At 41.7% G+C, this 68,336-nt stretch overlaps 1 protein-coding gene across 1 annotated transcript; it reads right to left on the bottom strand.

Annotated features, from left to right (window-relative positions):
- Positions 1-7,625: 7,625 nt before the first annotated feature.
- On the bottom strand, positions 7,626-15,440 carry LOC106584969 (calcium-binding protein 7). The gene is made up of 5 exons (XM_045706606.1): positions 15,413-15,440; positions 13,794-13,937; positions 13,508-13,620; positions 12,703-12,853; positions 7,626-10,541 (listed from the first exon to the last, which is right to left on the bottom strand). Exons 1-5 carry the CDS (start codon positions 15,438-15,440, stop codon positions 10,414-10,416), a joined length of 564 nt encoding a protein of 187 aa, XP_045562562.1. The 3' UTR covers positions 7,626-10,413.
- Between the last annotated feature and the right edge of the window lie 52,896 nt (positions 15,441-68,336).

Genomic DNA, 68,336 nt, shown 5'->3' with positions numbered 1-68,336 from the left:
GGCAATTAGCTTTCAGAATGCGATTGTTGTCACTGCTCAATAACTGGTAAACAGAGTGGCGTTTTCCAAAGTTGACATTATCTGCTGCATAGGCTGTGATGTGTCTAATATCTAGTTCATGCTTTTCCAGACAGTACATCAGAGCTTGAGTATGCCATGTGCAGTTTCAGCACTGTCTTCATAAAAGTCAAGTAACTTGCACTGCACTCCATCAGACACAGAAATATCTGACGCACACTGGAAACATTTTTCTATTTCCCTTGTTTGAGGCATCACTGGCAACTGAGAAATACATCATTTTCGGCAGTAGACGTCACGAAGAATGCGCGATATTGCTAGCACCTTTAGCTAGCCGGCGCGATTTTCAAAACCTTTGAAATGCTATTACTTCAATTTCTCAAACATATGACTATTTTACAGCTATTTAAAGACAAGACTCTCGTTAATCTAACCACACTGTCCGATTTCAAAAAGGCTTTACAACGAAAGCAAAACATTAGATTATGTCAGCAGAGTACCAAGCCAGAAATAATCAGACACCCATTTTTCAAGCTAGCATATAATGTCACAAAAACCCAGAAGACAGCTAAATGCAGCACTAACCTTTGATGATCTTCATCAGATGACAACCCTAGGACATTATGTTATTCAATACATGCATGTTTTGTTCAATCAAGTTCATATTTATATCAAAAACCAGGTTTTTACATTAGCATGTGACGTTCAGAACTAGCATACCCCCCGCAAACTTCCGGCGAATTCACTAACAATTTTCTAAATTACTCACGATAAACGTTCACAAAAAGCATAACAATTATTTTAAGAATTATAGATACAGAACTCCTCTATGCACTCGATATGTCCGATTTTAAAATAGCTTTTTGGTGAAAGCACATTTTGCAATATTCTAAGTACATAGCCCAGGCATCACGGGCTAGCTATTTAGACACCCGGCAAGTTTAGCACTCACCAATATCAGGTTTACTATTATAAAAGTTTGATTACCTTTTGTTGTCTTCGTCAGAATGCACTCCCAGGACTGCTACTTCAATAACAAATGTTGGTTTGGTCCAAAATAATCCATCGTTATATCCGAATAGCGGCGTTTTGTTCGTGCGTCCCAGACACTATCTGAAATGGTAAATCAGGGTCGTGCGCATGGCGCAATTTCGAAATATTCCATTACCGTACTTCGAAGCATGTCAACCGCTGTTTAAAATCCATTTTTATGCAATTTTTCTCGTAAAAAAGCGATAATATTCCGACCGGGAATGTCCATTTAGCTAAACAGAGGAAAGTAAACAAAGCTTTCGGTCGACGCGGGCACGAGCCTGTGTCTCACAGTACTGTAACCAGCCACTACCCAAACGCGCTACTTTTTTTCAGCCAGAGCCTGCAAAGCCACGATTCAGCTTTTTACCGCCTTCTGAGACCCTATGGCAGCCGTAGGAAGTGTCACGGGACAGCTAAGATCCTCACTCTTCAATAAACAGAGACAAGAAGAACGACACCTTGTCAGACAGGCCACTTCCTGCATGAAACCTTCTCAGTTTTTTGCCTGCCAAATGAGTTCTGTTATACTCACAGACACCATTCAAACAGTTTTAGAAACTTTAGGGTGTTTTCTATCTATATGTAATAAGTATATGCATATTCTAGTTACTGGGTAGGAGTGGTAACCAGATTAAATCGGGTACGTTTTTTATCCGGCGGTGTAAATACTGCCCCCTAGCCCTAACAGGCTAGCGTGGCCTTGTGCATTTCTGTGGATGCATGCCAAGTTTGGTCACTCTCCCCTTCATGGCCAATTGAGAATTCCTGATGGCATAAAGTACAGAAAGCTTTCGCCGAGTCACCACTGACAACCTTAACCAACGTCTTTTTTACTTCCCATTGTTTGTTGTAGCTGCACAGTCTTTTCTTTTTTGCCGGTTTATCCATATTTCCTTGATATGCCAAACCGACCGAACAACAACAGAAATTACTTTGCCGGAATTGGCGCGATTACGCTATACTGTGATTGGATGAATGTACGGGACAAGGGAGATCACGTATGGGACAAACCAATTAGGCCAAGATAAGGGACATCCCGGCTAATACGGGACAGTTGGCAACCCTAGTTAGATTGATAGCTAGCTTGTTTGGTAGCAGATTAGCTAGACCAATAACACATTCATGTTACCTAAAGTGAAATGTAGCCAGACCTTCATAGCAGTCCAGTCTCAATGAACCCCAACAACACAGCACCCAACCCTTAGCTACCCCTAGTAGCTTAGGGTAGCTAAGGGTTGGGGGCTGTGTTGTTGGGGTTCATTGAGACAGGACTGCTATGAAGGTCTGGCTACATTTCACTTTAGGTAACATGAATGTGTTATTGGTCTAGCTAATCTGCTACCAAACAAGCTAGCTATCAATCCAACTAGGGTTGCCAACTGTCTTCCTCTGAACCCAACCCTTAGCTAGCTAGCTAAATGTCTTGTTGGTTTAGCTTTCTGGCAGACTAGACACTTTGTGGCACCAATTTAGGGGTTCTGAGGTGGAATCCATGCCACTACAAGTATGGTGAGAAATACATACATTTTTTGGTGTTAGGATGGTGTTTTCCATAAGAATGAGATGGAGAAGCGGGGTCTAAACCCTTGGATAGGGGTTTAGTTGTTGTTTAGACGTTTTTCCTCAGTCATTTGTCCAGGGTCAGGAGGCCATAGATGTCCCCGTCTACTTCATGCCGTTCCGCAGCACCTGATTGGCTGAGAGAAGCATGACACTGATGATGAAAGCAATGGCGAAAGCACATATCAGACTCTTGTGTACACACGTCTGCTTGACTTGCTGCGTAGGACTAGCTGCTTGACAGGGAAGGGAGGCAAGAGGATAAGGAAGGTATTTTAGAGGAAAAGAGCTACTGTACATATAATGCAGCTACCTCTGGGCTATGCATTTTCCGACCACGTCAACTTTCCATATTTCTCTCCTGTTACTCCCTCTGTTAATCTATATGCCTGTCTAAAAAAACAATTATACACAGTGTATTATAGTACAAGAAGTCTCTTACGATCTATATCCACCTGAGACACATGTTAAAGTGTGTATCATACAGTGTGAACTATAAAATGTCTACTACAAAGTGTGTACTATCAGATCCCTTACTGTCTATATCCACCTGGCAGGCCCCTGGGTTCTCTATAGGACTCTCCTTGGTCATGATGATGTTCTAGACGTCTATGGTCAGGTGGTCACAGAACGTACGCACGCACAGACAAACAGGATCTGTTGATTTTATGGTTTTCACCCGAATGGATATGGTGAAGATTTGGGAATGGTAAATTGATCCTGGATTTTCTAGCCTGAGAGGACAACACAACACTGCCCATTGATGCGTGTGACATATTGAATGACTGTCTTGACTTGGGAACATACACTTCCATACACACACTACAACGTGTGTGTTTGTTTTAGATTGAACACAAAAACACTGCTTAGGCATAGACATTGCCAAGGGAAGCCTGAATCGGTCCCTAAATACTTGGTAAATCCTATTACTGTCAATATGGGAGGGTAATTATCTGGCAAACTGTCTCAGAATTAACACCTGATTACATCTACATGGATTTCACTTCATTTGATAAGTTGGGTCTAAACCCTTGGATGGGAATGTGGACCATAGATCATGAAAATAAGCCTCTTTAACGGAGTCACAACCATTCACCCCCAGATCATTCCCGTGCAAAATGTTTTTGCATTGCAACTGCAGTTGGAGTACAGTGAAACTGCAGTTCAACTGCAGTACACTGCAGTTATTCTGCGATTACTGTGTACAAAATATCAAAGTCGAATGCAGTTACTGCATTTTTTAATACGGCAAACTTTTTTTGTAAGGGATGGGCCTGCATACACAAGCTTTAACTACGTCACCAAGTCTCTTCAGACATATCTCCCAAATGGCCAACGACATCAAAACAGCTGGATGCAGAAGTTCGATGTCTTTTAACATTTTGACAAATTGTATCAAGAGCATAGCACATGCCACATACTGTAAAGTAACACCTCTCAGTCTATTCCCATGTCTGTTATGTATGAGGGGATGTTCTACTTTGTCTTACAGCAGCCTGACTTCCATCAGAACCTTCAAAGAGACAGATGAAGGTGATATGAAGCCAGGGGGATTGGTGATGATACTAGGCTAGAATCCAAAACATCTCAGATGAGGAACGATGGCAACAGGCATTATAATGATCAGCTGGGATCCACAGATACAACATGGACTGACTATCAAATGTGTGTGCCCACTAGTGATACTGCAATGTAAGCATCATCAAAGTGACATGCTACCTAAGGTCTTAAACCACATGTGACAGATTGCACACCTGGGACCTAGAGACTCTGGAAAGCCAAGAGGCGACTTGAGATGGAATATAATAGCAATCCATAAATCTACTGAACCCAAGAAAACACATCAGTTTTTAAGTTGAGTTACTATCTGAAATGTCATAATGTCAAACAGAGCTTGTTCATAGAGCTGGTCATCATTCAAAGACAGTGTTATGATTGTAGGTCTTATGTAATTTTCACTCATCAATAGTTGTGCATTAATATACTTTATTTATGTGAAATACCATCCCACGACAGACAGACATCTGGTGTGATCAATGAACATATGTCACAGGGGGCGGAAAATATACAGGAAAATATACAGTAACATGTTTTTGCAAGATCCAGAAACATTAAGTATCAAATTACAATACAATGAATGGAACTAGAACATTCAGTAGACTCAACGTTTATACATTACAACACATTTTGTTTAATCTGTAAAATAAAATAAATATTTGACTGGTTTCTATTTCTGTACAGCTTTGCTTTGACAATAAACTATGTTTCGTTTACACTTTATTTAAACGTACAATGCCAAAGTGTCTCAGAGGATAAGGCAAAGTAACAGGTCAAGGAACAACCTTCTCCAGACCCTTGGTTTCAAAGGGCAACATATTGTAGTCTCATTAGAATATGTAAAAAATAAAGACATTTAAGCAGTGTGGTCAACTGTCGCACAAACTGAATGTACCAACAACAGATTTACCAGTTAAATGTAACAACAACAAATTAGGTGGGGTCATCATCTACTCTTCTTCTTTATCATTGCATTCTTTTGATGATATAAGGAATATGTACAAAACAGTATTCAAAACATAGACAAGTATGTTTTGCGCGGGACTACAAAGTGCTACATTTGTTTACAGTACATTTGTTTAAAGTACATGTAAATTGACAATGTGCAATTGTATTATGTCCTCTTGCGACCTTGATGCTTTTAACAAAATGCTCATGCACATGAGATAATTGTTGTCCTGACTGTTTTTAGACAGGACAGTAATCATTATTCCATCTCCTCTGTGGTATGCTTATTCATAATACACAAATACTGGTTCTGACAATCATGTCAAACACAAAAAAGTTATATTCAATACAAATGAAGTATCCTCAGCCTCCAATACATATTTCAGTATTATAGAGAAGGGCATTTTATTTTTGTTATTTTGTTCATGCTCCACAGTATCTCTCCAATGCTTTGTCCTATTATTTTCGTTACATTGAGATCTCATCTCTGATTCATACACTTCACAGCTGAATAGTCAAATCTCCAACAAATATAATCCATGTCATCATGCCCACATTCAGAGATCCAACAACAGGACCCAGGGCTGGATTCAATCCCATTCTGCCTTAACCTGTGATAACGGACAACTGCATAGCAGTTTGTTTAATTGTTTTTATTTAGGCAATGTCGGAGATGTAACTGCATTGGAGCTGTCAAATCAGCAAGCGGCTTCCTGCGCTAAAGCTATTGCATTAGTAATATACCCATGCAGCCTTGTAACAAGTTCAAACACTTGAATGTGTGTTGTAATCTACACCTTGATTTGGCTGATGTACACTGTACAAAAATATAAACGCAACATGTAAAGTGTTGGTCCCGTGTTTCATGAACTGAAATAAAATATCACATAAATGTTCCATGTGCACAAAAAGCTTAATTTAAAAAAAAATTGTGCACAAATTGGTTTACATCCCTGTTAGTGAGCATTTTCCTTTGCCAAGATAATCCATCCACATGACAGGTGTGGCATATCAAGCTGATTAAACAACATGATCATTACACAGGTGCACAATAAAAGGCCACTCTAAAATGTGCAGTTTTGTCATCCACAATATCATTCTACAGATGTCTCAAGTTTTAAAGAAGCATGCAATTGGCAGGAATGTAATTTGGAGAGTGCAATTTGCAGGAATGTCCACCAGAGCTGTTGCCAGAGAATTTAATGTCCATGTATCTACCATAAACTGCCTCCAACGTTGTTTTAGAGAATTTGGCAGTACGTCCAACCGGCCTCACAACTGCAGACCACGTGTATGACATCTTGTGGGCGAGCGGATTGCTGATGTCTACGTTGTGAACAGAGTGCCGCATTGGTGACGGTGGGGTTATGGTATGGGCAGGAATAAACTACGGACAACGAATACAATTGCATTTTATCGATGGCAATTTGAATGCACAAAAAAAACGTGACGAGATCCTAAGGCCCATTTTTTTAAGGTATTTGTGACCAACAGATGCATATCTTTATTCCCAGTCATGTGAAATCCATTGATTAGGGCCTAATTAATTTATTTCAATTGACTGATTTCCTCATATGAACTGTAACTCAGTAAAATCAATGAGATTGTTGCATGTTGTGTTTATATACACTACAGTTCAAAAGTTTGGGGTCACTTAGAAATGTCCTTTGTTTTGAAAGAAAAGCAATTTTTGTCCGTTAAAATAACATCAAATTGATCATAAATACAGTGTAGACATTGTTAATGTTGTAAATGACTATTGTAGCTGGAAACGGCAGATTTTTTTTTTTAATAGAATATCTACATAGGCGTACAGAGGCCCATTATCAGCAACCATCACTCCTGTGTTCCAATGGCACGTTGTGTTAGCTAATCCAAGTTTATCATTATAAAAGGCTAATTGGTCATTAGAAAACCCTTTTGCAATTATGTTAGCACAACTGAAAACTGTTGTCCTGATTAAAGAAGAAATAAAACTGGCCTTCTTTAAACTAGTTTTGTATCTGGAGCTTCAGCATTTGTGGGTTTGATTACAGGCTAAAAATAGCCAGAAACAAAGACCTTTCTTCTGAAACTCCTCAGTCTATCCTTGTTCTGAGAAATTAAGGTTATTCCATGCGAGAAATTGCAGAGAAACTGAAGATCTCATAGAACGCTGTGTACTACTCCCTTCACAGAACAGCGCATACTGTCTCTAACCAGAATAGAAAGAGGAGTGGGAGGCCCCGGTGCACAATTAGCCTTTTAAAGTGATAAACTTCGATTAGCTAACACAACGTGCCATTGGAACACATGAGTGATGGTTGCTGATAATGGGCCTCTGCACACCTATGTAGATATTCCATAAAAAAAAATCTGCCATTTCCAGCTACAATAGTCATTTACAACATTAACAATGTCTACACTGTATTTCTGATCAATTTGATGATATTTCAATGGACAAAAAAATGTGCTTTTCTTTCAAAAACATGGATATTTCTAAATGACCCCAAACTTTTGAACGGTAATGTATATTTTTTGTGTGTAAATCCTTATTACTTACTTCAATGATTTTCAATTTGAGTGTCATTTTTTCTATTTCGGCTACATTTTCTCGTTCTGAACGTATAACACAGGTGGGAGTTTAAGGACGAGTGTGGTATCAAATCAAAATGTATTGGTCGCGTACACAGTTTAGCAGATGTTATAGTGGGTACAGCGAAATGCTTTTGTTACTAGCTCCTAACAGTGCAGTAAAATGTCCAATGTGACAATGACGACAAGATCAGCGGCTCACCAATTTGATAGCTCCAGCTCAGTTACACCACAGGCATCACCTAAACAAAACAATGAAACTGCTATGCAGTTGTCGGATATCGCTGGTTAGCGCTGGAACTGATTGAATCTAGGCCCTAGTGATGAGCTATTAAATGGTCATTATCTTGTGGTTAGTAAGAGACCTTTAACTACATACGGTGATTTACTTTCATAGCTTTGGTTGACATTTGTATCTTACAGATGTATACAGATTCTCTCAGTATTCATGGACGTCATTCAATGGCAACATTGGCAAACATGCAGAACACTTTAAAGACCACTGGGATAGCATAAATATTACACAGACATGGAGTAGTGCTTTATTGCAGAGCTTCACGGGCTATGTGATGTTCAGTATAGCTGCGGTATAGTCCTAGAATGAAAGAGGATAGAAACCTGATGTTTCAGAAGTGCCTTAATGGTCATGAACAGTCTTAATCAAGTTTTTCATGAAATATCTGAAGGAAACTTTGGTCATCAAACTATGATGACCAAATTATGAAAAAGGACTGTTGCTTCTACATTGACAAAGTTTTATCATAAAGTTACTGGTCCCCTCCCCCATGTTAAACACTTGGAATCATTAAGGGCACAAGGTGACATCCCCTTAACTCTCATTTTATTACACCAATGGTAACATGATGTTATCTTACCTACATACATTCTGCCTTGTAACCAACATTGAAGAAGATGTGTTTGCAGAGGGGTGTGGTTCATATAGCTAGATTGCTACTCTACTGGTGCTAAATTTTGACTGTAGGGTGTTAGTAAATATAATTAAAAGTTTACCCTCTGGCAAAGCTACTTATATGTTTCCCCATTCATCCATGTCTGGTGTTCGTTACTGGTCAGCTAGGTATTCAGCCATCATGGAACAAAAGTCAACAAATGTGTCAGTGCTGCTGTAAACCGCATCACAAGAGACATTCCAAATGGGAGATGTATAAAAAATATATATAGAATTGATGCAATTTTAACGTTGTTTGAGTTGCTTTGTGTATCACCAAATGTGCTTGAGATGATTTTACTGCAACACTGCTCAAAACATCCAAGTTGCTTGACATCGAGCTTTCAAAAAGCTGTCAGTCATGGTGAGCTCATGAATATAAGCTCCCCGCCCACTTAGCCTGTCTTGTTAAACTTCCTGGTAGTTTCAGAATGACTGTTTAGGTCCTTTAAAGATGATTGTTATTTTTGTTTGGTTCTTTTATCTCATAGTATTGCATCCATCCCAAGGACAACAAGGACCTACCATGGGACAGAAGCAGATTGAAGGTCATTGCTCCTGCTTTGATTCTCCAGTGCAGGGCTGCCCAATAGATGAGCCTAAAGGACTATATAGATCATGTCTGGCCGGTGATATCACATGTGATATGTATACTCATGATTTATTGCTCAATATAGCCATGCAAATAGAACTGACCAAGGAGCACAATATACATTCCATCATTCATCTTATACAAAGCTAACAACCCTCTTCTTTCTATGTTAATAAAAACAAATGTATTCCTTTATTTAACTAGGCAAGTCAGTTAAGAGCAAATTCTTATTTACAATGACAGCCTACCGGGGAACAGCGGGTTAACTGCCTTGTTCAGGGGCAGAATGACAGATTTGTATGTTGTCGGCTTGGGGATTTGATCCAGCAACCTTTCGGTTACTGGCAAAAATCTCTAACCACTAAGCTACCTGCACTAGGCTATGCACATATAACACATATCAATAACATACTTTAGGATTTCTCAGTGATATGCTAATACAATCCATCAAGTCTGAGCTGTTTGTTTTTCATTGGCAATAAGATATACTATGATGATCGTCATGGGGTGCTCAGTGAAGTTAATAGTCCACAGTACGTCGATAAGAACAGTTCCCCAACAAATTACTTTTACAATACGAGCATGTAGTCTACTAAACAGCCCTTATGTTCATGCAGAACTGTGAAATATTCCTATCATGAAATATTATTTGGTACACAATACAGAAAAACTCATTCTCCATTCCCTCCCCTGACCACTGAACTTTGGTCCTTAACTTGACACCTTGACCTCCGACCCCAACCCCATTAACAAAAGTGGTCACAGTTGGCCATACGTGATTTAAAACACACCTATGTTTGTTACACAGTTATATGGATATACACTTATAATAACTTCTACAAATGTTTCAAGAGACGACTGGTTAAATCCATGCACTTCATGCACAGATGATGGTCATCGTCCAGGCCCACATAGTAGGGTCTCAATGGGTTCCATTCAGAAAGGAGTTTAAGGGGAAAGTTGGGAAATATGCCCATGAAGTCAATTGGATGAGAGCCATGTATTAGTTTCCTTTCAGTTTATTTTAATGTTGGTTTGATTGTCTGTTGTTGTTTTTGTCATTGTTGTTGTGGTCATGGTACTGTTTGTGGTTGTTGTTTAGAAGTTTTTCCTCAGTCATTTGTCCAGGTGTCTTACATTAGTCTCTTTCAGAGGGTCAGGAGGCCATAGGTGTCCCCGTCTACTTCATGCCGCTCCGCAGCACCTGATTGGCTGCGATAAGCATGACACTGATGACGAAAGCAATGGCGAAAGCACATATCAGGCTCTTGCGTACACACGTCTGCTTGACTTGCTGCGTTGGACTAGCTGCTTGACAGGGAAGGGAGGCAAGAGGATAAGGAAGGTATTTTAGAGGAAAAGAGCTACAGTACATATAACGCAGCTACCTCTGGGCTATGCATTTTCCCACCACGTCAACTTTCCATATCTCTCACCTGTTACTCCCTCTCAGTTAATCTACAGTGAGGGAAAAAAGTATTTGATCCCCTGCTGAATTTGTATGTTTGCCCACTGACAAAGAAATGATCAGTCTATAATTTTAATGGTAGGTTTATTTGAACAGTGAGAGACAGAATAACAACAAAAAAATCCAGAAAAACGCATGTCAAAAATGTTATAAATTGATTTGCATTTTAATGAGGGAAATAAGTATTTGACCCCTCTGCAAAACATGACTTAGTTCTTGGTGGCAAAACCCTTGCTGGCAGTCACAGAGGTCAGACGTTTCTTGTAGTTGGCCACCAGGTTTGCACACATCTCAGGAGGGATTTTGCCCCACTCCTCTTTGCAGATCTTCTCCAAGTCATTAAGGTTTCAAGGCTGACGTTTGGCAACTCGAACCTTCAGCTCCCTCCACAGATTTTCTATTGGATTAAGGTCTGGAGACTGGCTAGGCCACTCCAGGACCTTAATGTGCTTCTTCTTGAGCCACTCCTTTGTTGCCTTGGCCGTGTGTTTTGGGTCATTGTCATGCTGGAATACCGATCCACGACCCATTTTCAATGCCTTGGCTGAGGGAAGGAGGTTCTCACCCAAGATTTGACGGTACATCCATCGTCCCTTTGATGCGGTGAAATTGTTCTGTCCCCTTAGCAGAAAAACACCCCCAAAGCATAATGTTTCCCCCTCCATGTTTGATGGTGGAGATGGTGTTCTTGGGGTCATAGGCAGCATTCCTCCTCCTCCAAACACGGCGAGTTGAGTTGATGCCAAAGAGCTTCATTTTGGTTTCATCTGACCACAACACACCCAGTGTGGATTTCAGTCCTTCACGGCGTAGTGTGTTACCAATTGTTTTCTTGGTGACTATGGTCCCAGCTGCCTTGAGATCATTGACAAGATCCTCCCGTGTAGTTCTGGGCTGATTCCTCACCGTTCTCATGATCATTGCAACTCCACGAGGTGAGATCTTGCATGGAGCCCCAAGCCGAGGGAGATTGACAGTTCATTTGTGTTTCTTCCATTTGCGAATAATCTCACCAACTGTTGTCACCTTCTCACCAAGCTGCTTGGCGATGGTCTTGTAGCCCATTCCAGCCTTGTGTAGGTCTACAATCTTGTCCATGAGAGAGCTCTTTGGTCTTGGCCATGGTGGAGCGTTTGGAATCTGATTGATTGATTGCTTCTGTGGACAGGTGTCTTTTATACAGGTAACAAACTGAGATTAGGAGCACTCCCTTTAAGAGTGTGTTCCTAATCTCAGCTCGTTACCTGTATAAAAGACACCTGGGAGCCAGAAATCTTTCTGATTGAGAGGGGGTCAAATACTTATTTCCCTCATTAATGTCACGACTTCCGCCGAAGTCGGCCCCTCCCCTTGTTCGGGCGACGTTCGGCAGTCGACGTCACCGGCTTACTATTCACCACCGATCTATGTTTTCCTGTTCGTTTTGTTTTGTCTTACTTATACACATCTGTTTTCAATTCCCTGATTATGTTACTTATTTAACCCTCTGGCTTCCCTTTTTGTCTTGTCCGTGATTGTTCATGTTTAGTGGTTGTTGGAGGTGTTTCTCCCAACCCTGTTATTTTGCTGTGGGAGAATTTTTGATTGTGGTTTTTGAGTAAACACATTTGTTTGCACTTATCCCTGTGTCCTGCGCCTGACTCCGATACTTCTCCAAACGAAAGCGTTACAATTAAAATGCAAATCAATTTATAACATTTTTGACATGCGTTTTTCTTTTGTTGTTATTCTGTCTCTCACTGTTCAAATAAATCTACCATTAAAATTATAGACTGATCATTTCTTTGTCAGTGGGCAAACGTACAAAATCAGCAGGGGATCAAATACTTTTTTCCCTCACTGTATATGCCTGTCTCAAGAAAACAATTAAACACGGTGTATTATAGTGTGTACAATAAGTCTCTTATGATCTATATCCACCTGAGACGCATGTTCTGAGTGAACTATAAAGTGTGAACTTTAAAGTGTCTACTATAAAGTGTGTACTATAAGATCCCTTACTGTCTATATCCACCTGGCAGGCCCCTGGGTTCTCTATATGGCTCTCCTCGGTCATGATGATGTTCTCGATGTCCTTCATGGTCAGGTGGTCACAGAACGTATCGTACAGCAGCCTCTTCAGCTCCTCCACTGTCAGCTTCTGCATGTCGGTCTAGACACAAGCACACACGCACAGACAATCAAGAGCTGTTGTCACTACGGTGGAGATACTGTTTCAAGGATGATTTTATGTTTTTCACCCCAATGGATATGGTTTAGATTTGGGAATGGTAAGCTGATCCTGGACTTTCTAGCCTGAGTGAACAACACAACACTGCCCATTGATGCGTGTGACATATTGAATGACTGTCTTGACTTGGGAACATACACTTCCATACACACATTACAACGTGTGTGTTTGTTCTAGATTGAACACAAAAACACTGCTTAGGCATAGACAGACATTGCCAAGGGAAGCCTGAATCAGTCTCTAAATACTTGGTGACTCCTATTACTGTCAATATGGGAGGGTAATTATCTGGCAAACTGTCACAGAATCAATGCCTGATTACATCTACATAGATTTCACTTCATTTGATAATAAGACAAGCGTAGAAAAGGGATGGCACTGTCCTATTAACCATCCAACCAAATCTGGCAATTACATTTGTCTTTGTTCCAAGTCACAAAGACTTAGATAAACGTGATAGATAAATGATTTGATAGATAGATGACAGCTATGGCGAAGCATCCTGATCACCCAGAAGCCTTTGCTTCAGCTTGTCAGTGGTAATCAGCAGGAGAGATGCGGGTAATGATTACTTACCTTCCAGAACACGGAGTCAAAGTCAGTTCCGTGGAACTTGTCAGGCATTCCGGCTGCTGTCAGCTTGGGTCCGAGAAGAGTGACAAACTCCTCGAAATCCACCTGACCATCACCTGTTGATGACAGTGGGTCGAAGACATCTGTTATGCTAGTGTGTTTGCAAGCACACATGAATGCATGTATGCATAACTATGTGGGTGCCTGTGTGTGTGCCTGTGTGAGTGCCCTGAGTATGTCCGTCGGGGGTGTGTGTGTGTGTGTGTGTGTGTGTGTGTGCGTGTCTCACCGTCCATGTCCAGTCTCTGTATGATGACCTCCAGCTCCACCTCGTTGGGCATGTATCCCAGGGATCTCATGGCCATGCCTAGCTCCTGCTTGGAAATAAAGCCATTCCCATCACGGTCAAACACCTTGAACGCCTCGCGGATCTCTGCAGAGAAGACACAAACGAAGGAGTATGGCTCAGTTGGTAGAGCATGGTGTGTGCAACGCCAGGGTTGTGGGTTTGATTCCCACGGGGGGCAAGGACAAAAACAATGTATAAAATGTATGTATTCACTACTGTAAGTCGCTCTGGATAAGAGCGTCTGCTAAATGACTAAAATGTAAAAAATGAAACCAGCCTACCTGTTCTGTGCGCCTAAGAAATCAATCAATCAATTAATGTCTGGTTGTGCATTTGGTGGGTGGATCTTAATTGCACAAGGCCTATTATTTGGCCGGGAAGAGTATTTTTATTGATTCTACACATCACTTTGGTCAAGTTGATTCTCTCCAACTGACTTGTAAGTTGCAGCAATTTTTGGGGTTGCAAACGGCCTATATCGCATCGATATTAGTCAGGAACATTTATTCCAGTGCTGAAATGTATTAAAAAAATTTAAGTAGGATAATTTTGGTCATCGAGTCGTAATGGTATCCAATTAAACTTTGAGTGAGGCGTAGTGCCTTTACAGCCCTCTACTGGGCCCTCGAAACGAAGCTAATCGAGAATGATGTTCTGTAACCCAACCCTGGAGAGTTGCTTGAAGAGTAATCGATGAGAAAAATACTAGGATTGAAGCAAATGTAAGGAATTATAACTTTATAACAAATCATGCAAAACATTTACAGTTAACAGGAATATGTTCGCTGTAGAGACAAATTATAATGCAAAAGTTAATTTACAAAAAACTGCCTAACATTGGCCAGCTAGCTATGCATTTAGCTTTCTATGTGTGCGGTTCACAGTTATATGAATTGTAATTTGTCTTGTTTAATGTTTTAGGAACTCCTGAGCAAACCAGAAAACAAGGCTATCATCTTGTGAAACCCAGTGCTAGTAAAGAATTCAGCTAAAGCATTTAACGTTACTGGAAATTGAATCAACAATTTTGTAAACTTGAGTCCGAATTGTCATTGTTCTTTATTGAAGTAACGTTAACGTAGAGATTGAAGATATTTGTCTTGCAATGCAGCTGAAGTAACATAGCTAGCTAACTCTTGTATTGCTTATTGTGTAGTAGAGTATACAAATACATGTATTCCTATGGATGGGTAGCTATGTAGCCGATTTGTGTATAGACCTTAAAACATTTGGTATAAATAGGGGTTTTCATTTTTTTTATTGCTTCCACTTGTTAATCATTAATCCCAAAGAAATTGCAGGAAACATGTGAAGGAAATGCAACTGTTACATTTCAAACTGCAAACTGTTGGGACTGAGCCAAAGTCAGTATATTTCAAAACAGTTTTGTGAGATTTGTGTAACTCACGACTTACATGAGGGTTGGGTTTGGATTACAATCATGTCACTTACCCACTAACATGGGATTGTACCACCTAGGGAAAACCTTCATGAAGCTGCACTAATTACGTTCTATCCAATCATAGCAGCGAACCTTCAAATAGTGAGACAGACCTAACCATTACACAGCGCCTCGGACTTGGACATGTTTACAGAAGACAACGCAATTGATGTGTTTGACAGTGATTACTCAAGTCTGCCACTGTTTTGGTCATATTGAAAATTGAGACGATGCACACTTGATCCACACTGCCACTTGTCAATATTCCAAAATTCAAAACCTATACACGAGCATCTTGTGTCCCGCCACAACTTGTTTTGTGACATGATTCGATATAAAACACTGCCAAACAGATGCACACTCTGGTAAGAGATAGTGAGAAAGCTGTAAATGTGAAACGTCACCAAAACACACACGTCGCCACTCGCCAGTGACTTGATAGCCAATTTAGCTAATATGGCCTGTCTGTTCAATGTGCCTGCTAGCTACTACTAGCTAGCTTCATTGACAACCGTGGTGGAGAGTACTTACGTATAAATGCTGTAAAGTACTACTTTAGTTGTTTTGGGGGGTATCTGTACTTTACTATTTATATTTCATTGATCATTTTTACTTCACTACATTCCTAAAGAAAATAATGTACACGGAACAAAAATAGAAACGCAACAGGCAACCATTTTGAAGATTTTACTGAGTTACAGTTCATATAAGGAAATCAGTCAATTAAAATAAAATCATTAAGCCCTAATCCATGGATTTCACGACTGGAAATACAGATACCTTAAAAAGAAAATTGAGATGTGGATCAGAAAACCAGTCAGTATCTGGTGTGACCACCATTTGCCTCATGCATTGCAACACATCTCCTTTGCATAGAGTTGACCAGGCTGTTGATTGTGGCCTGTGGAATGTTGTCCCTCTCCTCTTCAATGGCAGTGCGAAGTTGCTGGATATTGGCGGCAACTGGAACACGCTGTCGTACACGTCAATCCAGAGCATCTCGTACATGCTAAATGTGTGACATGTTTGGTGAGTATGCAGGCAATGGAAGAACTGGGACATTTTCAGCCTCCAGCGGTTGTGTACAGATCCTTGCGACATTGGGCCGTGCATTACATTTTACATTTTTAGTCATTTAGCAGACGCTGTTATCCAGAGCGACTTACAGTAGTGAATGCATACATTTCATAAAAATATTTCTCCATACTTGTCCCCCATGGGAATCGAACCCACAACCCTAGCGTTGCAAACACCATGCTCTACCAACTGAGCCACACGAGACCTTATCATGCTGAAACATGATGGGATGGCGGTGGCTGCATGGCACGACAATGGGCTGCAGGATCTCGACACGGTATCCCTGTACATTCAAATTGCCATAGATAAAATGCAATTGTGTTCATTGTCCGTAGCTTATTCCTGCCTATACCATAACCCCACCACCATCATGGGGCACTCTGTTCACAACGTAACATCTGCAAACCACTTGCCCAAACGACACCATACACGCTGTCTGCCATCTGCCTGGTACAGTTGAAACCAGGATTCAGAGTACACTTCTCCAGCATGCCAGTGGCCATCGAAGGTGAGCATTTGTCCACTGAAGTTGGTTACGACGCCGAACTGCAGTCAGGTCAAGACCCTGGTGAGGACGACAAGCACGCAGATGACCTTCCCTGATACAGTTTCTGAAAGTTTGCACAGAGATTATTCAGCTGGTTCATAGGCTGGCGTGGTTACACGTGGTCATCGGTTGTGAGGCTGGTTGGACGTACTGCCAAATTCTCTAAAACAACAATGGAGGCAGCTTATGGTAGAGAAATGAACATTCAATTCTCTGGCAACAGAGGATATTGTGGATATTGCTGCAGTCAGCATGCCAATTGCAAACTTTCTCAAAACTTCAGACATCCGTGGCATTTTGTTGTGTGACAAAACTGCACATTTTAGAGCGGCCTTTTACTATCCCCAGCACAAGGTGCACCTGTGTAATGATCATGCTGTTTAGCTTTTTGATGTGCCACACCTGTCAGGTGGATGAGAAATGCTCACTAACAGGGATGTAAACAACTTTGTGCACACTATTGAGATATCAGCTTTTTGTTGGTATGGAACATTTCTGGGAACCTAACATGTTGCGTTTGTTTTTCAGTATTCTTTTTACTCCATACATTTTCCCTGACTCCCAAAAGTACTCGTTACATTTTGAATGCTTAACAGGACAGGATAATTGTCCAATTCACACACTAATCAATAGAGCATCCCTGGTCATCTGTACTGTCTCTGATCTGGTGGACTCATTAAACACACATGCTTAATTTGTAAATGCTGTGTTGGAGTGTGCCCCTGGCTATCAGTAAAAAAAAAATATATATATATATACATATAATGTGCCGTCTGGTTTGTGCAGTCTGGTTTGCTTAAACTTAATATAAGGAATTTTACTTGTGATACTGTATATTTTAGCAATTACATTTACTTTATACATTTAATATATTTAAAACCAAGTACTTTTAGTCAATTTTAGTCAAGTAGTATTTTACTGGGTGATTCACTTTTACTTGAGTCATTTTCTATTTTGGTAGCTTTACTTTTACTCAAGGATGACATTTGGGTATTTGTTTCCACCACTGATTGACAAACGCGGAGATGGAACAGCTAACTAGCTAGTGATTTTGGGCACTGATAAACAGCGTGTAGCAGCTTGTGCTTTATTTACGATAGTTTGACAGCTTCCTGATGAAGTTGTAGATATTCTCAGAAATCAGTCCTGAGCGCAGCCAGCAGCAGCTGACTCAATACTGTCTGCAATGCACTGACTTTCTTATGCATATTGCGTGACATAAACCTCTTCGGAAAAAACATAAAAAGTACTGGCAGCGATTACAGACTCGAGTCTTCTTGGGGATGACACTACAAGCTTGGCACACCTGTATTTGGGGAGTTTCTCCCATTCTTCTCTGCAGATCCTCTCAAGCTCTGTCAGGTTGGATGGGGAGCGTTGCTGCACAACTATTTTAATGTATTTCCAGAGATGTTCGATCGGGTTCAAGTCCGGGCTCTGGCTGGGCCACTCAAGGACATTCAGAGACTTGCCCCGAAGCCACTCCTGTGTTGTTTTTGCTGTGTGCTTAAGGTCATTGTCCTGTTGGAAGGTGAACCTTCATCTCAGTCTGAGGTCCTGAGTGCTCTGGAGCAGGTTTTCATCAAGGATCTCTCTGTACTTTGCTCTGTTCATCTTTCCCTCGATTCTGACTAATCTCCCAGTCCCTAATGCTGAAAAACATCCCCACAGCATGATGCTGCCACCACCACGCTTCACCGTAGGGAGGGTGCCAGGTTTCCTCCGGACGTGACGCTTGGCATTCAGGCCAAAGAGTTCAATCTTGGTTTCATGAGACCAGAAAATCTTGTCCTTTAGTTGCTTTTAGATGTCTTCTCCTCCGATTGCTCAGTTTGGCCGGGTGGCCAGCTCTAAGAAGAGCCTTGGTGGTTCCAAACTTCTTCCATTTGAAAATGATGGAGGCCACTGTGTGCTTGAGGACCTTCAATGCTGCAGAAATATTTTGGTACCCTTCCCCAGATCTGTGCCTCCACACAGTTATGTCTCCTTCAACCTCATGGCTTGTTTTTTGCTCTGATATGCACTGTCAACTGTGCGACCTTATATAGACAGGAGTGTGTCTGAATACATATGTAAATAAGGTATTTATGGATTATTTTGTTGCAAAAACGTTTAAAAAAAGTGTTTTTGCTTTGTCATTATGCGGTATTGTGTGTAGATTGATTAGGAAAAACATTAATTTAATCCATTTAAGTTTAAGGCTGCTACATTTCAAAATGCACTGTATATTGTAGCAAAGGCTAAGTTCATAATATGCTTTTGGGAAACCGGGCCCTGGTAATCAATCCGCGCCCTTTCAAGAGGTTGGCTTGACAGCCGCTGGATCCTGTTTCGAGTCTCGGTCAGTGGTACCCCCGAAATCGCTACAATATACTTCCGCGATTGGTTTCATTGACTCTCCCATTTAACTGCCCCTAATTGACCCAGTTGTTGCTACATCTTCTGTGTCACTGATCTATAAATAGTATTCCCTGCCAAATAATAGGCTCTGTGCAATTAAGATTAGCAGAGCTACTCCTCCCCTGGCATAGGCGATCCCCCTACCAAAACACCCACAACCAGACATTGATTGATTGGAAACAGCTTGTGTAATTTCTTAGGATTCTCTACCTGCAGTAAACCTAGTGCATAATGCTGGAAATACCGGTAAAAGCAAAGTGCCACAAATAAGTCCAAAAAGCATGGCTTTAGTTAGGCCGTATATAAATGGTCGCATCGGGACAAAAATATCTGACAGACACATCATTTAATTTATTTAACTAGGCAAGAACAAATTCTTATTTACAATGACGGCCTACTCTGGCCAAACTCTAACCCGGACGATGCTGGGCCGTTGTGTGCCACCCTATGGGACTCCCAATCACAGCCAGTTGTCATACAGCCTCAAATCAAACCAGGGTCTGTAATGATGCCTCTAGTACTGAGATGCAGTGTCCTAGACTGCTGTGCCACTCGGGAGGCCACTTGGGAGGAAATGTTTGCTTTTCCATTCTACATTAAACAAATCTAAAGCACACTGAGCAGGTCCAGCTTTAAAATACTTCCCCCACATCTGGAACAAGCTTCAAAGCCCATTTCCTTATCAGTGACTGAATCCCATCATTCATATGTGTTGTAGATCATTGTCCAGTCATATAAAGAATGACACTTGTCAAGTGATAATGTGAAATGACTGATCCTAAAATATGTAGTTTAGGGAATGTATCTCTGTAGATACAGTAGATGACAGCTAAATCTACTGTAGGATAAATCTGCTCTGGTTGCTACTCTTTCTTTCACAGGAGCCAAGATTCAACAGCACATTTTTTAAACAATCATGTATAATATTATATTTGTGTTAAATCACTGTAAGCTGGGAAATGAAACATAGCTCTGTGTGATTACATTATAGATAACATTTGCAAGTGGGAATTGAAAAGATACAAAACCCGATTTGAATATGAATAAATCTAGAATTGAATGCACAAGGGAAATGTTACTTGCTCGTGTTCTCACAGTTATTACAACTTTTTTTCTAATCTATTACAAATGCTCAAGCTTTCGTAATTCTGTGTTCACTCTTAAAACTCATTGTTAATGATATGCAGTGTAGTGAATGTGATTTGCTGTTGCATTGATGTAGTGGGGTTTCAGAATGGGGATGTATAGGCAAGTCTGGACAAAATAAACCCCTGACTCCTTTTGACATATATTTTGTTATGAGGAAAACTAAAACAAAATGTGAGGATGAATGATGACATAATGTGTTGGTATTGTGTACATAAGATGTTGCCAAGGCTTTGGGATTTTTTTGTTTGTTTTGTTTTAAGGCGCAAACAAAATGGAAACCAATCTGCTACAGGGACAGGGGTACTTGGCTATCATGGATTACAACGGATTACAATGTGACAAACAATTTATAAGGTGGAGTAGAATTACATTTTACTGGAGCTGTTTTTCACCACCCCCCTCCCCCCGTTTATCCAATGTATTATTGCAGGTATGGGGTTGAGTTATTGAAAGCCTCCAGATACATTTTTCACCTCATGGCTAGCCCGGCTGCTCCCGATCCCATTGTTTATACATCCACCTGAGGTCCCTGGCTCCATCTGTTTGCTGGTGTTAGCTGTTTAAACAGTTAGCTCTGCAGCAGAGCAGACACCTATTCTATTGAAAAGCTCAGATGCTGCCTCTCAGGAGGGGCAAGACCTTTAGAGAAGGTGGCAAAACCATTTTAGAAGGTGCTATATCTCTTAATTGGCTTAACTTACAGATTGATTAAAGACAGAGATGAATAAAACATCTAAAAAGGTTGAATACCACGTTGCAAATAAACCTTGCCGTAGATTAAATGTGCCATTGTTTTTTTACCCGTATCAAAATAAATATATTATCCAGTGTTTGTCCAGGTTTGTGTAGAGAAATATGCTCTTTGTCCAGGTTACGTACAATTTATGACGATATACACTGAGTGGAAAAATGCTCACTAACAGGGATGTAAACAAATTTGTGAACAAAATTTGCCAGAAATAAGCTTTTTGTGAGTACGGAACATTTCTGGGATCTTTTATTTCGGGATGAAAATGGGACCAACACTTTACATGTTGCATTTTTATTCTGTTCAGTATATATACAGTCTATACAGTCACGACTTCCGCCGAAGTTAGTCCCTCTCCTTGTTCGGGCGGCGGTCGAAGTCACCGACTTTCTAGCCATCGCTGATCCACTTTTCATTTTCCATTGGTTGTGTCTTGTCTTCCATCACACCTGGTTCCAATTCCATCAATTGCATGTTGTGTATTTAACCCTCTGTTCCACCTCATGTCCTTGTCGGTAATTGTTTCTTGTAGTGCTTATGCACGGTATGCTGGTATTTACCGGGTTTTGTTTGACCCATTTATTGTATTGTTCTGTTGATGGTGGTTTATGGATATTAAACGACACCATTGTAAATCAGTTTCGCTCTCCTGCGCCTGACTTCTCTGCCGCCAGTATGCATTGCACTACATATACACTGAGTGTACAACATATTAGGAACTCTTTCCATGACAGACTGACCAGGTGCTAGCCTGACCAGGTGCTAGCCGATTTATTTGAATCAATGAGTCAAGTTAGTCAAGTTATGTCACATTCACCATCTCTCCTCCAAACCTTGACTGTTATTCATTTGAGTGCATATCTTTGTCCTTCTATGCTTCGGCATACAAGTATGATTGGTTTATGGACTTGAATCTGAAGTGGGATAGCCTGCCTGCTGTATCTAGCATGCTGCTAGAGGTGTGGGGGCTGGAATTCACCACCTGTCTCTTCAGTGGCTGGTACATGGGCACAGAGATAGTAGTCAGGGATGGTTGTGACAGCTCTCGCTACAACATCTTGAAGGTAATATGATCATTTTATAAAGCATTTGTAAGCATTTCTATACATTTAGATGCACCCCTTCGGTGGCTGGTACATGGGCACCAAGATTGGTGTCAGGGACTTCTGTGACAGCTCTCGTTACAATGGTTAAATGCCACTATTTTGACATTCTAATGAGACCATGACGTATCAGTGTTATAACAGTGTTACATGAGTTATGCAGAAGGGAATTCTCAAGAGTTGTGAGTGGACTTTTTACTATAATCTTTTACTATGATATTTACTAGAATCTATAATATGCTTTATTATAATCTGATAGGGCTATTTAAGATATGTCTTCAATACTTACCAGTGTGGTGGATTAATCTGATATCATGACAACATACATACAGAGCTAACAATCATCACTTATACGCTCAACAGTCATGCAATAGGTTTCCATAACACATCAAAATATACACAATGCATTTCCATGTCATGGAAACAACACCTGCTGTTTCCATGACATGGACTGACCAGTTGAATCCAGGTGAAAGCTATGGTCCCTTATTTATGTCACTTGTTAAATACACTTCAATCAGTGTAGATAGATTAAACAAAGAATTTTAAGCCTTGAGACAATAGAGACATGGATTGTGTATGTATTCCATTCAGAGGATGAATGGGCAAGACAAAATATTTAATATTTAAGTGCCTTTGAACGGGGTATGGTAAGTGCCAGGCGCATCGGTTTGAGTGTGAAGAACTGCAATGCTGCTAGGTTTTCACGCTTAACAGTTTCCCGTGTCTTTAAGACATGATGGTCAGTCCATACAGAAAATATCAAGAACTTCAAAGGTTTCTTCAAGTGCAGTCGCAAAAATTATCAAGCGCTATGATGAAACTGGCTCTCATGAGGACCACCACAGGAAAGGAAGACCCAGAGTTACCTCTGCTGCACAGGATACATTCATTAGAGTTAACTGCACCTCAGAAATTGCAGCCCCAGTAAATGCTTAACCTGTCTGGGCTAGGGGGCAGTATTTTCACGGCCGGATAAAAAACGTACCTGATTTAAACAGGTTACTACTCTTTCCCAGAAATGAGAATATGCATATTATTAGTAGATTTGGATAGAAAACACTCTGAAGTTTCTAAAACTGTTTGAATGGTGTCTGTGAGTATAACAGAACTCATATGGCAGGCAAAAACCTGAGAAAATTCCAAGCAGGACGTGGCCTGTTTGCGAATTTGTAGTTCTCCCTTTGCTTCTCTATTGAAACTACAGTGCCCGTGGGGTTATGTAGCACTTTCTAAGGCTTCCATTGACTCTCTAAAGCATTCAGAAAGCGGATTGACGTGTCTCCTGTCTCCGGGCAGAGTACAGGAGCACAGTTTGTCAGTGGACTGCCTGGTGGCTAAGAGATTGGAAATGCGCATTCACGAGACCTCGCAATTTTTTCTATTCCTTTTTGAATTAATACAGCATTGTCCGGTTGGAATATTATAGCTATTTTACGAGAAAAATACCATAAAAATTGATTTTAAACAGCGTTTGACATGCTTCTAAGTACAGTAATAGAACATTTAGAATTTTTTTGTCTCGAAATGCGCTCGCGCGTTACCCTTTGGATAGTGACCTGAACGCACGAACAAAACGCTATTTGCACATAACTATGGATTATTTGGAACAAAAACAACATTTGTTGTGGAAGTAGCAGTCCTGGGAGTGCATTCTGACAAAGAACAGCAAAGGTAATCCAATTTTTCGAATACTAATTCTGAGTTTAGTGAGCCCCGAACTTGGTGGGTGTCAAATTAGCTAGCCGTGATGGCTGAGCTATGTACTCAGAATATTGCAAAATGTGCTTTCGCCGAAAAGCTATTTTAAAATCTGACATAGCGATTGCATAAAGGAGTTCTGTATCTATAATTCTTAAAATAATTGTTATGTATTTTGTCAACGTTTATCATGAGTAATTTAGTAAATTCACCGGAGGTTTTCGGTGGGAATACAATTTCTGAACATCACACGCCAATGTAAAAAGCTGTGTTTTGATATAATTATGAACTTGATTGAACAAAACATGCATGTATTGTATGACATAATGTCCTAGGAGTGTCATCTGATGAAGATCATTAAAGGTTAGTGCTGCATTTAGCTGTGTTTTGGGTTTTTGTGACATATATGTTTGCTTGAAAAATGGCTGTGTGGTTATTTGTGTCTATGTACTCTCCTAACATAATCTAAAGTTTTGCTTTCGCTGTAAAGCCTTTTTGAAATCGGACAATGTGGTTAGATTAACGTGAGTCTTATCTTTCAAATGGTGCAAAATAGTCATATGTTTGAAATATTGAAATTATAGCATTTTTGAGGTTTTTGTATTTCGCGCCACGCTCTTCCACTGGCTGTTGAATAGAGTGGGACGCGAACGTCCCACCTAGCCCATAGAAGTTAACAGAGTTCAAATAACAGACACATCTCAACATCAACTGTTCAGAGGAGACTGCGTGGAGGCCTTCATGGTCAAATTACTACAAAGAAACCACTACTAAAGGACACCAATAACAAGAGAATTGCCTGTGCCAGGGAACACGAGCAATGGACATTAGACCAGTGAAAATCGTTCTACTTGAGATTTGAGATTTTTAGTTCCAACCGCCATGTCTTTGTGAGATGCAGAGAAGGTGATGAACTCCTCATGTGTGGTTCCCACCGTGAAGCATGGAGGTGTGATGGTGTGGGGGTGCTTTGCTGGTGGCACTATCTGTGATTTATTTAGAATTCAAGGCACACTTAACCAGCATGGGTATCACAGCAGTCTGCAGAGATACGCCATCCCATTTAGTTTGCACTTAGTGGGACTATCATTTGTTTTTCAACAGGACAATGACCCAAAACCTCCAGGCTGTGTAAGGGCTATTTGACCAAGGAGAGTGATGGAGTGCTGCATCAGATGACCTGGCATCCACAATCATCTGACCTCAACCCAATTGAGATGGTTTGGGATGAGTTGGAATGCAGAGTGAAGGAAAAGCAGCCAACAAGTGCTTAGCATATACAGTTGAAGTTGGAAGTTTACATACACCTTAGCCAAATACATTTAAACTCAGTTTTTCACAATTCCTGACATTCAATCCTAGTAAAAATTCCCTGTCTTAGGTCAGTTAGGATCACCACTTTATTTTAAGAATGTGAAATGTCGGAATAATAGTAGAGAGAATTATTTATTTCAGCTTTTATTTCTTTCATCACATTCCCAGTGGGTCAGAATCTTACATACACTAAATTAGTATTTGGTAGCATTGCCTTTATATTGTTTAACTTGGTCAAACGTTTCATGTAGCCTTCCACAAGCTTCCCACAATAGGTTGGGTGAATTTTGGCCATTTCCTCCTGACAGAGCTGGTGTAACAGAGTCAGGTTTGTAGGCCTCCTCTCTCGCACACGCTTTTTCAGTTCTGCCCACAAATTTTCTATAGAATTGAGGTCAGGGCTTTGTGATGGCCACTCCAATACCTTGTCTTTTTTGTCCTTAAGCCATTTTGCCACAACTTTGGAAGTATGCTTGAGGTCATTGTCCATTTGGGAGACCAAGCTTGTCCTTTTGCGACCAAGCTTTAACTTCCACATCCTTTTCCTGCCTCATGATGCCATCTATTTGTGAAGTCCCTCCTGCAGCAAAGCAACCCCACAACATGATGCTGCCACCCCCATGCTCCACGGTTGGGATGGTGTTCTTCGGCTTGCAAGCCTCCCCCTTTTTCCTCCAAACATAACAATGGTCATTAGTTACTAGATGTTTTCACTATTATTCTACAATGTAGCAGACCCGGGCCAACTGTGCAACACCATCTTCACCCAGGGAGCCACCATCGGTATGCACGAGGAATTACTTTGTGGCCTTGTGGATGGGGTCCAAATGTTGGCTGAATGCCATGACGGGGCATTGGACAGTTTGCTGGAGCAATTCCACGGGTTGTCTGGGAGGGAACGGGTTGTCTGGGAGGGAAGAACTGCTACCCACTACCACTCATCTCCTCGGTCTTCGAGCCGCTCCAGGGAGACACTGTGTTTTACAAGCTGGATTTACGGGATGCCTACAACCTGGTGCGGACACGAGAGGGGTACGAGTGGAAGACCACCTTCAACACAGCCAGTGGCCACTACGAGTATATGGTCATGCCCTTTGGCTCCACCAATGCAGCTACTACTGTGTTCCAGGCTCTGGTGAATGTTGTCCTCTGCGACATGTTGAACTGGTTCATCTTCATCTACATTGATGACATACTCGTCTTCTCCCGCTCCCCTCAAGAACACGGGCTCCACGTCCTGGAGGCCCTTCAATGCCTTCTGGAGAATCAGCTGTTTGTGAAGGCGGAGAAGTGTGAGTTTCATCGCTCCACCATCCCCATTCTGGGTTACGCAGTGATGGATTGGTCTCATCCTATATCCAGGGTGCAGCAACAACATTTTCTGGGGTTCGCCAACTTCTATCGCCACTTTAATGCGGGGTTACAGCACCCTAGCTTCCCCCCTGTCAGCACTCACCTTGCCCAAGTTTCTGTTCACGTGGTCTCCAGCTGCTGACCGGTTGTTCCGGGACCTCAAATATCGCTTCACCACAGCTCCCATCCTGGTTCATCCTGACCCATCTTGTCAGTTCGTGGTGAAGGCTGATGCTTCGGATGTCGGAGTGGGGACTGTTCTGTCCCAGTTTTCTGGTCCTTTGACCTCAAGCTACATCCCTGCACCTTCTTCTCACATCTCCTCAGCGCAACGGAAAGGAACTACGATGTGGGGAATCGGGAGCTTCTTGCGGTGACGATGGTGTCGGAGGAACTGGCTGGAGGGGATGGAACATCCGTTCATCGTGTGGACTGACCACAAGAACCTGGAGTATCTCCGCACCACCAAGCACCTCAACTCCAAGCAAGCCAGATGGGCCCTGCTGTTCACACGGTTCAACTTCTCCCTCTCATACTGGCCGGGATCCAAGAATGTCAAGCAGGATGCACTGTCCCGCCACTATAGCCCTACGACTACTACCCCGGAACCCGAGATCATCCTCCCCACTTCATGCCTGGCGACTGCACTCAGCTGGGGAATAGGGAAGCAGGTCCGTGAAGTGCAGCATTCCCAGCCGAACCCCAGGGGGCTGGCCTGATAACCGGATGATTGTTGCTGACGCCGTCCACTTCGCAGTGCTGGCTTGCCTGCCACCTGGCGCCCGTCAGACCCTGGCTTTTGTGCAACAGTGCTTTTGATGGCCTACTATGGTTCCTGACATGTCCGCATTCGTCGCAGCTCGCATGGTGTGTGCACAGAACAAGACTCCTCAGCAAGCTCCAGCTGGTCTCCTCCAACCTCTGCCTGTCCTGCACCGTCCCTGGTCACACATCTCCCTGGACTTTGTCACGGGTCCTCTCCATCTGATGGCAACACCATCATCCTGACCATAGTGGATCGGTTTTCCAAAGCTTCCCACTTCATACCTCTCCCCAAACTATCCTCTGCCAAAGAGATGGCCAAGCTCATGGATCCATGGACTGTCAGTGGACATGGTCTCCGACCGGGGTCCTCAGTTCTCGTCCCAGTTCTGGAAGACGTTCTGCACCCTCATTGGGTCGTCGGCCAACCTGTCCTCCGGGTTACACCCCCAGTCCAACGGCCAGTCGGAGCGAGCCAACCAGGACCTCGAAACTATCCTGCGCTGCCTGATCTCTGCCAACCCCATCACCTGGAGCCTGCAGCTTGTGTGAGTCGAATTCGTCCGCAACACCCTTCCATGCTCTGCCACGGGCCTATCTCCGTGTTCCCTGGGGTATCAGCCCCCGCTCTTCCCTGAGCAGGAAGAGGAGGTTGGCATACCTTCTGGCCAGATGTTTGTCCACCGCTGTTGTCGTACCTGGAGGAGAGCCCGGTCGGCCTTCCTCAAGACCACTGCCAGGTATCGACGACAAGCGGATCGCCATCGGACCCCGGCTCCCCAGTATCGTCTCGGGCAGAAGGTATGGCTGTCCACCCGGGATCTGCCCCTCCGGATGGAGTCTCGAAAACTATCCCCCCGGTTTATCTGTCCTTTCCCCATCTCCAAGATCGTATTCATCCTAAATTCCATGTGTCTAGAATTAAGCCTGTGTCTCACAGGCCTTTGTCTTCTATTTCCAGGCCCACCCCTCCTCCCCATGTCATTGATGGCCATCCGTTGTGCACGGTGTGGCTCCTCCTGAGGGTTCGACCATGGGGCAGGGGTGTCCAGTACCTGGTTGACTGGGAGGGTTATGGCCCGGAGGAGAGATGCTGGGTCCCCACTAGAGACATCCTGGACCCAGCCCTCATCGCCGACTTCCACCTACACCACCCCGGTCAACCAGGTATGCGCCCAGGTAAGACGCCAGGTGGGGGGGGTACTGTCATACCCTGATCTGTTTCACCTGTCTTTGTGATTGTCTCCACCCCCCTCCAGGTGTCACCCATCTTCCCCATTATCCCTGTGTATTTATACCTGTGTTCTCGGTTTGACTGTTGCCAGTTCGTCTTGTTTGTCAAGCCAAACAGCATTTTTGTGTCAGCGCCTGCTTTCCCCCAGTCTCATTTTTTTTCGTCCTCCTGGTTTTTGACCCTTGCCTGTCCTGACCCTGTAACCACGTGCCTGACCACTCTACTTGCCCCTGCCCCTGCCTGCCGTCCTGTACCTTTGCCCCACCTCTGGATTACCGACCTCTGCCTGACCTGACCCTAAGCCTGGCTGCCGTCCTGTACCTTTGCGCCTGTTGCTATAATAAAAATTGTTACCTCGACACGGTCTGCATCTGGGTCTTACCTTGATATCTGATAGGACGTCTGTAATTGCTGAGTATAATGTGACAGGTGCTAAAAAATGGCGTATCCTAAGCTTGATTCAGTGGCATGCTTCCTAGTTACAATGCAGTACTCAGATTTTTGAAAGTTAACACGAATTCTGAATTAGTTATGTACTATTCAAATAGCATATGCTTATTTTCTGATGTTGATATTTGGCTTGGGTGTGAAACATATCTAAAGTTATGAATATCATTTTCTGTAATTCTCTGAATGAACAGTAGTAGGCCTACATACTTTGACATAAACACTAGTTTCCAACCCTAAGAATGTTACCACTACAAATTGTAATACTGATTCTTTATTGATACTTTCTCTCTACAGGCCTGACTGAAGGATGTTGGTGCTCTAGACAGAAAGCTAGTAGTTAAATGTAAGGTTGAAATTACCTGAGATGGACAACATAACAGCATTTTGTGACTTCTTGAAATCGAAACATGATTAAATATTGTTAGTACAACAGTCTTTTTCTAAGACTAAGTTTGTTTTAAAAATGATAGGCCACCAGAGTTTTACCTATGACTTCAGGAACAACATTTTGGATTATTCTGTTTCTGTAGCCAATTAGTCATAACCAATTAGTGAAGACCATTTATTCTGCTGTGTGCAACTCCTTTTCACTCTAGAACACATTTACTAAAACACTATTGTCTAAAGCACAGTCATTACTCAAGAGTGAGTCCACTACCAGGTCACTATGATGGTGTTTGCACATTTCAGTCACTCAATGCACTTAAAACTCATCTATCACGATACCACACTGCAGAGGTCAGGAATAGGGCAGGTCAGGAGCATGCATCTTTTAACTGCCCTCTGTGTACATTCAAGCAACCTTTCTTTGAATCTGTACTCTTCAGTCACCTTAGGGGACATTTACAGAAGCATTAGATGGTGGCATGCCCATTTAAGGGTTGTGATTACCGCACAAATATGTACCCGTCATTTAATTCACACAAGAGTAGGACACACCAAGTGAGTGTTAGGTCAGATTTTTGTCATGACATTGTCTGTCAGCAAACTCATAACCCCCCTGCCACTAGATCAGATGACTTATGTGAAGAATGTCCCAGCCAGAGCACAGAAACAGATGATGCCACTGGTGAATTGAGGAATCAGCTGAAACAAAATGTAGCTTCTTTATTTAAAAAAGGCAGTATATCGTGTCAGATACAGCTACACAATAAATCGTTGACCACTTATTAAAGTAGATATTCTCCTTTAACGAGGTATTGCAGAAGCATGACCACACTATTAGTGATACTATGCTTAAAGAAGTTGTCGATGCGGTCATGGACAGTAATTTTCTTGTAAGTGCTACTGCTGAATGTGCGCAGTTGTCATCTTCCAAGAGGAGAAAACGCCATCCAGTACTGTATGTTTTAGACTTCGAGCAGCCTGGACACACAATGGTCTATGTTCGAGTACTTCAGATGATTCAAGAACTGTTTAAAAACACTGATATTCTAAGCAAGATCTCAGAACCAAATATTGAGCCAAGTCACTACATGTCCCACAAAGATGGTTCAAATTTTCAAGAAAATGACTTATTGTCAACAGGAGAACTTAAACTGTCACTCCAGCTGTATATTGATGATTTAGAAATTGCTAACCCACTTGGCACATCCCAAAAAATTCACAAATCAGCAATATCCTGTTAGGGCTAGGGGGCAGTATTTACACCGCCGGATAAAAAACGTACCCGATTTAATCTGGTTACCACTCCTACCCAGTAACTAGAATATGCATATACTTATTACATATGGATAGAAAACACCCTAAAGTTTCTAAAACTGTTTGAATGGTGTCTGTGAGTATAACAGAACTCATTTGGCAGGCAAAAATCTGAGAAGGTTTCATTCAGGAAGTGGCCTGTCTGACAAGGTGTCGTTCTTCTTGTCTCTGTTTATTGAAGAGTGAGGATCTTAGCTGTCCCGTGACACTTCGTACGGCTGCCATAGGGTCTCAGAAGGCGGTAAAAAGCTGAATCGTGGCTTTGCAGGCTCTGGCTGAAAAAAAGTAGCGCGTTTGGGTAGTGGCTGGTTACAGTACTGTGAGACTCAGGCTCGTGCCCGCGTCGACCGAAAGCTTTGTTTACTTTCCTCTGTTTAGCTAAATGGACATTCCCGGTCGGAATATTATCGATTTTTTACGAGAAAAATGGCATAAAAATGGATTTTAAACAGCGGTTGACATGCTTCGAAGTACGGTAATGGAATATTTAGAATTTTTTTGTCACGAATTGCGCCATGCGCACGACCCTGATTTACCATTTCAGATAGTGTCTGGGACGCACGAACAAAACGCCGCTATTCGGATATAACGATGGATTATTTTGGACCAAACCAACATTTGTTATTGAAGTAGCAGTCCTGGGAGTGCATTCTGACGAAGACAACAAAAGGTAATCAAACTTTTATAATAGTAAATCTGATTATGGTGAGTGCTAAACTTGCCGGGTGTCTAAATAGCTAGCCCATGATGCCTGGGCTATGTACTTAGAATATTGCAAAATGTGCTTTCACCAAAAAGCTATTTTAAAATCGGACATATCGAGTGCATAGAGAAGGTCTGTATCTATAATTCTTAAAATAATTGTTATGCTTTTTGTGAACGTTTATCGTGAGTAATTTAGTAAAATGTTAGGGAATTCCCCGGAAGTTTGCGGGGGGTATGCTAGTTCTGAACGTCACATGCTAATGTAAAAAGCTGGTTTTTGATATAAATATGAACTTGATTGAACAAAACATGCATGTATTGTATAACATAATGTCCTAGGGTTGTCATCTGATGAAGATCATCAAAGGTTAGTGCTGCATTTAGCTGTCTTCTGGGTTTTTGTGACATTATATGCTAGCTTGAAAAATGGGTGTCTGATTATTTCTGGCTTGGTACTCTGCTGACATAATCTAATGTTTTGCTTTCGTTGTAAAGCCTTTTTGAAATCGGACAGTGTGGTTAGATTAACGAGAGTCTTGTTTTTAAATAGCTGTAAAATAGTCATATGTTTGAGAAATTGAAGTAATAGCATTTCAAAGGTTTTGAAAATCGCGCCACAGGATTCAACTGGCTGTTACGTAGGTGGGACGAATTCGTCCCGCCTAGCCCAGAGAGGATATACTGGGTCCTTGCCAATCTACCCAGTAAATACTGATCAGCCTTACACACTATACAGCTTGTCGTACTGTGTAAAGTGACAGACCTCCAAAAGTATGGTTTTGTGGCTGAACTTGTACCATTATTACATGACATTCGATCTCTTGAACAGGATGCCGTTTTCACTGAATCCATTGGTCAGAATCTTTTGTGTTTTGGCTCACAATCTTGCTGCCCATGGATTGGGGGGGTTCTAGAGTCTTTCAGAGCAGAGTAGGTTTGTAGATTCTGTATGGCCACCAACAAACAGTTTCAGTCCAATAAAGTCAGAGAAGGAGAGTTTAACCTCAGATCTAAAGCCAACCATGACATTCATGTACAAAATGATACTCTGAGCAGTCAGTTTGGTGTGAAAGTGGATTGTGTCCTGCGTGAATCACTGCAGTATTTCCACCCCATCACAGGTTTTCCACCAGATATACTTCATGTTATTTTGGAAGGTATTTTGCCTGTTAAACTCTCTTTACCTTAAGTACATCACATTCAATTACATTTTAGTCATTTAGCAGACGCTTTTATCCAGAGCGACTTACAATAGTGAATGCATACATTTCATACATTTTGTTTTCCGTACTGGTCCCCCGTGGGAATCAAACCCACAACCCTGTCATTGCAAACACCATGCTCTACCAACTGAGCCACACAATTACTTAAACAGGAAGATAGCATCGTTTCCATATCAGCACACAGACAAAGTTGATAGACCACAGCCCATTCCCAAGACATTCACTTCTAAAGGGACAACAGGGGGGAATGGAAATGAGAATGCCACTCTCCTCAGATTACTTCCAGTGTTGGTGGGCAGTGAAGTCCCAGAGGGTGATGGTTCATGGCTAGTTTTGATGAACTTGAAAGAAATGATAGAATTGGCATTGTGTCCAGCGTTTACAGATGAGACCATTAAGTATTTGCAGTGTCAAATTAGTGATCACAGACCGATTCTTAAAGAGATCTTCCCTGAGTATAGACTTTGCCCTAAACATCACTATGTCGAGCACTATCCCAAACTTATTAAGTGTTTTGGGCCCTTGGTGCACCTCTGGACTATGCGGTTTGAGGGCAAACATTGTTTCTTGAAAAGGGTTGTACAAGACACATAGAACTTTAAGACATTGGCAACCAGACACCAGTACATGATGGCGTATCATCTCAGTGCTCCATCATTTGTCACACCACAGACCCAAACATCGTTTGTTAACTATATCCTAGTTTTAACACTACCAGAAGTAGCTCAAGTATACATTTGGAGACAGAAAGACTAGCAACACAATCTACACTACATCGAAGGTCACCGTTGATGGCACAGACTATGCCTCTGGCATGTTTGTGTCAGTTGGAGTCAATGGGGGGCTGCCTCAGCTCTGCAAAATTGCTCAGATATATCTTGTGAATAACCATTTTTATCTTCTCTGCAGTCACTTTGAGTCATGGTATGTAGAACATCTTTGTTCCTACGAGCTATCATCTACACAAGTTAACCTGTCTGTCCAATTGAGATACAAGTTCTACAGCTGACAGAAATACTTTCAGATGTGTCTTCCGCAGAACGCCTCAGTAGGTGGCCGCCAGACGTTTTTCACATGCCTACTTTTGCATTGGAGGTAGAGTTGAATCTTAGAGAAGAAAATTCTCCCTTTGAAAGGAATGAAAAATATCTTCAGTTGTCTAGAGACCAAAAATATGACAACTGTGTACAGTTTCAAGGCTTACCCAAACGACCGAGTGATAGGAAAGGCAGCTGAAGCTCTTGTTACGAAACACTTGTCTGAAAGAGGCAGGATCTGACACTGGGTGGAATGGATGGAAGAACAGCATCAAATTCAAGATGGGTAACTACAGAACCAAGTTGAGGAGAGCAGGATGTCAGGAGGTCTGTAAACGCAGGAAAAAGAAGGAGAACAATCCAGAGAATGAACCACTGCACTAAGCGGGCTGAAGATAACTTTCTGCCAAACTTCCCCCTTCGAGAGGACTCGTGGACTCTTGAAACGCAGAGGCAGGAAATGGTCTAAGAAGTTCAGAAGATGGAAAGGAACTTACCCCTGATCAATAGGAAGATGGAGACCACATTCGCCCTGCTGCGCCAAGTTATAGTCACCGACACTCCACCTGTAAAGGAGTTCCATGATCTCTGTCCTGCCCTGGGCATGGAGTCGCATGTAAAATTGCAATGCTGTTTTTACACTAATTTGACCTGCTTTAATATATTAGTTATACTGAGTTAAATTGTGATACTGTGTTCCAAACTTGTGACAACTTCTAAATACTGTCCTTTGTTGTCTGTCTATTCCAAATGCAGATGTATGTAGAGTTCCAGCGAATTACAAACCAGAACCTGCCAAACCTGAGATTGACCGTCACACCCCTCGGTTGACTCCTTTTCAATTTCTTGAATTCTCTTCAAAAGTGAACCGTTGCAGTATGTAGGCTAATAATTGTAGGTCATGGTGTTTCTTAAAATTACCATTTTCCTTAACTTATTAATTCCTTGCTCAAATGCATTGAGATTACTTTTTTTAAGCATGTTGTCCACCGTTATTAACATGGCACTTGAATAGGTCTACCACTGTTACTTTTTCAAGCGTGTTGTCCACTGTTTGTAACATGGCCTAGCACTGACAAGTTGATTTTGGGGCTTACATAAGGGCAATGTCTCAGTGGAGATCAGTGTCAGGTCAATTCCATTTTAAATTCAGTCAATTCAGGAAGTAAACTGAAATTCAAATGTTTTCCTCAAAAGGAGGCAATGAGGAAAATATTAGAATTTCAGTTTACTTACCAAATCGATTGAATTGAAAATGACTGAACCAAACCTGACCTCCACTGAGACATTGCCACATTGACCTCAATCTGTGCTCTTTAATTGTGAACCTTGCACTGTTATCTAACATGTGAACCTTTTACTGTATTCTCTTTAAATGTACTTTGATCAGGAGTTTTTCTTCTTCTTCAGGAAATGTGTTATTGTTACTGCAACAATACATCCATTATATTCCTGGTTTAAAAGCATTCATTTGTACATGGTTTTTTTTTAACATTTTTTTTGTTCTATTAACATTGCATTTATTTAGTTTGAGTTGGTGCTACTAAAAAAAAACTATTGCCACAAAGTTTTGATTAGATGTACAACTACCTTTTGATTGAAGTAAGTTATAGTTTTTAATTTGCGTATTAGTTGTCGCAACTTACAGTAATTGAGTACAGGCTAATGGCTAGGAAGTAAGCATAACAACAAAAATATTACATTCATTCAACATGAAGTTTGTAGTAAACCTACCTGAAAAGTGTGTGTTATGTTTACTTAAACACAATTTGTAGATCAGAGTAATAAAGTAAACTATAGATCAGAGTAATAAAGTTAGTAATTGTAATTACTTTAAGTTACATGTAATCAAATGTGTAAATTAATTAACAGAAATGATGAAGTACTGTATAAATTAATACTTTTAAGATTCATAACTACAAAAAACTGAAGCAATCAGTTGCCACAAATTTATTGAGTTCTGCTAACTTATCCAGTTTTACAGTGCATTAATCAAAATACCTCAAACTACTGTTTTCGAAATCAAGACAAACCCCTAACTATATTTATCTGAAAAGAATCACAAAGCCCAAAGCCCATATATATATTTTTAAACGATATAGCGTGCACTCCAACTATCCTTCAAAGGGAGCTTGATTCAGCATGATCCTGCAGATTCTGTTTCTCTTTGGGGCCACATGACACACAGCTAAACCCACAAAGAGATAATGTTCTGTCTTAATTGTCCCCAAGAGACATAAAATCCTCTGCTTTTTTTCAATTTTTTTCTACTATTGAGATGCAATCACATTTTCAGACATATGGGCAGAGAATTGTAACAGTAATATTCACAATGTATTAGTCAAATTAAAGACTGTCAATCTCTTATGAATCTCATATAAATATGATCACCAATTAAATGAGGAGGGGGACCTTAATATCAGAAACAGAATTAAAAAGATTTCTATTCAAAATGATAATGGAGAAGCATACCAATTATGGGGACTTTTCCACCACTTTATGAATCCCAATTTATGAATAGCACCGAATGTAAATGTGACTGTTTCAAACATTACCTGTCCAAATATCAGTTCACCATGTACTGTCTATCTCTACAAGATATAACCTAGGGCAATGGACAGCATACGGTCATGGACAAAACAGAAGGTGTAGTATAGCCCATAGGGGATGGAAAAGATTGACATGCTGTAGAAAATATTAACCTAAAAACAGATTAAGTAAGCAAGCATTACTTCCTGACCCTGGCCCGATCTCAGATAATGTTTCCTTGCTGACGCAGATATCCTGTAACTGATTTTGACCTCCTTTAAACAGATCTGTGTTTGTTCCCTTTCTTTTTCTTTGTTCCTGTTTGCTTCAGTGAGCTTCAGAGCTGCATCCTCCTCTCTCTGGGAGTGTTTGCCACCATTTTATTTGTACTGAGTGGCATTTGCTTTGATGTAAAAAGGTGCTTGTTGGACTTCAAAGATAGAACGCCATTACGTTCAGTCCGCTAGGGGCTTGATGGAAGATAAAACACACTAGGGAAGATCTGGAGATCACTGAGTTTTACAAAACCATTTAAAGTTTAACCCCACAAGAGAAAGGTGTCCTAGTCTTTTCCCCCCCAGAGTACTGTAAATCATTAAAGCACAAAGCCACTAACAGTATCTCGCTGAAGCTCACAACTAAGTTAGTATCTGATCAGACAGAAACTACTTGGGAGCCAGACAGATATCAGTTCAACATGTAAGTTATGTTGGGATAGCAGCAACATTCACAGGAAACTCAAAGGAGACTTCCTATCTGAAACTTGTCTGAATGACTTGGGTTGATCTTACTTTGAGGTGATTTTGGCTCAGAATTCAGACAACGCTAAAGTGGGAGTTGAATTATGGAGGAGTTTTGTTGATTGAGCCCACATAGGCTGAGAGAACATGTGGGCACAGTCAACAAAACATGTAACAGGGTTGCACAAAACAATCAGCAGGATTGGACTAAAAAAGAAAGATCTGGTCGACTACACCAAATGAAACACCCTGATCAAAACAGGGGTGCTAGAAACCTAATCTACAGAATTATTATTATTATTATTGAGCAGTTTTGAAGTGCCTTTCAGCCAAGGTGTTTCAGAGGGTGTTATTGAACCCTTTTGTTTGCAAGTAGCTGATGCTAACCTTAGCCTGTGGTGGCTATAGTACACGAATAGTACAGTGTGCTATCTTAGTTTGATCACACTGTTGTCGCAGACAGTTTTTTTGCGCCGAAGGAAATGCAAATTGTTTAAAAAAGGCTTCTAAAGTTTGTAATTTTCATTAAAAGAATTCAGATTTGATTTGCCCTAACAAAAAATGCCAAAAAATAAATGTCCATTAATTATAATAATAATAATTCACATTTCCTGTTGCTGCAGGATTAATTTCCTGCTGTGAGAAACTGGTCAAATTAAGATACTACATCTGTAGTTTACAGTCACCCATGACCAATAGACTATTTCCAAGGTAAAACAAATATTGCTGAATACTGAAATAAATAAAATAAAATACAATTTTATTGGTCACATACACATGGTTAGCAGATGTTAATATGAGTGTAGCGAAATGCTTGTGCTTCTCGTTCCGACCGTGCAGTAATATCTAACAAGTAATTTAACAATTTCACAACAACTACCTTATACACACAATTGTAAAGGGATGAATAAGAATATGTACATATAAATATATGGATGAGCGATGGCCCAACGGCATAGGCAATATGCAGTAGATGGTATAGAGTACAGTATATACATATGAGATGAGTAATGTAGGGTACGTAAACATTAAATAAAGTGGCATTGTTTAAAGTGACTAGTGATACATTTATTACATCCAATTTTTTATTATTAAAGTGGCTAGAGATTTGAGTCAGTATGTTGGCAGCAGCCACTCAATGTTAGTGATGGCTGTTTAACAGTCTGATGGCCTTGAGATAGAAGCTGTTTATCAGTCTCTAGATTAATAATCTTCGTACATGAATGAAAGCACACTTCACAGGACATATCTACTGAGGTTTTTGAGGCATCCATTGCCTACAGTAAAATTATTGCCTTGAGTTTAGATTTTATCTGCTGTTAAAATGTCCTAATTACTCCCTCCTCCAGTCAGTGAATTTGGGAAGTGAGAGCTGTGAAGTGGCCTGAGGAGAGGAAATACCCACTCCTACAATCCTGGGATCCACTCAACACACACATACACACACACGAACAAACACACACACACGCATGCACACAGGCAGGCACACACACACACACACACACACACACACACACTCTTATAATCCTGGGTTTCTCTCCATGCTTCAGATCCAGAGAAGTACTCCCTCCTCCAGTCAGACCCTGTGTGTGTGTGTGTGTGTGTGTGTGTGTGTGTGTGTGTGTGTGTGTGTGTGTGTGTTGTACTCCTCCAGTCAAGCTCCCATCTGCCAGGACGACTCCCTCACATCAGTAATTGCAGCAGCTCTTCATGTAAGGTCCTTAAAAATCGATGCTTATGATCTTTTAACTGTGTCTGTGTGTGCGTGCGTGTGATGTGTGGCTCTGCAGGCTATTTTTAAACAGCTAACCCATCTTCTGCTGGAAAGGGGCCTACTTGCACATCCAACATTTTTTCAATATTGCTGTAACAGGGTCCTAACACGGCTCTGGAGTATTCTAAAGGGGATGCTGTCTGTGTTTCTGGTAAACTCCCAGCTCAGATTTGAATGAAAACCCTCTCTAGTGGTAGCAGATATGTTATGAGGTTTGAAGTAGTGCATTACCCTGCTTAAAGTGAAACATACTCACAGGATTGTGGTCCTGTGTTTCTCAGAGCATGGAACTAGCTACTCGGTCGTGGGTTAAATTCCTGCATGGATCTCAAACCTACTAAATATGTATGCGCTCACTGCACAGTAAGTCAATGTGGATAAAGGCATCTGCTAAGTGGCATATATTACAGTCAGATCCAAAATTATTGGCCACATGAAAAAGAGATAGACAGTACATGGTGAACTGATATTTGGACAGGTAATGTTTGAAACAGTCACATTTACATTCAGTGCTATTCTTAAGTTGGGATTCAGAAAGTGGTGGAAAAGTCCCCATAATTGGTATGCTTCTCCATTATCATTTTGAATAGAAATCGTAAAATGGGCAAGAAGTCAGTAGGGTAGAGTTCCACCAGATGCTAAGAATTATGCAGCTCTGCCACTTTACACATTCCAATTTGACCCATGGATATAGGATGTTACATAGAGCGGTGAGATGGATCTCTAAGTTGGTGTTCATTCTTTTTCTGTGGGATCAACCTGAGCCTTCACGCTAGAACCATGAGAACACAAAAAAGGTCACATGCAAATATCAAATACTACGCATAGAAACAAATCTGTCCAAAAATGTATCCTAAATGTATCCAAGCTATTTACAGGAAATATCCACAATCCATACACTCTATAGAAAAACATTTGCTTTCTAAAAGCTAATAGGGTTATTTGGCTGTCCCTTTTGAAGAACCATTTTTGGTTCAAGGTACAAAGATTTTGGTTCCAGGGATAACTATTTTGAGTTCCATGTTGAACCCTTTCCACAGAATCAAAAAGGGTTATCTTATTGGGATAGTTGAAGAACCCTTTTGGAACCCTGTTTTCTAAGTGTGTACCCAACTGATTGTGCATATCAACAAAGTTGGAATATTGGTAACTGCACAATTATATTTTCATAACATAAAATGTGTACAGTATCTTGTTCTATATCCAATGAAGATCAAATTACTTTTTATTAAACAAAGACACAATATCATCCTGGAATACCTTCACGGTGGTTTCTTTGATTGAAAAGCGAATAAACGATTCAACCACCAAAACTAATCACAGTTAATTTCACAGGTAATAAAGTATTGCTATGTCCAGTGATTCTCTGCAATCAATCAAAAGGGAAGTAAATGATTTAACCCTAACCTAGCTCCAATAAATTCACAGATGTCATCTGGCCCACACTGTAATCGATCCGATTAATTTGGAAAACAACGTGTCACACCCTGATCTGGTTCAGATGATGGCGATGACAGCGACACAGAACCTGGGGTTATAGACGTCTATGTACTTCAGAACATCCTCCATTACTGACATGTCCACCTTACAAAATGTAACAACAATCCAGCATATATTTCATTCTAATTTAGCTGTCCCTGTGATTGTCTCCACCCCCTCCAGGTGTCACTTATTATCCCTGTGTTTCCTGTCTCTCTGTGCCAGTTCGTCTTGTTTGCCAAGTCAACCAGCGGTTTTCCTTGCTCCTATTTTTCCCCAGTCTCTGTTTGTTTCTAGTCCTCCTCATTTCGACCCTTGCCTGTCCTGACTCCGAACCCGCCTGCCTGACCACTCTGCCTGTTCTGACTACCAGCATGCCTATCCCCTTGTATTGTTTTTGGACTCAGATCAGGTTTCTGGCCTTCAGTGATCTCTGTCACCATTCTGTTCTTTAAGTGTTCAGGTGCAGAAGAGATGCCGAAAGGCAGGCCGTTGAAGTAGTAACGTCCGAAAGATGTGATGATGGTTGTTAGATTAACTGACTCCTGAGCTAGCGGGATATGCCAGAAACCCATGTTTTCGTCAAGCTTGCTGAAGATCTTTGCCCGGCAAGTGAGCCATGGGTCTGTTTAACAGTGGGAAGTTTGTATTTTTCTCTACATACTAACTCGTTGAGACTAGTGAAATCGTCCTCATTCTTCTTTGGAACAACCACCATGCTGACACTCCAGTCCTTGTGCTCCTCCACTATGATGACAACCTTGAACTCTTGTATGCGCTCTAGCTCTTTCTTCACTCTTGGCAGCAATGTCAGAGGAATCAGTTGTGTGGTGTGAGTAGGGATCTGCACTGGGTTTTAGCTTGATGGTATATGCCAAGGCCGCTGTACAGTTTTGGATAGCTTTCTTTCAGTGTCTGTAGAATGATCAATGCTGTCAGGTCTAACTAGCTCAAGCTTTGTGATGGCTGGTCTGCCTAGTAAAGCTATGTCTACAGTAGATTTCTGATGACGTGCACGTCCTCCAGTGTCTCCTTTCTTTCCTCTCTCTCTTTTTTCACAATAAAGAATGCATGAAATCCATCTCTTACTGTTCATACTCTTGTTGCTTGAGTTAGTTTAGGTTGAACTCAGCACCGGGATTAAAAACAATAATTTAATACGTACAAAGGGACCTGTTAGCAGAAAAAGTATTTTGATAACTTCTTCGGGATCGGTGTCCCGTCCACGAAGAAGAACATTTCCCAGGAGATAGACATATCTGATAATGGCAGAAAGCTTAAATTCTTGTTAACAAAAGGTAAACAAATGTGTTTGCTTTAAATATCTTTTAAATTGTTTGCGGTTTTACAGCTAATTTCCTGCAATTATACACATTTTGCCATTATTTATGCCATGTTAATATGATATCTGAGTGAGTAAATAACAAAATCAGTGGGGGCCCGTAGAGGTCAGGGCCCCTGGGCACATGCCCTGTGTGCCGGGTTGGTAATTCAGCCATGATTACAGAACAGCATAAATTCCCCGGGCCATGGGTTGTACAAGGTGTCGGAAGCATTCCACAAGGATGCTGGGCCATATTGACTTCAATGCTTCCCAGAGTTGTGTCAAGTTGGTTGGCTGTCCTTTGGGTGGTGGATCATTCTTGATACACACGGAAAACTGTTGAGCGTGAAAAACCTAACAGCATTGCAGTTCTTGACACACTCAAACCGATATGCCTGGCATCTACTACCGTACCCAGTTCAAAGGCACTTAAATATTTTTTGTTGCCCATTCACACTTGGAATGTCACATACACAATCCATGTCTCAATTTTCTCAAGGTTTAAAAATCCTTCTTTAACCTGTCTACTCCCCTTCATCTACACTAATTGAAGTGGATTTAACAAGTGACATCAATAAGGGATCATAGCTTTCACCTGGATTCACCTGGTCAGTCTATGTCATGGAAAGAGCAGGTGTTCCTAATTTTTGTACACTCAGTAAATATACAAAACTCAGCAAAAAAGAAACGTCCCTTTTTCAGGACCCTGTTTTTCAAAGATAATTCTTAAAAATCCAAATAACTTCACAGATCTTCATTGTAAAGGGTTTAAACACTGTTTCCCATGCTTGTTCAATGAACCATAAACAATTAATGAACATGCACCTGTGGAATGGTCGTTAAGACACTAACAGCTTACAGACGGCAGGCAATTAAGGTCACAGTTATGAAAACTTAGGACACTAAAGAGGCCTTTCTACTGACTCTGAAAAACACCAAAAGAAAGATGCCCAGAGTCCCTGCTCATCTGCGTGAACATGCCTTAGGCATGCTGCAAGGAGGCATAAGGACTGCAGATGTGTCCAGGGCAATAAATTGCAATGTGAGATGCCTAAGACAGTGCTATAAGGAGACAGGACGGACAGCTGATCGTCCTCGCAGTGGCAGACCGCGTGTAACAACACCTGCACAGGATCGGTACATCCGAACATCACACCTGCAGGACAGGTACAGGATGGCAACAACAACTACCCAAGTTACACCAGGAACGCACAATCCCTCCATCAGTGCTCAGAGTGTCCGCAATAGGCTGAACTGAGGGCTTGTAGGCCTGTTGTAAGGCAGGTCCTCACCAGACATCACCGGCAACAATGTCGCCTATGTGCACAAACCCACCGTCGCTGGACCAGACAGGACTGGCAAAAAGTGCTCTTCACTGACGAGTTGCAGTTTTGTCTCACCAGGGGTGATGGTCGGATTCGCGTTTATCATCGAAGGAATGAGCGTTACACCGAGACCTGTACTCTGGAGCGGGATCGATTTGGAGGTGGAGGGTCTGGGGCAGTGTGTCACAGCATCATTGGACTGAGCTTGTTGTCATTGCAGGCAATCTCAACGCTGTACGTTACAGGGAAGACATCCTCCTCCCTCATGTGGTACCCTTCCTGCATGCTCATCCTGACATGACCTTCCAGTATGACAATACCACCAGCCAAACTGCTTGTTCTGTGCGTGATTTCCTGCAAGACAAGAATGTCAGTGTTCTGCCATGGCCAGCGAAGAGCCCGGATCTCAATTCCATTGAGCACGTGTGAGATCTGTTGGATCGGAGGGTGAGGGCTAGGGCCATTCCCCCCAGAAATGTAAAACTTGCAGGTGCCTTGGTGGAAGAGTGGGGTAACATCTCACAGCAAGAACTGGCAAATCTGGTGCAGTCCATGAGGAGGAGATGTACTGCAGTACTTAATGCAGCTGGTGGCCACACCATATTCTGACTGTTACTTTTGATTTTGACCCCCCATTTGTTCAGGGACACATTATTCCAGTTCTGTTAGTCACATGTCTGTGGAACTTGTTCAGTTTATGTCTCAGTTGTTGAATCTTGTTATGTTCATACAAATATTTACACATGTTAAGTTTGCTGAAAATAAATGCAGTTGACAGTTAGACATTTCTTTTTTTGCTGAGTTTATATATATATATTGAACAAGCATATAAACTCAACATGTAAAGTGTTGCTCCCATGTTTCATGAGCTGAAATAAAAGATCCCAGAAATTTCCCATATGCACAAAAAGCTTATTTCTGTCAAATTTGGTGCACAAATTTGTTTACATCCCTGTTAGTGAGCATTTCTCCTTTGCCAAGATAATCAATCCACCTGACAGGTGTGGCATATCAAGGAGCTGATTAAACAACATGATCATTACACAGGTGCCCTTCTGCTGGGGACAATAAATGTGCAGTTTTGTCACACAACACAATTCCATAGATGTCTCACGTTTTGAGGGAGTGTGCAATTGGCATGCTGACTGCAGAAATGTCCACCAGTTCCTGGAAGCTGAAAATATCCCAGTTCTTCAATGGCCTGCATACTCACCAGACATGTCACCCAACAGATGCATATATGTATTCCTAGTCATGTGAAATCCATAGATTAGGGCCTGTCAGGTGGATGGATTATCTTGGCAAAGGAGAAATGCGTACTAACAGGGATTTATTCAAATTTGTCCACCAAATTTGACAGAAATAAGCTTTTTGTGCATATGGAATATTTTGGCACCAACACTTCACATTTTGCATTTATATTTTATAGATGTCTCCATGTCAATATTCTCTATGGATTCTAGGAACCCATTGCATTTACCATATCGAAGTCCCGAGGCATGGCTCCCCTGTACAATCTTTATCACCAGCATTCTTTTCAAAAGCGGTGACAAATTGAAATATAACCTTCTCTGACATCCTGTCAATGAAGCCAGAAATCTCTGCCAGGTAGATATGTAGCTGTCAAATGTAAAGGCTTGTGAGAAGGCAACTGTGAAGACTCATGATATGTTGGTGGAGGTTGCAATATTGGATAATGTGAAGGATGCTCTCAGCGGTGAAACAAAAAGATTGCCATGTCAAAGTTTTGATTTCTATTTCATTTTCTCTGTCTGTCTTTTGGTTCTACATTAAAGGGGCAGTGCAGTCAAAAACATGTTTATCATTTCTTTTTTTCATACTAAGAGGTCAAAATAACACTCTGAAATTGTGAAAATTATGATAATGCCTTTTTAGTGTAAAACAAAAAATGCCTGGATTATAGCCTGTTCAGGTGGGATGGAGTTTTAGGCCCACAGTATGACATCACAATCTGATCTGATTATTCTGACCAATGATCATCTTTTATTTGCATACAGTTGAAGTCGGAAGTTTACATACACCTTAGCCAAATACATTTAAATTCAGTTTTCCCAATTCCTGACATTTAATCCTAATAACAATTCCCTGTTTTAAGTCAATTAGGATCACCACTTTATTTTAAGAATGTGAAATGTCAGAATAATAGTAGAGAATTATTTATTTCAGCTTTTATTTCTTTCATCACATTCCCAGTGGGTCAGAAGTTTACATACACTCAATTAGTATTTGAAGCATTGCCTTTAATTTGTTTAACTTGGGTCAAACGTTTCAGGTAGCCTTCCACAAGCTTCCCACAATAAGTTGGGTGAATTTTGGCCCATTCCTCCAGACAAAGCTGGTGTAACTGAGTCAGGTTTCTAGGTCTCCTTGCTCGCACACGCTTTTTCAGTTCTGCCCACAAATTGTCTATAGGGTTGAGGTCGGGTCTTTGTGATGGCCACTCCAATACCTTGACTTTGTTGTCCTTAAGCCATTTTGCCACAACTTTGGAAGTATGCTTGAGGTCATTGTCCATTTGGGAGACCCATTTGCGACCAAGCTTTAACTTCCTGACTGATGTCTTGAGATGTTGCTTCAATATATCCACATCCTTTTCCTGCCTCATGATGCCATCTATTTTGTGAAGTGCACCAGTCCCTCCTGCAGCAAAGCACCCCCACAACATAATGCTGCCACCCCCGTGCTTCACGGTTGGGATGGTGTTCTTCGGCTTGCAAGCGTCCCCCTTTTTCCTCCAAACATAACGATGGTCATTATGGCCAAACAGTTGTATTTTTGTTTCATCAGACCAGAGGACATTTGTCCAAGAAGTACGATCTTTGCCCCCATGTGAAGTTGCAAACCATAGTCTGGCTTGTTTTAATGGCGGTTTTGGAGCAGTGTGTTCTGTTGGGTGTACTGGAAGACTGGAGTTGGGAAACGTTGGTCTAGATCAGAGTTTCCCAAACTCGGTCCCAGGGCCCCCCTGGGAGCGTGGTTTGGTTTTTGCCCTAGCATGACACAGTTGATTCAAATAAGCAACTCATCAAGAAACGTTGATTATTTGAATCAGCTGTGTAGTGCTAGGGGAAAAAAATAAAACCCAGGACTGAGTTTGGGAAACCCTGGTCTAGATGGTCCTATCTGCCAATCAGGACTGTGTATTTGTATTAAAATGCCCACACAATCAGACTGAGAATTTCAATGGCAATAGGAGGCTCGGGAAAATAAATGATGTTATTTTCATTTAAAGAAATGATTTATTAGACATACAATCTGTATCTCTCTGTTTCAATGGCTGCCTATTTTTTTTTCACATCCATCCATGTTTTAATTTAGATGTAGACATTTCTGCTTCTACTGCTTCTCTCTCATCAATCAGTAGTACTACAAAAAATGAACAAATATGGGTGGGTACCAGGGTTGGGGTCAATTTAATTTTAATTCCAGTAAATTCTATAGGCATAATTGAAATTGGAATGTCATTATCTTGCAATGTTCTTCAATGAGAAAATGTTGGAATTGGGTTTACTTTCTGAACTGGCTGGAATTGACCCCAACCCTGGTGGGTACTACACAATTGATTTACACTTTGTCAAACAAGTTATCTTGCAATTCACTTCATCATCCTCTTGCTAAGGCAAGAGAGGGAGTTTAAGTCATCCTTACCATCTTCCATCTGTTCATTACAGTGCAACTACTCTTGAGCAGCATGGCACTGAAGTCATACATCTCTGACGCTGTGATAGCAGAATAGGCCAATTTTTTTTTTTTTTTTGTCATTTATTAGACACTCTTATCCAGAGCGACTTACAGTAGTGAATGCATACATTTCATACATTTTTTTTCTCCGTTTTTCTCCATACTGGTCCCCCGTGGGAATCGAACCCACAATCCTGGCATTGCAAACACCATGCTCTACCAACTGAGCCACACGGGACTACATATTGTCATCTTGTTCCATACTAATTACATGATGACAGGACTGTGAGTGCCGTCGATGGCTCATAACTCAACTCCTTGTTAGATGTAGACAATAGAATGCTGAGTTATAGACAGGAATTTACCAGATCCACCTCATATTGTTACATGGCCTTGACAGAAGATGGGAAATGTGATTGCATTGATTAAATAAAACGTAGAGTTTATAGAATTTTAAATTCACCCTTTTTTTCACATCTTGTGTGGATATTGGCTTAGTTTTGTATGAAATCCTTAAACCTGATTCCTTATAACTCCAGAAACTATTAACATACCGTAAGCCTACCGGCAAGATCAAAATAATGATTTGTTATTCATTACCCTTCGGAAACAAGTAAAGCCTTGGGTTGGACTAAATAGACTATAGATTCTCAATGATCAGGAGTAACAAGTTGCTCTTTTAGTGTAAGGTACAGTATGTGCATTTGGTCCTCCTGCACCCAGATAACCTGATAACCAGCCAACACATCTTTGCAATGAAGATTGGTCACTGTTACAGTATGTGTTGTTGTCCTTATCACCACGGCAGCATATGTTTTCAATGGACGGGTGATGTTTGACCCCTTGAAAATACACCCCCACAACACCCACAAATTCTGCACAGGCATACATTATGTTCATCATATCTGCCTAAGCCTAATGAGCATATGCCAGTCTTTAAATATCCCCATTTGTATTCACTCAAGTATTTCCACAGAAATGGAAAGAAAACCTTCACCTTGAGGCTATCAGATGTTGTCAGTGTTTCCCCTGCACTTACTAGGGAGCAACATAAATATCAACAAAGCCTTGCAGGCTGTCAGTGTCATTAGGAATACACTGCTGTCATTGTGAAATGGTTTTGAGATCCAAAGTGAGTTTGTCAATCAAAACAATAGATAGTGCATAAAAGCAAATACATTGTACATTCATAGACATGCACTTTTCTGCATGTTACAGTTGTTGCGCTTCTGCTGCGATAAAAAAAATACAACCTGGTAGAAAATAAGAAAACGATGTCTTTCCTACAGCTACTAAGATAAACTGAAAGACAATTTTACTATACAGGCTGAGTAGTATTACTATGTGTCTCAGAGAAGCACATGAGATACTTCTTATTTGTTCTATTACTGAAGTCACTTCCTGTTAGATTTGCCTCAGCTTCCTGCCTCTGGGGGACGACAGCCAATAGTATCTCAATCCTAGATGACAGCCATTTGGTTTTCCTAATGAATCAAGGTGGAAGCCCATCACAGCTTCTGAGTCACGGTGATGGAGAGATGTGACTGTTAATTTGGTTGATTTAGATGATTCCAGACACTTTACTTTGGATGAGTCAGTAAAACAGTTTATGAGTCTGTAAAACAGTTTATCCCAAAGGGGTACGCTAGTGCACTCGCTATATAAACAGTTGCATTTGAATATGACTCAAGGAGTGTGGAGTGTTTGCTTGGGAGAGTTTTAAAAGGTGGGAAACCTAAATCAGTGGTTGTAGGCGAGCTAGCAAGCATTTATTGGACAAATGGTGGTTATGAGGCAGCATGCCACTATAGGCAAGCTGATATTGGACCCATGTCTACCACCAATGCCACTAGCATCGCAACACCGTCCATGGTTAACCAAGTCAATATGACGCTATTGAAGTGTCGGCCCACTGCAAAGCCAATGAGCAGTATGCACATTGGGGCGCTGCCTTTGCCAATTGTGGGCTGCTCATGGGCCACTGTAAGCTTGCTACAGCGAAAGTGGATCAGTGCTAGGGTGCAATTATATTCACCTCAGACATCATTGAGGATGATTTACATAGATGCTATCCCAGTAATCTCTGTGTACTGTCTCCCTCCCATACATCTGGCTCTCATCATATTTGAAGATGATGGGAATCTGTTTTGAATAGGATCAACCCTCATTCCTCCCCAGTAGTGTAGGAGGAAATGTTGAGATCACATCACCTTAATCCTAGTCTTCTTGTACATTTGCAATATGTTATCCCACATACACTTAAGCCTCCAGAGCAACAAAAAATGGCATTCTATTCTGTTCCAATTATAGCTTATGACAACCCCTCTCAGGCGTTGGGAGAGCGATGCTGGTTGCCTCATCCTCCTGAGTGTTCAAGCTGGTAATTGAAAATCTAGTTTTTGGCTGTGTGTATCATTAGTAGGCCATACCCTCTCACACACCAATTTGACCCCTCCCTGCCTCCTCAATTGCCTGGCTGATGCTGATGCATTTAACATCTCTGACAACCAGAGACAATTCTCACCCTCCCCCCAACAGACTCAGAAGCCAAACAGGGATTGTACATTAAAGAGTTTATGTACTATTGGATGTAAATTCTGTGCAATCTCTTCCCACCCCAACTTTGCTCCCACATTTTGATGAAAATCTTGAATGGTGAGTATTCAAATTGTTCAAAATAAGCACACTTGTGATTGTTGTGATTCACACAGCTGCTCAAAAGAATGTGTCTTTTTATAAAACAGTTTAAATACTTTTGTCTGTCTGAAACACTACCCACCATGGCCTAGCTGTCTGACAAAGATTTGTGTGTTAAGCCTTAGCGGCTTACCTCATTATGAAAGAGGCTGATTGCAGTGAGCCAGTACCTTTCATTTTGTCTCATATCATTAGACAAATTCAAAATGAAACGGTGTCTGTTCAAAGAGCCTGAGGCTATTGTAGACTACAAATAAAAGGGTTGTTTCATGAAATGAGTGCCTTTTATATCCTTTTGATATTTTAAGTAAAAATTGTGCATTTTTAAAGCCTGTTAGAATAAATGAAGTGTCATTTAATATAGACCACATGGAGAATTCAATCAATCTGATTGTTAATATGAATAAAGACTTGCTAAAGAAATTCTGCATTTGTGACTCTGACTTCTAGGGGGATTTTTACCCACTTAATCCCAACATTTCTCCAAGTATTCATCATCATTATAAAGGCTAGTTATTTTTGTTGCTTTGACAGTCATTTCTGAAGATTATTATTTATTTAATGTGATTAGTGATTATTCCTTCATGTTAAGGTCAACCCTGTTTTAATATGGTTAAACTATTCCTTAAATTTTTTCAAAATAAAATCAAACATTGAACATCTAACAGACAAAACATAGTATAAAAGAAGGTGAGCTGGTTCTACTCTTTTTTGCCATTTGCTGATGTTTTGTGGTGGAAAACTGAATGGGTCAAGCATAACACGCCGGCATAATACATTATTACTTTTTTATTGTGAAGCTTGCATTAAATTGCCACTACCTGTTGCACACAGCAAGATTCTATTCCCCCTGTCAAATGGAGATGTATGGCTGCTAGACAGCTAGAAATTGAGATCCATTTGAACTACATAAATCAAAAACTCCTCACTCAGAACACCCTAACACTTTGTACCACAAACAATGTTTGATTCAGTCTTGTCTTCTCTCAAATACCACAACATGCAATTGGTGCGCAAACACAATTCTATGTGATGCTATGTTTTTTCTCTGAAAGTCATGTTTGCTCTGAAGTAATTTGACACTGTCTAACGTTGCTGATGTGGGAGTGACAGGGTAGACTAAAGGAGTGAATGATATAATCATGCAAATGACACTGCAAAGAACAATGTTACCACTGACATGCTGCTCCTATGACATACATCTCCTAGCAACCAATTCCATGAGCAGCAGCCCTTAAGAAGTGCTCCTCCTTAAATGTACATTTTTTGTCAAATTATTTTTATTATATGTGAAGAGTTTAATTATTTTAGTGCATTGCTATGTTCTGCACATCTAGAGGATACGGAAGATACTTTTATTTTATGGAGATAGTTTGATTTGGAGAGATTGATCGACTTGGTTCCGGCAAGCAGTAGCGGATTTAGGTATGGGCGATCAGTTTTCTATTGATCATTTGCACGTCACGTCAATGATATCATGTCAACGTGTGGGACTGTTTGTCAATTAACCTTGTCGGATTGGGCGCCCTGATTCTAGTTTGTGAGCTAGGCAGGCTACTGCCTGGGAAGGTCTCCCACTCAGAAGTACGAGATGGGGAGGGGGGTGGGGGTAGGTTGACCTCAGGTCTGTCTCCCCACTGGAAGCCCGAGGTAGTGGGAGCGGGGGAATCTATCAAATAGTGCACCTTTAACTTTCTACAGTACTAATGCAATTAGTAAAATCATTCACACTACGAAATACTACCAAATAAATCACAATTCATTCATAATACTGTGAATATATGGTTTCACAGACATATTGTTGCATTTTTTTCTGGTTTGTGCGAAATTGTAAAGAATAATATAAAACCAGTCTGCACACCACCAAGGTGAATTGGTTTATTCTTGACTCTTGGTTGACAGTGTTGGGGGATGGGTAATGTATTGATGCTCGAGTGCCAAATCAACACAAATGGATAAGAAAAGGTCTAAGCCATCAGGTGCACAGTTTAGGAAAATAGAAAAGAAGAAGAGGAGAAACGCGCTAAATATAAAGTTATGCAGCTACAGTTGAAGTCGGAAGTTTAAATACACCTTAGCCAAATACATTTAAACTCAGTTTTCACAATTCCTGACATTTAATCCTAGTAAAAATTCCCTGTCTTAGGTCAGTTAGGAACACCACTTTATTTTAAGAATGTGAAATGTCAGAAGAGAATTATTTATTTCAGCTTTTATTTCTTTCATCACATTCCCAGTGGGTCAGAAGTTTACATACACTCAATTAGTATTTGAAGCATTGCCTTTAAATTGTTTAACTTGGGTCAAACGTTTCAGGTAGCCTTCCACAAGCTTCCCACAATAAGTTGGGTGAATTTTGGCCCATTCCTCCAGACAAAGCTGGTGTAACTGAGTCAGGTTTCTAGGTCTCCTTGCTCGCACACGCTTTTTCAGTTCTGCCCACAAATTGTCTATAGGGTTGAGGTCGGGGCTTTGTGATGGCCACTCCAATACCTTGACTTTGTTGTCCTTAAGCCATTTTGCCACAACTTTGGAAGTATGCTTGAGGTCATTGTCCATTTGGGAGACCCATTTGCGACCAAGCTTTCACTTCCTGACTGATGTCTTGAGATGTTGCTTCAATATATCCACATCCTTTTCCTGCCTCATGATGGCATCTATTTTGTGAAGTGCCCCAGTCCCTCTTGCAGCAAAGCACCCCCACAACATGATGCTGCCACCCCCGTGCTTCATGGTTGGGATGGTGTTCTTCGGCTTGCAAGCCTCCCCCTTTTTCCTCCAAACATAACAATGGTCATTATGGCCAAACAGTTCTATTTTTGTTTCATCAGACCAGAGGACATTTCTCCAAAAAGTACAATCTTAGTCCCCATGTGCAGTTGCAAACCGTAGTCTGGCTTTTTTATGGCGGTTTTGGAGCGGTGGCTTCTTCCTTGCTGAGCAGCCTTTCAGGTTAGGTTGCTATAGGACTTGTTTTACTGTGGATATAGATACTTTTCTACCTGTTTCCTCCAGCATCTTCACAAGGTCCTTTGCTGTTGTTCTGGGATTGATTTGCACTTTTCACAACAAGGTGCATTCATCTCTAGGAGGCAGAATGCGTCTTCTTCCTGAGCGGTATGACGGCTGCGTGGTCCCATGGTGTTTATACTTGTGTACTATTGTTTGTACAGATGTACGTGGTACCTTCAGGCATTTGTAAATTGCTCCCAAGGATGAACCAGGCTTGTGGAGGTCTACAATTGTTTTCTGAGGTCTTGGCTGATTTCTTTTGATTTTCCCATGATGTCAAGCAAAGAGGCACTGAGTTTGAAGGTATGCCTTGAAATACATCCACAGGTACACCTCCAATTGACTCAAATGATGTCAATTAGCCTATCAGAAGCTTCTAAAGCCATGACATCATTTTCTGGAATATTCCAAGCTGTTTAAAGGCACAGTCAACTTGTATGTAAACTTCTGACTCACTGGAATTGTGATACAGTTAATTATAAGTGAAATAATCTGTCTGTTGTTGGAAAAATGACTTACATTTACATTTACATTTAAGTCATTTAGCAGACGCTCTTATCCAGAGCGACTTACAAAATGGACTTCTGTCATGCACAAAGTAGATGTCCTAACCGACTTGTCAAAACTATAGTTTGTTAACAAGAAATTTGTGGAGTGGTTGAAAAATGAGTTTTAATGACTCCAACCTAAGTATGTAAACTTCCGACTTCAACTGTATGTCATCTCTTTATGAATATAATATTATGCATGTAATGAAATAGGCTAGTATAACACTTATGTTTGTTAGCCTACGTTGCTATATTGCTTGCTATGCTATTACACACAGGGCGACAATATTCCGCTTTCTGTCCAACTTTCTTTCATAACATTGGATATAATTTCACACAGTTTCATCATAATAATGTATGTAGCCTGCAGTAAAATGATTACAACCTAACTAGCACATGATTAATTTGGTTAACTTTCATTGAGATGACATCCTAAAGGTTTTCTGTGATTGTATTGACTAGGTCCTGAGCTCAGTAAGGGGAATTTCCAATGCTCTAGGCCTACATTAAAAGACGTCTATATTATGCTGATATTTTGTATCTTTTGTGGTATATAGAGTCTTTTGGGGTGTCTTATGCCTAGAATTAGCCAAGGAGGTTGTATGGTTCATTTGGTTAGTATTCTGAAAGTTTGCCAAATTGTGCATAATGACATGTATATTTAATTGTGCAACAAATGTATTTAGGTTGTCAGACTCATATACTGTCCTTCAATGCAAATTCAGGAGGCACTTCTGAAATATTTTGGAGCACCCTCTGGCACTGGCCAGGATGAGGAGCCATCCACCTCCTTAGACACACAGGCCTCTTCAAAAATTATCTCGGACCCTCAGGGTGAGGAGCCATCCACCTCCTCAGCCACACAGGTGTCTTCGCAAATGTTATCTGAGCCTGAGGATGAGGATGAAGACCCATTTGCTTCCACTTCTCCCCAGTAGGATTCTTCAGGTGTTTGTGTGCACGCGCACATGTGTGTGTGTGGGTACATGCACATGTGTTTATGTGTGCATCCCTGCATAACATATACAAAATAAATATTTTCCCTTTTGCAAAGTTTTAAGTTTCCATATTGTAGGTAACAATGATGATTTTATTATTACTGGGTATGTATGTGGGATGCTCCACCACTAGAAATGCTGTGAATAACGTGTGTTAACTAATGCCCTTATGCTCTTCATTAGAAATGCCTGTAGTAGCATCCCCACCAAATCCTGCTGCTGAGGATGATCGACTGTCTACAGACCCTGCTGAATGGCCTTCAGTTCTGACTGACAGCATTCGGACACAACTAGTTTGCAGAGGACCAAGTGAGGTACCACCTAACTTTGTTTTCCCAAGGAATGAGAGTGATGGAAGAAGTTGCCACCACCAGTATTTCAGGAAGACCGTGGTGAAAAAATCCCTAGAAGTTGGTTGGTGTATTCTTAAAGAAACAACAGCCTCTTCTGCTTCTGCTGCAAACTCTTTTCTAAGAAGAAAATTAATTTAGCAAACTCAGGACTGACAGACTGGAAACATGCAAGCCTACGCAACGTTTATAAATGAGGCCCCTGAACACAAAAACTGCATGAAAACATGGAAAGAACTGGCAATGAGGATCAAAAAATTGGAAACAATTGATAAGCATGAGATGGCACTTATGGAGGCTGAGAGGATAAGATGGAGAGAGGTGTTGAGACGCCTGACAGCTATTGTGCAGTCTCTGGCAATTAGAAATCTGGTACTAAGGGGACACACAGAAACAATGTACTCTTCATCAAATGGGAATTTTCCCATCAAAACTGATGGCACAATTTGATCCAGTCACAAAAGAGCACCTTAAACCATCCAAAAAGGGACCTCGAGTCACACTACCAGCTACATTGGCCACCAAATACAGAATTAACTTATTGATTTGTTGAGCAGCAAGGTCATTTCAATAATGGTGAGTGACATCAAAATGGAAAAATGTATCTCTATCATTCTAGATAGGACTGCTCCCACTCCTGACTTCCTCCACAGGCCTGAGAAGAAGCCTGACATTGTTTTGATGATGGACTGCAATGGAAAATTCACTTATTAAAGTGTTGGCAAAGTTGTGGTGCCCTACACCTGAGAAAGCCATGGAGCTCCTGACTGTGGCCCAGCTTGGTTCACCGAGCCGTATTAATTGTACATCCTGGAACCAATGACCTGCATACTTAACAGGAGAGGGTGACCACATCACTTGGGGGGGTAATGAAGAAAAACTCTACCACCTTCCCAGATGTGAGGATTGTAAGGTCCACCCCGCTACAGAGGAGAGATGTTCACCCTGCCACCATCAAGAGGATAAATGTCAGCCTCTCCCAGGACTGTGCTAAATTGGGTGGCCGGTCCACCTCACCCCAGAGGAGCAGCAGATCAGCCACCAACTCCAAATCAGACGCACCTTTAGACCTGCATCCGGTGGTGCCTCAAAGAGACTCAAGAACAGCTAGCAACACTTCCCCCCACACCACCCTCTTCTCTCCCAGAAACCGTATACACTGAGCTATTCCCAAGCCGTACACAGTCACAGAGGCCCCACACAGAGTTTGGAGCATCGCTGGCCACAATGCTCTGCACACCACCCCCTTCAACTCTGCCAGAATCTCCCTCCCATGTTACCAGACCAGGCCCACCTCAGCACAACTCAAACAGACACGGCACATCACAGCACAGCTCAATCAGACCAGGCCCACCTCAACTCAGCCCAGCTCTACACAGCACCAACCACTACCCTAGGGTCTGGCAAAACACTGTCGAGTGTAGTGCACCAAATAGTGCTGTTCACACCATATATAATTCACATCATCAGTCCTCATATGCTGAGAGTTTGGAGCTTTGCCAGCTACACTGCCCCTGTAGTGGACTGGCAATCTTTCAGACAACTGAGAAATAGATGTACTATTTTGATTAAGAATGCTAAATCAAGCACATTTTTAAGGTCTATCTTTGACTCTGCCGGTGATCTTTCGAAATTTTGGAAAACAGTAAATGGACTGAAACGTACAAATTCCTCTTTTTACATGCCTAAGCATGTTCTGTCTGACTATGGCATATTAACTGAGAAGAATGAGATATGTGATGTTTTTAATTGTCATTTTACCTCAGCAGGATTTTTATTTTAGATAAACTGTGATTTAACTGACCCTAGTCAGTCAATCAACTGCTCTTCCTTCTGCCAGCCTCTAGCTGACTCGACGGTTAACCCGTCAACTTCTAGTGAATCTTTGTTTTCATTTCAACAATTTAATACCTGTGATGTCCTAGATGCCTTGCTTAAGATTGATGTATAAAAAATAAAAAATAAACACTGGGGCTGATATAGCACTCACGTCTCTAGCCATGAAATGCTTTGAAAGGCTGGTCATGGCTCACATCAACATCATTATCCCAGAAACCCTAGACCCACTACAATTTGCATACCGCACCAAGAGATTAACAGATGATGCAACTCTATTGCACTCCACACTGTTTACTCATGACTGCATGGTCAGGCACAACTCCAACACCATCATTAAGTTTGCTGATGACACAACAGTGGTAGGCCGGATCACCGACAACAATAAGACAGCCTAGAGGGAGGAGGTCAGAGACCTGACCATGTGGTGCAAGGACAACAACCTCTCCCTCAACATGATTAAGACAAAGGAGATGATTGTGGACTACAGGAAAATGAGGTCCGAGCACGCCCTTATTCTCATCGACGGGGCTGTAGTGGAGCAGGTTGAGAGCTTCAAGTTCCTTGGCGTCCACATCAACAACAAACTAACATGGTCCAAGCACAAGACAGTCGTGAAGAGGGCACGACAAAACGTATTCCCCCTCAGGAGAATGAAAAGCGGCAAGCGGTACCGGAGCACCAAGTCTAGGTCCAAGAGGCTTCTAATCAACTTCTACCCCTAAGCCATAAGACTCCTGAACATCTAATCAAATGGCTACCCAGACTATTTGCATTGCCCCCCCCCCAGACCTCCCCCTCTTTTACACCGCTGCTACTCTCTGTTGTTATCATCTATGCATAGTCACTTTAATAACTCTACCTACATATACATATTACCTCAACTAACCGGTACACCCACACATTCACTCTGTACCAGTACCCCCCTGTATATAGTCTCGCTATTGTTATTTTACTGCTGCTCTTCAGTTACTTGTTGCTTTTATTTCTTATCTGTATTTTTTTTAACTGCATTGTTGGTTAGGGGCTTGTAAGTAAGAATTTCACACTAAGGTCTACACCTGTTGTATTCGGTGCATGTGACAAATAACATTTTATTTTATTTGATATGCTTGATCCATTTTTTCTGCAACTCTCTTTTCTGCAACTCTCTGCCCTGCTGAAATATGAACCCATATTTTTTACCTGACGATTATATCTGGTACTATCCCCAAGGTTTGGAAGGCAACCCATGTACTCCCCCTTCACAAAGTTGGTGACCCTTGTAACCTAAATGATTAATCACCCTATTTCAAAACTTTCTTGCCAAGCTAAAATATTAGAATCCTTGATTCTCAGCTAAGATCTTTCTTAATTTTTTTAATGTATTCTAAGTGTACATCAGTCAGGTTTAATACCAGGTCATCGCACTTTCTTTGCTGCATCCCTATTTATAAATTATTTTCTTAATTGTATGGATAAAAAGCAACATTGTCCTGCCCTCTTCAATGACCTGACAAAGGCCTTTGATGCTGTTGATCACTCATTGCGAATTCAGAGGCTTTCCTCAAATGTCCTAGACTTGGCTGCATGTAACTGGTTCAGAAATTACTTAACAGATAGAACTCAATGTGTATCTACTGATGGAGTTAAATACAGTTTTCTGGACATCACGAAAGGTGTCCCACAGGGGTCAATTCTGGGTCCTGTACCTTTTTCTCTTTACATATTGTAACCTGCACTTGAATGCAGATGATACTGTCGTTTATGCTATTACACCCATGGTTGACCAGGCTCTATCTGAACTACAGTGTGCCTTCATTGTATTAGAGAACAACTATATTGACCTGAAATTACACTGAACAAAAATGTAAAATGCAACAAGCCAAAATGTCCATGAATTTACTTAGTTACAGCTCACATGAGAAAATCAGTCAATTGAAATAAATAAATTGGTTTTCACTGGACTGGGAATACAGATATGCATCTGTTGGTCACAGGTACCTTTGAAAAAAGTAGGGACGTGGATCAGAAAACCAGTCAGTATCTGGTGTGACCCCCATTTGCCTCATGAAGCGCAACACATCTCCTTCGCATAGAGTTAATCAGGCTGTTGATTGTGGCCTGTGGAATGTTGTATGGCTACACGAAGTTGCTGGATATGGCAGAAACTGGAACACACTGTTGTACACGTCATTCTCGAGCATCCTATTCATGCTCAATGGGTGACATGTCTGGTGAATATGCAGGCCATGGAAGAACTGAGACATGTTCAGCTTCCAGGAATTGTGTACAGATCCTTGCGACATGGGGTTGTGCATTGTCATGCTCAAACATGAGGTGATGACGGCGGATGAATGTCACGACAATGGGCTTCGGGATCTCATCACGGTATTTCTGTGCATTCAAATTGCCATAGATAAAATGCAATTGTGTTTGTTGTCCATAGCGTATGCCTGCCCATAACCCCACCTCCACCATGGGGCACTCTGTTCACAACGTTGACATCAACAAACTGCTCGCCCGCACGACGCCATACACACTGTCTGCCATCTGCCAGTACAGTTGAAACCGGGATTCATCCGTGAAGAGCACACTTCTCCGGCGTGCCAGTGGGCATCGAAGGTGAGCATTTGCCCACTAAAGTCGGTTACGATGCCGAACTCCAGTCAGTTCAAGACCCTGGTGAGGACGACGAGCACGCAGAAAAGCTGCCCTTAGGCTTAGATGGTTTCAGCAGAAATTCTTCGGTTGTGCAAACCCACAGTTTTATCAGCTGTCTGGGTGGCTGGTCTCAGACGATCCCGCAGGTTGAAAAGCCGGGTGTTGAGGTCTTGGGCTGGTGTGGTTACACATGGTTTGCTGTTGTGAGGCTGGTTAGACGTACTGCCAAATTCTTTAAAACTACATTGGAGGCAGCTTATGGTAGACAAATTAATATTAAATTATCTGGCAATAGCTCTGGTGGAAATTGCTGCAGTCAGCATGCCAACTGCAAGCTCCCTCAAAACCTGCACACTCCCTCTATGGCATTGTGTTGTGTGACAAAACTGTACATTTTAGAGTGGCCTAGATTGTCCCCTGCACAAGGTGCACCTGTGTAATGATCATGTTGTTTAATTAGCTTATCGATATGCCACAACTGTCAGATGGATGGATTATCTTGGCAAAGAAGAAATGCTCACTAACAGGGATGTATACAAATTTGTGGACATAATTTGAGAGAAATACGTTTTTTTTGCATATGGAACATTTCTGGGATCGTTTATTTCAGCTCATGAAACATGGGACCAACACTTTACATGTTGTGTTTATATTTTTTTTCAATGTAGTACTGAATGCAGGGAAAAGTAAGTACATGTTGTTCTCTAGAGCGCATTAAAATAACTAATACAAATAAAATAATGATTTAAGCTTGCTGAATGTACTTTGGATGGTGTCCAGATTGATCCTGCTTACAAATATCTTGGCATTTGGAAAGATGAAAATATGTCATTTGAAAGCATATTGATGAGTTAGTTAAGAAGCTGAGAACAAAAATGGGCTTGTTCTCTAGAAATAGGTAATGCCTCTCGCTAAAAGGTATAAAGCAGATTATTCAGTCGACGTTCCTATTGATCCTAGACTTCAACTTCATTAAAGCCGTTACATGCAGTTTGTCATTAAATGCAGTTTATGCTTTATTACGGGCGCAGTTTTAGTACTCATCACTGAATTCTCTACCAGAAAGTTGGTTTGCCCTCTTTGATGTCACATAGGTTGATACATTGTTATGTTTTCATTTATAGCACCCTTTTACAAAAACTACACCTGTACCTAACGTCATTACTAAACTTTAGGTTTATGAGTTACCACACCCAAGTAAATCTGCTTTTAGTTTTCTTGCACCTTATTTGTGGAACAATCTTCAAAATGTTCTTATTAAACTTGATGTTTTGGTGCCTCTAGGGCAATTCAGAAAGCTGCTTGAGGAACTTATTACTGATATATGTTTGTTTTTTATGACCGTGTTTTTCTTTCTGCTTATTTATATTTCGATGTGTGTATTTTCTGTCATTTCTGTAATTCAGGGCTCATCCCTTAAATATGCTTTGGTCTCAGTATTAATCCCTGATAAAATCAAGGTTAATTAAAAATACCTTCTTCAATAAGTCTGTTGACAAAAGAAGCAACTAGGCAGTGTATTTCATCTTAGAGAAAAATATATGTTTGCTAGTAGAGAGAGAGAGAGAGAGAGAGAGAGAGAGAGACACATATTCCGAAACTACTCACTGTCCGAGGAGTGTTGATTTATCACATGATCAGTCTATAGAGAGTTGAAACTCATCATCCATACAAAATGTAATCATTTTGTTATTCACGTTTTTCAGCCAGCTTTTCTAATTGTAAACAGCACAGAATAGGTTTACTGTGCTGTGCCAAGCCCAAAGTGTGTGTGCATGCGTGCACGTACTTGCTCGCATCTTGTGTGTGTGTATGCATGCATGTGTGAGTGTGTGTTTGTGTGTGCGCCTGTGAGTCTGTGTGTGCGTGTGAGTGCCTGTGTGCATGTCAAATCAAATCAAATTGTATTAGTCACATGCGCCGAATACAACAGGTGTAGACCTTACAGTGAAATGCTTACTTACAAGCCCCTAACCAACAATGCAGTTTAAAAAATACAGATAAGAACTAAAAGTAAAAGTTATTAAAGAGCAGCAGTAAAATAACAATAGCGAGACTATATACAGGGCGGTACCGGTACAGAGTCAATGTGTGGGGGCACCGGTTAGTTGAGGCAATATGTATATGTAGGTAGAGTTATTAAAGTGACTATGCATAGATGATAACAACAGAGAGTAGCAGCAGTGTAAAAGAGGGGGGGGGGGGCAATGCAAATAGTCTGGGTAGCCATTTGATTAGATGTTCAGGAGTCTTATGGCTTGGGGGTAGATGCTGTTTAGAAGCCTCTTGGACCTAGACTTGGCGCTCTGGTACCGCTTGGCGTGCGGTAGCGGAGTGAACAATCTATGACTTGGGTGGCTGGAGTCTAACAATTTTCAGGGCCTTCCCTGGTATAGAGGTCCTGGATGGCAGGAAGCTTGGCCCCGGTGATGTACTGGGGGTTTGCACTACCCTCTGTAGTGCCTTGCGGTCAGAGGCCGAGCAGTTGCCATACCAGGCAGTGATGCAACCCATCAGGATGCTCTCGATGGTGCAGCTGTAGAACTAACTGTTTGAGGATCTGAGGACCCATGCCAAATCTTTTCAGTTTCCTGAGGGGGAATAGGTTTTGTCGTGCCCTCTTCACGTCTGTCTTGGTGTGCTTGGACCAGAAATTTTCCAAGATGGCGTAGCAGTCAGACGTGTGTTTTGTCTTGTCCCGTCCTGTCCCGTGTAAATATTGTTTTCCTAAAATGTTTTTGTATTTATTTAGGATATATTTAAATCTGACTTTACATCTACAGACTGAATATACTCTCCTTCAACCTGCCTCACCCAATGTGGTACGGATCTGCTATTTTTATACTTTAGAACCTGAACCCCCATCAAAGACTAGCCAGCTAACTAGCTAGTAGTCAGTTAGCCACTGCTAGCGGTCTTCACCATTATCTCGGACACCAGCCAGCCTCAGCTCGGTCAATGCCTGCCAGTCTACACAGAGCGATATCAACCCAGAGCATATAGGACTGCTTTTTTTCTACCACATCTCCCGATTCCTACTGCAAGCTCTGAACCTTTACACTGGAGCATCGCAGCTAGCTAGCTGCAATCCGAGTGGCTACTCCTGGCTAACATATCTGTCCCGAAGCAAGCACCAGTTAGCCTTGAGCTAGCTTTGAGCTAGGCACATCTCCCAGCTAGCCAAAGAGGTCCACCAGCTAATTTCTTGGGCTACAATACCTCTTTTGCCAATTGGCCTGCACCCTTTACTGCCAACACGGAGCCCCGCCGATCTATCACGACTGGTCTGCCAACGTAATCGGCACACTAGCTGTCTGAATCGCCGTATCTCCAGCTCGCCTAGCGTAGTAGCTACTACTGAATCGGCCCCCAGACTCACCTATTGCTACTCATTCTATGTTTTCTATTTCTTTGTTGGCCGGGTATGATTCCCAATCAGAGGCAGCTGTCTATCGTTGTCTCTGATTGGGGATCATACTTAGGCAGCCCTTTTCCCACCTGTGATTGTGGGATCTTGTTTTTGTGTAGCTGCCTGTGAGCAGCCCCAGGACGTCACGTTTCGTTTTTCTTCTGTTTTGTTGTTTTGGTGAGTTTCATTTTTTCATAAAAAAATGTGGAATTCCATGCACGCTGCGCCTTGGTTTATTTATGATCGGGAGTTTGAAGATAGCGAACGTGACAACGGCTCTGCACCTCCTGCAGCAACTTGCCCAAGCCCCCTCCCCCCAGCCCCCAACCCCGCTTTTCCTTCACCCAAATCCAGACACCTGATGTTCTGAAAGAGCTGCAAAATCTGGATCCATAAAAAAATCAGCTGGGCTAGATAATCTGGACCCTGTCTTTCTAAAATGATCAGTCATCCCCCTCTTCAAAGAGGGAGACACTCTATTATATCCATCCTGCCCTGCCTTTCTAAAATCTTCGAAAGCCAAGCTAACAAACAGATCACCGACCATTTCGAATCCCACCGTACCTTCTCCACTATGCAATCTGGTTTTCGAGCTGGTCATGTGTGCACCTCAGCCATGCTCAAGGTCCTAAATTATATCATAACCGCCATCGATAAAAGACAGTACTGTGCAGCCATCTTCATCCACCTGGCCAAGGCTTTCGACTCCGTCAATCACATTCAATAGTCTTGGTTTCTCAAATGACTAACTCGCCTGGTTCACCAACTACTCCTCAGATAGAGTTCAGTGTGTCAAATCGGAGGGCCTGTTGTCTGGACCTCTCTATGGGGTTGGACCTCTCTATGGGGGTGCCACAGGGTTCAATTCTCGGGATGACTCTTTTCTCTGTATATATCAATGATGCCGCAATGATGTCGCAGACGACACCATTCTGTATACATCTGGCCCTTCTTTGGACAATGTGTTAACAAACCTCCAAACGAGCTTCAATGCCATACATACACTCCTTCCGTGGCTTCCAACTGCTTTTCAATGCTAGTAAAACTAAATGCATGCTCTTCAACCGATTGCTGCCCGCACCTACCCGCCCGACTAGCATCACTATTCGGAATAGTTCTGACTTAGAATATGTGGACAACTACAAATACCTCGGTGTCTGGTTAGATTGTAAAATCTCCTTCCAGACTCACATGAAGCATCTCCAATCCAAAATTAAATCTAGAATCGGCTTCCTATTTCGCAACAAAGCCTTCTTCACACATATTGCCAAACATAGCCTCGTAAAACTGACTATCCTACCAATCCTTGACTTCGGCAATGTCATTTACAAAATAGCTTCCAACACTCTACTCAGCAAACTGAATGCAGTCTATCACAGTGCCATCCGTTTTGTCACCAAAGCCCCATATACTACCCACCACTACAACCTGTATGCTCTTGTTGGCTGGCCCTCGCTACATATTTGTCACCAAACCCACTAGCTCCAGGTCATCTATAAGTCTTTGCTCGGTAAAGCCTCTCCTTATCTCAGCTCACTGGTCACCATAGCAACACCCACCCATAGCACGCGCTCCAGCAGGTATATTTCACTGGTCATCCCCAAAGCCAACACTAATTTTGGCCGCCTTTCCTTCCAGTTCTCTGCTGCCAATGACTGGAACAAATTGCAAAAATCACTGAAGCTGGAGACTTATTTCTCCCTCTCAGCGTATCTTACCGTTCACTGTACCTGTTGACAGCCAATCTGTAAATAGCACACCCAACTACCTCATCCCCATACTGTTATTTAACTTCTTGCTCTTTTGCACCCCAGTATCTCTACTTGCACATCAACATCTGCTCATCTATCACTCAGTGTTAATACTTAATTGTAATTAATTTTCCTCTATGGCCTATTTATTGCCTTACTTCCCTAATCTTCTACATTTGTACACACTGTACATAGATTTTTCTGTTGTGTTATTGACTGTACGTTTGTTTATGTGTAACTGTGTTGTTGATTTTGTCGCACTGCTTTGCTTAATCTTGGTCAGGTAGCAGTTGTAAATGAGAACTTGTTCTCAACTGGCCTACCTGGTTAAATAAAGGTGAAATAAAAAATAAATAAATGAATAAAAAAAATTGTTTGTTGGTGATGTGGACACCAAGGAACTTGAAGGTCGCAACCTTCTCCACTACTGCCCCGTTGATGAGAATGGGGGCGTGCTCTGTCCTCTTTTTCCTTTAGTCCACAACCATCTCCTTTGTCTTGATCATGTTGAGGGAGAGGTTGTTGTCCTGGCACCACACGGCCAGGTCTCTGACCTCCTCCCTACAGGCTATCTCGCGTTGTCGGTGATCAGGCCTACCACTGTTATGTCATCGGCAAACTTAATGACGGTGTTGGAGTCGTGCCTGGCCGTGCAGTCATGAGTGAAGAGGGAGTACAGCAGGGGAATGAGCATGCACCCCTGAGGGGCCCCTGTGTTGAGTATCAGCGTGGCAGATGTGTTGTTACCTACCCTTAACACTGGGGGAAGCCAGTCCGGAAGTCCAGGATCCAGTTGCAGAGGGAGATGTTTAGTCCCAGGGTCCTTAGCTTAGTGATGATCTTTGAGGGCATTATGGTGTTGAACGCTGAGCTGTTGTCAATTAATAGTATTCTCACATTAGTGTTCCTTTTGTCCAGGTGGGAAAGGGCAGTGCGGAGTGCAATAGAGATTGCATCATTTGTGGATCTGTTGGGGCGGTATGCAAATTGGAGTGGGTCTAGGGTTTCTGGGATAACGGTGTTGATGTGAGCCATGACCAGCCTTTCAAAGCACTTCATGGCTACAGACGTGAGTGCCACGGATCGGTAGTCATTTAGGCAGGGTACCTTACTGTCTTTGGCACAGGGACTATGGTGGTCTGCTTAAAACATGTTGGTATTACAGACTCATTCAGGGAGAGGTTGAAAATGTCAGTAAAGACAGTTGCCAGTTGGTCAGCACATCCTTGCAGTACACGTCATGGTAATCCGTCTGGCCCTGCGGCCTTGTGAATGTTGACCTGTTTAACTTCATCGGGGTAGGGGGCAATATTTTGACGTCCGGATGAAAAGCATGCCCGTAGTAAACTGCCTGCTTCTCAGGCCCAGAAGGTAGGATATGCATATTATTAGTAAATTTGGATAGGAAACACTCTGAAGTTTCTAAAACTGTTTGAATGATGTCTGTGAGTATAACATAACTCATATGGCAGGCAAAAACCTGAGAAGAAATCCAACCAAGAAGTGTGGAAATCTGAGGTTTGTAGTTTTTCAAGTGATTCCCTATCCAGTATACAATGGGGTAATTTTGCACTTCCTACGACTTCCACTAGATGTAAACAGTCTTTAGAACGTTGTTTCATGCTTCTACTGTGAATGGGGAGAGAATAAGAGCCATTGGAATCAGATGACTGAGAAAATGACATGAGCTCAATCGCGCGCACTCACGTGAGAGTTAGCTGTGTTCCTTTTCATTTCTGAAGACAAAGGAATCGTCCGGTTGGAATACTATGGAAGAGTTATGATAAAAACATCCTAAAGATTGATTCTATACATCGTTTGACATGTTTCTACGAACTGTAATATAACTTTTTTGACTTTTCGTCTGAACTCATTGCGCGAGCACAGTGGATTTGGATTACTCGACTGACCGCGCGAACAGAATTTAGGTATTTGGACATAAAGATGAACTTTATCGAACAAAACAAACATTTATTCTGGAACTGGGATTCCTGGGAGTGCATTCCGATGAAGATCATCAAAGGTAAGTGAATATTTATAATGTAATTTTTGTCATTTCTGTTGACTCCAAAATGGCGGGTATCTGTATGGCTTGTTTTGATATCTGAGCACTGTACTCAGATTATTGCAAAATTTGCTTTCGCCGTAAAGCTTTTTTGAAATCTGACACAGCGGTTGCATTAAGGAGAAGTGTATCTATAATTCTTTGAATAACAGTTTAATATTTTATCAACATTTATGATGAGTATTTCTGTAAATTGATGTGTTCATTCACCGGAAGTTTTGGGAGGCAAAACATTTCTGAACTTTACACGCCAATGTAAAATGGTTTTTTTGGATATAAATATGAACTTTATCGAGCAAAACATACATGTATTGTGTAACATGAAGTCCTATGAGTGCCATCTGATGAAGATCATCAAAGGTTAGTGATTCATTTTAGCTGTATTTCTGTTTTTTGTGACACCTCTCCTTGCTTGGAAAATGGCTGTGTGGTTTTTCTTGTCTAGGCGCTGTCCTAACATAATCTAATGTTATGCTTTCTCCGTAAAGCCTTTTTGAAATCAGACAATGTGGTTGGATTAACGAGAAGTGTATCTTTAAAATGGGATATAATTGTTGTATGTTTGAGAAATTTGAATTATGAGATTTTTGTTGTTTTGAATTTGTCGCCCTGCTATTTCACTGGCTGTTGAATAGCGTGCGCTAGCGTCCCATATAATCCAGAGAGGATAAAGGTCTTACTCAAATCGGCTGCAGAGAGTGTGATCACACAGTCTTCCAGAACAGCTGGTGCTCTCATGCATGTTTCAGTGTTATTTGACTCGAGGCGAGCATAGAAGTGATTTAGCTCATCTGGTAGGCTCGTGTCACTGGGCAGCTCTTGGCTGTGCTTCCCTTTGTAGTCTGTAATGGTTTGCAAGCCCTGCCACAGAGCCGGTGTAGTACGATTCAATCTTAGTCCTGTATTGACGCTTTGCCTGTTTGATGGTTCATTGGAGGGCATAGCGGGATTTCTTCTAAGCTTCCGGGTTAGAGTGCCGCTCCTTGAAAGCAGCAGCTCTAGCATTTAGCTCAGTGCGGCTGTTGCCTGAAAATCCTTGGCTTCTGGTTGGGGTATGTACGTACGGTCACTGTGGGGATGACGTCATCAGTGCACTTATTGATGAAGCCAATGACTGATGTGGTGTACTCCTCAATTCCATTGGAGGAATCCCGGAACAAATTCCAGTCTGTGCTAGCAAAACAGTCCTGTAGCTTAGCATCTGCTTCATCTGACCACTTTTTTATTGATTGAGTCACTGGTGCTTCCTGCTTTAATTTTTGCTTGTAAGCAGGAATCAGGAGGATAGAATTATGGTCAGATTTGCCAAATGGAGGGGGCGAGCTTTGTATGTATAACGATGTGCACTGAGAGTCGGGAAGCAAGTTCAGGGAGTGAGTGTTTTAATAAATTAACGTAACATAAAACAAAACAAGAAACACGAACAACGCACAGACTTAACACTGGAACAGAAACAATAAGGCCCGGGGAAGGAACCAAAGGGAGTGACATATATAGGGAAGATAATCAGGGAAGTGATGGAGTCCAGGTGAGTCTGATGACACGCAGGTGCGTGTAATAATGGTGACAGGTGTGCGCCATTAACGAGCAGCCTGGTGACCTAGAGGCCGGAGAGGGCATACATGACGGTACCCCCTCCCCAGTGTGTTCAGCTCCAGCCGCAGGACACCAACCAAAGGGACGATCCCGGGGATCAGGAGCGGACCGATCCCCCCCTGCTGATGCACGGGAACCTGTTGCTGGCTGGGGCGTGGGAACCTGACAGACCGGCTGAGGCATGAGAGCCTGATGAGCCAGTGGAAGCTGGGAAACCTGGCAATCCGGTGAAGGAATGAAAGACTGACAAGCCGGCTGTAACAGGGGAGCCTGGTGATCCGGCTGAGGCATGAGAGCCTGTAGCGGCTTCCGGACCCGAATATCATTCCCACCGAAAAAAAAAAAAAAAAACACTCCCTGATGCTTCCCTTAGGTGAGGCGTTATTCTGTAATGATGTGTGCTGAGAATCGGGAAGCAAGTTCAGGGAGTGAGTGTTTTAATAAATAAACGCAACATAAAGCAAAACACGAACAACGCACAAACTTAACATTGGAACAGAAACAATAACGCCTGGGGAAGGAACCAAAGGGAGTGACATATTTAGGGAAGGTAATCAAGGAAGTGATGGAGTCCAGGAGAGTCTGATGACGCGCAGGTGCTCGTGACGAGGGTGACAGGTATGCGCCATAACAAGGAGCATGGGGACCTAGAGGCCCGGAGAGGGAGCAGACGTGACAGTATGCGTCTCTGTGTGTGAAGTAAAGGTGGTCCAGAGTTTTTTCCCTCTGGTTGCACATTTAACATGCTGATAGAAATTTG

The sequence above is a fragment of the Salmo salar genome, chromosome ssa24 (assembly GCF_905237065.1).
Source record: "Salmo salar chromosome ssa24, Ssal_v3.1, whole genome shotgun sequence".
Taxonomy (NCBI): Eukaryota; Metazoa; Chordata; class Actinopteri; order Salmoniformes; family Salmonidae; genus Salmo; species Salmo salar.
The sequence above is the reverse complement of the archived record's forward strand: the minus strand, read 5'-3'. Positions and strand labels throughout refer to the sequence as shown.

What these genes read in the sequence shown, in the direction of transcription:
- LOC106584969 (XM_045706606.1), bottom strand. Translation starts at nt 15,440, where the DNA reads ATGTCCAAGTCCGAGGCGCTGTGTAATG. An exon ending in ACAGAGACTGGACATGGACG is followed by an intron (nt 13,621 to 13,793) that starts GTGAGACACGCA and finishes TGTCATCAACAG; the next exon opens with GTGATGGTCAGGTGGATTTC. An exon ending in TTGACTCCGTGTTCTGGAAG is followed by an intron (nt 12,854 to 13,507) that starts GTAAGTAATCAT and finishes GCTTGTGTCTAG; the next exon opens with ACCGACATGCAGAAGCTGAC.